The 59,339-nt window shown below is 36.6% G+C and overlaps 1 protein-coding gene and 2 long non-coding RNA genes across 5 annotated transcripts; 1 reads left to right on the top strand and 2 right to left on the bottom strand.

Moving 5' to 3' along the window:
• Positions 1 to 4,612: 4,612 nt before the first annotated feature.
• Positions 4,613 to 18,343, bottom strand: LOC128547371 (uncharacterized). Its single transcript, XR_008366481.1, has 3 exons — positions 18,188 to 18,343; positions 16,162 to 16,285; positions 4,613 to 10,564 (listed from the first exon to the last, which is right to left on the bottom strand). It is a non-coding gene; the product is annotated as an uncharacterized LOC128547371 (long non-coding RNA).
• A 3,446-nt stretch (positions 18,344 to 21,789) lies between these two features.
• LOC123535098 (uncharacterized) lies at positions 21,790 to 29,964 on the bottom strand. Its single transcript, XR_008366330.1, has 4 exons — positions 29,813 to 29,964; positions 28,907 to 28,989; positions 27,942 to 28,237; positions 21,790 to 21,944 (listed from the first exon to the last, which is right to left on the bottom strand). It is a non-coding gene; the product is annotated as an uncharacterized LOC123535098 (long non-coding RNA).
• Positions 29,965 to 36,666: 6,702 nt separating this feature from the next.
• Positions 36,667 to 53,224, top strand: LOC123533325 (17-beta-hydroxysteroid dehydrogenase 14-like). 3 transcript variants are annotated; one of them, XM_053519959.1, is made up of 10 exons: positions 36,667 to 36,823; positions 37,813 to 37,918; positions 40,705 to 40,743; positions 44,382 to 44,479; positions 46,402 to 46,468; positions 47,124 to 47,215; positions 47,722 to 47,826; positions 48,539 to 48,606; positions 48,785 to 48,881; positions 52,520 to 53,224. In XM_053519959.1, exons 2-10 carry the CDS (start codon positions 37,831 to 37,833, stop codon positions 52,682 to 52,684), a joined length of 819 nt encoding a protein of 272 aa, XP_053375934.1. In that variant the 5' UTR covers positions 36,667 to 36,823; positions 37,813 to 37,830; the 3' UTR covers positions 52,685 to 53,224. The 3 variants fall into 3 exon arrangements, with proteins under 3 accessions (XP_053375934.1, XP_053375935.1, XP_053375936.1); XM_053519960.1 differs by lacking the exon at positions 36,667 to 36,823 and adding an exon at positions 37,087 to 37,214; XM_053519961.1 differs by lacking the exon at positions 36,667 to 36,823 and adding an exon at positions 37,191 to 37,329.
• The last annotated feature ends 6,115 nt before the right edge of the window (positions 53,225 to 59,339 follow it).

Raw genomic sequence — 59,339 nt, 5'->3', positions numbered from 1 at the left:
AATTGGCATTAAGGTGTATAAGGGCAGTAACCCTGGATGAAAAAATGTCGGTAAAGGTGACCTCCCTTTTATTTTGCAATTGGCATCAAGGTGTGCAGGGAAAGTAACTCTGGATAAAAAAAAAGTTCGGCAAGGGTGACCTCCCCTTAATTTTGCAAATGGCGTCAAGATGTGCAAGGGAAGTAACTCTGGACTACAAAAGTTCGGCAATGGTTCTCTCCCTTTAATTTTCCAAATGGCATCAAGGTTGGCAAGGGAAGTAATTCTAGATAAAAAAATTTGGCAAGGGTGACCTCCCCTTAATTTTGCAAATGGCGTCAAGGTGGGCAGGGGAAGTAACTCTGGTAGGACTATAAAAGTTCGGCATGGGTGACCTCCCCTTAATTTTGCAAATGGCGTCAAGATGGGCAAGGGAAGTAACTCTGGTTGGACTACAAAAGTTAAGCAAGGGTGACCTCCCCTTAATTTTGCAAATGGCGTCAAAGTTTATAGGAGAAGTAACTCTGGTAGGACTATAAAAGTTCGGTAAAGGTGACCTCCCCTTAATTTTGCAAATAGCGTCAAGGTGGGCAAGGGAAGTGACTCTGGTTGGACTACAAAAGTTCGGCAAGGGTGACCTCCCCTTAATTTTACAAATGGCGTCAAGGTGGGCAGGGGAAGTAACTCTGGTAGGACTATGAAAGTTTGGCATGGGTGACCTCCCCTTAATATTGCAAATGGCATCAAGATGGACAGGGGAAGTAACTCTGGTTGGACTACAAAAGTTCGGCAAGGGTGACCTCCCCTTAATTTTGCAAATGGCGTCAAGGTGGGCAGGGGAAGTAACTCTGGTAGGACTATAAAAGTTCGGTAAGGGTGACCTACCCTTAATTTTGCAAATGGCGTTAACGTTGGCAAGGGAAGTAACTCTAGATGAAAAAAAACATTGGCAAGGGTGACCTCCCCTTTATTTTGCAAATGGCGTAAAAGTTTATAGGGGAAGTAACTCTAGATGAAAAGAAAATTGGCAAGGGTGACCTCCCCTTAATTTTGCAAATGGCGTCAAGGTGGGCAGGGGAAGTAACTCTGGTAGGACTATAAAAGTTCGGCATGGGTGACCTCCCCTTGATTTTGCAAATGGCGTTAAAGTTTATAGGGGAAGTAACTCTGGATGAAAAAAATTCGGCAAGGGTGACCTCCCTTTAATTTTGCAAATGGCGTCAAGATTGGCAAGGGAAGCAACTCTGATTGGACTACAAAAGTTCGGCAAGGGTGACCTCCCCTTAATTTTGCAAATGGCGTCAAGGTGGGCAGGAGAAGTAACTCTGGTAGGACTATAAAAGTTCGGCATGGGTGACCTCCCCTTGATTTTGCAAATGGCGTCAAAGTTTATAGGAGAAGTAACTCTGGATGAAAAAAAAGTTCGGCAAGGGTGACCTCCCCTTAATTTTGCAAATGGCGTCAAGGTGGGCAGGGGAAGTAACTCTGGTTGGACTACAAAAGTTCGGCAAGGGTGACCTCCCCTTAATTTTGCAAATGGCGTCAAGGTGGGCAGGGGAAGTAACTCTGGTAGGACTATAAAAGTTCGGTAAGGGTGACCTCCTCTTGATTTTGCAAATGGCGTCAAGGTTGGCAAGGGAAGTAACTCTAAATGAAAAAAAAATTGGCAAGGGTGATCTTCCCTTAATTTTGCAAATGGCGTCAAGGTGGGCAGGGGAAGTAACTCTGGTAGGACTTTAAAAGTTCGGCATGGGTGATCTCCCCTTGATTTTGCAAATGGCGTCAAAGTTTATAGGGGAAGTAACTCTGGATGAAAAAAAAGTTCGGTAAGGGTGACCTCCCCTTAATTTTGCAAATGGCGTCAAGGTGGGCAGGGGAAGTAACTGTGGTAGGACTATAAAAGTTCGGCAAGGGTGATCTCCCCTTAATTTTGCAAATGGCGTCAAAGTTTATAGGGGAAGTAACTCTGGATGAAAAAAAAGTTCGGCAAGGGTGACCTCCCCTTAATTTTGCAAATGGCGTCAAGGTGGGCAGGGGAAGTAACTCTGGATGAAAAAAGTTCGGCAAGGGCGACCTCCCCTTAATTTTGCAAATGGCGTCAAGCTGGCCAGGGGAAGTAACTCTGGTAGGACTATAAAAGTTCGGTAAGGGTGACCTCCCCTTAATTTTGCAAATGGCGTCAAGATGGGCAAGGGAAGTAACTCTGGTTGGACTACAAAAGTTCGGCAAGGGTGACCTCCCCTTAATTTTGCAAATGGCGTCAAGGTGGGCAGGGGAAGTAACTCTGGTAGGACTATAAAAGTTCGGCAAGGGTGACCTCCCCTTAATTTTGCAAATGGCGTCAAGGTTGGCAAGGGAAGTAACTCTAGATAAAAAAAATTGGCAAGGGTGACCTCCCCTTAATTTTGCAAATGGCGTCAAGGTGGGCAGGGGAAGTAACTCTGGTAGGACTTTAAAAGTTCGGCATGGGTGATCTCCCCTTGATTTTGCAAATGGCGTAAAAGTTTATAGGGGAAGTAACTCTAGATGAAAAAAAAAGTTCGGCATGGGTGATCTTCCCTTAATTTTGCAAATGGCGTCAAGGTGGGCATGGGAAGTAACTCTGGTAGGACTATAAAAGTTCGGCATGGGTGACCTCCCCTTGATTTTGCAAATGGCGTCAAAGTTTATAGGGGAAGTAACTCTGGATGAAAAAAAAGTTCGGCAAGGGTTACCTCCCCTTAATTTTGTTTTGCAAATGGCGTAAAGGTGAGCAGGGGAAGTAATTTTGAATGAAAAAAAAGTTCGGCAAGGGTGACCTTCCCTTAATTTTGCAAATGGCGTCAAGGTGGGCAGGGGAAGTAACTCTGGTAGGACTATAAAAGTTCGGCATGGGTGACCTCCCCTTGATTTTGCAAATGGCGTCCAATTTTATAGGGGAAGTAACTCTGGATGAAAAAAAAGTTCGGCAAGGGTGACCTCCCCTTAATTTTGCAAATGGCGTCAAGGTGGGCAGGGGAAGTAACTCTGGATGAAAAAAATATCGGCAAGGGAGACCTCCCTTTAATTTTACAAATGGCGTCAAGGTGGGCAGGGGAAGTAACTCTGGTAGGACTAAAAGTTTGGTAAGGGTGACCTCCCCTTAATTTTGCAAATGGCGTCAAGGTTGGCAAGGGAAGTAACTCTAGATGAAAAAAAAATTTGGCAAGGGTGACCTCCCCTTAATTTTGCAAATGGCGTCAAGGTGGGCAGGGGAAGTAACTCTGGTAGGACTATAAAAGTTCGGCATGGGTGACCTCCCCTTGATTTTGCAAATGGCGTAAAAGTTTATAGGGGAAGTAACTCTTGATGAAAAAAAATTTCGGCAAGGTTGACCTCCCCTTTATTTTGCAAATGGCGTCAAGGTGGGCAGGGGAAGTAACTCTGGTAGGACTATAAAAGTTTGGCATGGGTGACCTCCCTTTGATTTTGCAAATGGCGTAAAAGTATAGGGGAAGTAACTCTGGATGAAAAAAAGTTCGGCAAGGTTGACCTCCCCTTAATTTTGCAAATGGCGTCAAGGTGGGCAGGGGAAGTAATTCTGGATGAAGAAAAAAGTTCGACAAGGGTGACCTCCCCTTAATTTTGCAAATGGCGTGAAGGTGGGCAGGGGAAGTAAATCTGGTAGGACTATAAAAGTTCGGTAAGGGTGACCTCCCCATTATTTTGCAAATGGCGTCGTGGGTAGTGGAAGTAACTCTGGTTGGGCTACAAAAGTTCGGCAACGGTGACCTCCCCTTAATTTTGCAAATGGCGGGAGAATGAAGTTACCCCTTGAGGTTACTTTGAGTTACCCCATTGAGTTACTTGAGGTTGCTCAATGTAACCTCGCCTTTATTTTGCAAATGACCTGGATATTACAAGTTCAATTAGGTTAACATGCCGTTTAGTTTGTAAATCACGTCATGTAGGAAAGACTATTTTTGGAAGTCTTTATTCATTTACTTATCTTGTATTTTACAAATGACTTCAAGGAAGGAATGGGAAGTAATAGAAGAGGGCTATGGAAATCTACTTTATTTTGCAACCTGCGCCAAGGAGAGAAGGGAAAATAACTGGTTGACAAAGGACGAGTCGGGTTAACCTTGGGTTTAAGTGGACAGGGGTAAACACCCTTGTGTTTTGCAAATGGCGTCAACGAAAGGAAACAAAGTGCATGTCGGTAATATTATTCTGTGTACTGTGTAAATTAGAGAAAAGTTTGACCAACTCAACACACCTGCACTTTGTATATGGTATGAAGGAAGTAGGTTTACCAAAGGAAAGTCACATTTAATGTCAACATCAATAATCAATGCAATGCATAACCTTTTATTTTTTAAAGGAAAAAATCAACACAACTGTATGGCGTTTTATTCATTTTTCAAGCAGCAATAAATAGCACAAATAGGCACAAATTACATTGTAAAATATTAATATAGTGTTAAAGTTCTGAATAATATTCTTAAAATTTAATACGTGCAAAAATAACTACTAAACTGAACTATGCTCTGTAGGACCACATTTGTAACAGATCGCATTTGTAACAGATTTCGTACGTATGCGATCGCATTCGTAACAGGTAAAATGTGTTACGAATGTGTTTGTCCAACATGGGGGTTGACATGAGAAGCACATATGTATCATGTTGAGTTTTATACTGCAAATGTTCAATGAGTTGGTTGTCATCGCAACATCATTAAATAACTACCATAAGCACCATCACAAGTTAGCGTCGTCGTCGTCGAGGTCAATGACATCATAAAATTATTTGAGCCGCATCATGAGAAAATGGGCCTTCGGGAATCTTCGAGGCTTTGGGACCAGTGTGGGCCCAGGTCAGCCTGCCCATCCGCGCAGTCTGATCATGGCCCACACCGTTCGCTGTTATTTCAAAGAAGGCTTATTCTACCTGAATATGAAATTTTCTGACTCTGATTCAGATGCATAAATGCACAGGTCAGCCTAAATATAGACTTTCCGGAAATTCACGAAAATGTCCGAATGCCAATTTTTCCGTGACGTGGCTCAATTGTTATAATCATTTTTGCTTCCATTGTCACTACCACTTTAATATGATTACAACTTCAGCTACTTCTACTGTTACCTCGACTTGCTGAAATGTAGACCAACATGCTCAGGTCACTGGTTCGAACCCGGTGGCGACATACATTTGTAGCTATATTTCGTCATCCAGAGCTGTTTCAAGTTGGTTGACAAACACGAAGCTGCTATGTCACGGGACAAATTAAATACAACTTGTCATGGACGGAGTCGTTAGCCTTAAGTCTAGGAGGGCCCGACCTTGTGCTGCGAACTAATGTCTATGGGATTTTAAGAAAATACATCTTATTTTCTAATTACCTTCACCCCACTGAGTCCGTCTGTAGGCCTTCTTTTATTATAATCCGGCCGTGAAATAGCGGAGTCTAAGCGTTCGTGCAGTTATATATATATAAGTTCATGTCCTTGGTATAACTTGCCCATTCATAGTCAGATTTTCAAGTTATTTGGTACAAATGATCAGCATGGATAGAAGGTGTGTTGAGATCATGGTCCTTGTTGCTACATGTATATATCCAAGATCAAGTTCACAGCTTTGAACTTAGATTGGTTGTGTTATTTTGTTGTAATATATATGTTTGTGCCCGAATCATAACCCGCTTTAGTCAGATTTCCAAATACTTTGGTACAAATAACCACCATTCATTGACAATCTGTAGTGATCATATTACACCTATTACTGCAAACGTCTCAAATTTTGGGACTCTGTAGAATGGTTTCGATGAATATTATTTTTGTTTGTAAGTAAGGTATTAACTGGGTGGATGAAAGACACATTGTCAATATCTCTGGAAATTCTGGCCCTGACTAGAAATTCAACTCGCTCCGCCGGTTTCGTAATCTGCAAAACTATCCACTGCACCAGCCTCACCGATGGAGTTAGTCGTGCCGCTCCTATAGAGATACAAAATAAGAGTGTTTCCATACGAATGCAGACACCAGGCCTGGCAAGACAACTCTCATAGTAAATATAATTTCAATAAAGTTCACGCCAGAGTTTTAAGTTGGACATATTTCATTTGTCGTCAGTTTAAGTTTTTTTATGTTTAAAGCAATGCGAATTGACAAAGATAAACAAAACGAAAACGAAAAACCTATCTTGCAGCGAACCCGTGGACACCGACGACATCAGGATCAGAAAAATAGTCATAAGCAGTCCTCGATTTGTCAAGCTAGTCACTATTTTTAAGTATACATAGATGTATATATACCCAGTGTTCAGCTTTAACAAGACTTTCTATGTTAGTTGAGACTGCCTTGATCTTGATTTTCGAGTGCGCTTTATTTGTTGTTGAAGCGATACAACCATTATAAAAGTTGAACAGGGATCGCATGTGGTGTATCTTCCCCTTTAATCATACATATTCATATACATGTATTCATGCATTTAATAAAAATGAAATCTTACAAAGCAAAATCTATATGGGAAGTTTATAAGTGACATGTACATGAAGTACTATGAACAGACCAGTCATGATAACCATTCGGTATTCTTGCTACGTTTAATTGCCAGATAACCAACCAGTACCGAGATATTAACCTAACCGGAAATATCCCTCTAATCAACAAGAGGGCCGTCATGGCCCACTATCGCTCACATGAGTAATACTACACAATACATGTTATTATATAATTTATATACAAGTTTGATCAAAATGCAATAATAAATATGGCCTCTATTGTGTTCACAAGACTAAAATAAGCAGATTTTGCCATTTCAGCCATAAGTCTGAGATCAGTGGGCGATATGGCTGTTTTGAAAGGAAGTGAGATCCTATATAAGTTTAATGAAAATCAAATAATAAATGTAGTCTCCATTGTCTTCACAAGCAGCATTTTTTACCAATTCAGGGGCCGTAACTCGAAGTCAAATAAATGGTGCAATACGGTTGTCTTTGAAAGGAACCGAGATCTTATAGATATATAAGTTGTATGCATATTGAGTAAAAATAACAAAACATGCGGTCTTAATCGGGTTCAGAAGGCTAAAATCAGTAATTATTGCCATTCCAGGGGCCATAACTCCTAGATGAATAAGGTGATATGGCTGGTTTTCGAAAGGAACCGAGATATAGATCTATATTAAGTTCTGTGCAAGTTTTGTCAAAATCAAATGATAAATATTGTCTCTGTCATATTCGCAAAAAAAATGTGAACGGACGGGTGATCGCAATAGCTTACATTGTCACTTTGTACAAGTGAGCTAAAACATGTTACAAATGTGTTTCAGATGTAAAAATGCACTTTTTTGTTCATTTTTCCGATTGAAAATGACATGCGACAAATGTGATTAGATGTCACATCAAAAATCGGCATCGATCACATTCGTCACAAAAATTGTTACATATGTGCTTGATTTCTGTTGCGTATGCGATCTCATTTGTAACACGTGTTACATATGCGATCGCATTTGTAACACCTGTTACAAATGCGATCTGTTACGAATGTGGTCCTACAATGCTCTCATCACGAACAGTAAAATTCCCTGAGAAGAAATGGTAAGCTTAAATATATTTGAAGTTCTGACTGTCATTAAGAAACAACCAGTGAGCACGAAAAATATACATTACTATTATACAAAGTATAAAATGTATAAAATCAATAGATTAAGACAAACATATTTGATAGATATAAAGAGAGGAAAAATACACTCTTCTTTGGAATATAACCCCAAAAATGTCTGACAACAGCTATGTAGATACTGAAATTTTGACTGTTATTTCAAAATAGTAAATTTTCAAAAGGAAAATGGCATTCTTTTTTTTAGATTATAAAATATTTTAAAACAGCTTTACTTATTTCTGTCCTAAGTTGTGTCACTTTTTAGCCGGCTCCCCTCAAAACATTGATGCTTGTTACTTACTAACTGTTGTAAAGAGATATAGAAAGAGGGCATTTGTTTGTTGTAGTGTAAGATCGAAATATCTTTCGCCGTAAACTTAAATCTGATGTTTCCGCGTTAAAGTTAATTCAGTATTACACGTTCTTTTTAATTATTACATTAGTCGGTATAAAAATCATTCAGAGCTTATGTTGTATTGTTTTATGTCTTGTTGAATTAAAATAAATTGATCTCCTCTAATCTTATTCAAGCGCCATGCGTAACGTCACGCCATATTTCATGACGTCACAATGTTTATGTTGGAAAACGCTAAATAGATCTACGAGATGCAACTGTTTCATTAACATGGTCATTTGAATGGTTTGGCGGGTATGTCGGTGTTTTGTAAGCATTAATATACATCTTTTGTCTTCTTGAATCAAAATGATAGTCCTTACAATTCATATCTTCTCGCGTTCAAGTGTAGTTAAGTACTAGTGAAAATCATATTTGGATTTCTGTCCGTTTCAAACAATGAATTTAACATGTTATAATCTTATATTCCAGGAATCCTATAAAAGCGGACTAAAAATCAAAAAGTTTGCCCATAATTCTCTAAACATCTTTTTACCCATCATTCTTATAGATATTCCAGACTAAAGTTTAACAAATTGTTCCTATAAAAGACAGTTTCTTTTAAAGCCATTTCAGCCCCAAGCGTTAATGTTAGTGCTCAAAAGTTAGGTGTCAGTTAAGAGTTATGCCAAACTGTGTAAAATTCAGTGTACAAAAATGAGGCCAAAATGACTTTAAAAAGCTACTTTTAGATGATAGTCAAAGGACGGTAGCATATGTGCTATGATTTTATCTCTGCATGTTGTAGTTACTGGAGTATGTAATTTCATGTCAACCTTTCACAGTATTACTAAAATATAATGGAACTTTAACCCTGATAAATCCACTGTTTCATAAGTTGGAAATCCAAATACAATTTTCAGTTGCACGCAACATCACTTTAACGCGAAAGAATATGAATTACCTGTAATCGGATAGTTTTTCATAACGACAAAACATTAGAAAATTACTATATTAAAATGTACAAAGAATAAATCTCATAGAACTATACAACTTTTTCCAACATAAATATTGCCGTAAGAGTAAGCGTAACGTTGCACATTGCGCGTGACGTTACACTAGTAAAAGGTGTTCAATTTAGTACACATATATTCAAATGCATTAAATGAAATTTCTTCGATATGTATGTAAAATCGAATTATTTTTCACGTAAACACTAGAGTTTACAATTTTCGCCAGCTGCATCTAGAATGATTCGATATTCGATCTTACACTGAAACAAACAAATATCAGAGTTGTCTCTAAATTTATTATTTGTGTAAAAGGATTTTGTTCATTAACTGATCCATGCATTTTATTTTTGAAAACTACCCCTGTCCAGGCGAACGAAAGCTATTGTGAAATTTAAAATTTTGAAACACCTTTTAAATAATGAACCAAATTAGTATTCTACGTGGCTTCTTACAAATATTGGATGCCCCTATTTTTTAATTATCAAAGTCAAATTCATAACATAATAATATTTAAAAAAAAGAACATATACGAAAAAAGATGCATAATTTCATTACAAATTACAAACAAAGCTAGAAGTATTCAAAGCTTAATTAAAATAGTCCGACTAGATTAGTCTTCCGAAACAATAATTTCCTCAATATTGTATTCTAAAATAGGAAAAACTTGTTAAATAATTGATCCAATTAAAAAAATATTATACATTTCGTCTTCTCACATATAAGTTTGTGTAAGGAATGTATTTTTGGGGTAGGTATGTGGTTTGGGGTAGAGGAAGTGTGGGAAGGGCTTAAACGTGTTGGATATGAGGGATATAAGTTCTAAGAAACATTATCAGTTACAAGTCAAATAGAGAAGTGTATCATAAAATTATAACTAACACTGTTACAAAACCTGTTACAAAACCTGACCCTAGTGACCTTGACCTTTGAACTACCTGACCCTAAACCTAAAGATTTCTGCCCCTTCCTAAGATAAATCCTTATGTGAGATTTGATGATTATTGGGCTTTAGAAGAGAGAGAGAAGGTTGTCATAAAACTTTAACCAACACTATTACAATATTTGACCAAAGTGACCTTGACCTATAGGATAGTTAACTGTTAACTAATAGATGTCTGCCATTTACTAAAATCAACACTTACGTGAAGGTACTGTCGTGGCAGTAGTTAAGAAGATGACAGTGAAACCAACGACACGGTAACCCTCCTTTACTTCAAATTGTCGAGCTAAATATCTTCGGTGTGAAGCGGACATGAAGTAAAGCTATTTGATTTTCGACCTCCATGAGTAACCTTGACTTTGGCCTTGGTTGTGTGCTCTAAACATTGTCTTGATGAGGTGTATAATTGATACCAGTTTTGTGAAAATGCGGACACGATGGGCGGATGGACGGGCGGACCAGCGGACATGAGTGACTCCAATATAGCCCCATATACTTTGTACGCAGGGATATAATTATATTCATTTCAGCTTATGTCTAATCTATTCAACTATGCTTGTGTCAAGGCGGCTGTGGTGCTGTCATGCTTTTGTGCTTTCACCAGGTCTGTCATGGGCTCATCATAGTTGGTTCTTCTTTCTGCAGACATTTCTCGCTTATTTGTTTGAAATCAATCTGAAAATGATGATAAAAAATTAAGATACGAAATACTTTCTGGTCGTAAGGTCAAATTTGATAAAATCTCCGTTTTTTTTCTTTAAAGGGTAATTAAGAAAAGTATATATCTTCCCTTCCTTCGCAGGTGAAAAAAATAAAAATTAGGAAAGCTGTAGCTCATATAGTTTTTGAGAAAAGGTGGACCTAAGCAAAAACAAGAGGGCCATGATGGCCCTATATCGCTCACCTGTTATCATTGCACTTGAGGACAAGAAAGTCCGCAGAAAATATATCTAAGTCAAAAGGACCGGAACAACAAAGGGAAGAAATTTAACCAAAAAGAAAAAAAATCTTACAAGGTACAGATATTTCATAATACACCTAAAAATTGGTGGTACTATCCATGTTGCTACCACAGAAAAGTGTTCTCGGTTTTTCCCTACGGCCAACAATAAAAAAGTTTTTAAAAATAAGCTATTTATAGTAACGTAAAAGGGAAGTAATTCAAAAAAAAATTATTGTAAGTGAACAAAAGAAGGATCTGCCAAATAAATCTATTGACAGAAATGAAATTTCAGATCAGTATCTTCATTAGTTATGGAGATATACCCATTTTAATTTGAAATAAAGGGAGGTAATTTGACATAAAATCAGTCCATAGTTATCTACCCTGATTGGCTCAGTCCAACTAATAACAATAATGAAATTTCAAGTAAGTCCTATAAGTACTTACTGATATAAATCCATTTTGATTACAATCATGGGAGGTAATCAGATATAAAATAACTCTGGAACTTACGATTGGATCTGATTTGTCATGGAATCCAAGATTTATTGTTGTTGAAGATATTTTGGAAGTTTGTATCAAATAAAACCATAAATGAAGTCTCTATATGGCTGCAAAAGCCAAAATAGCCAATTCTGGACCTTTAAGGGGCCATAACTCTGGAACCCATGAAGGAATCTGGCCAGTTAAAGAAAGGAACCAAGATCTTGTAGTGATACAAGTTGTGTGCAAGTTTGGTTAAAATCAAATCATAAATGAAGCTGCTATTGTGCAGACAAGGTCAAAATAGCTGATTCTGGCCCTTTCATGGGCCATCACTCTGGAACCCATCATGGCATCTCGCCAGTTCAAGAAAGGAACCAAGATCTTATGGTGATACAAGTTGTGTGCAAGTTTGGTTAAAATAAAATTATAAATGAAGCTGCTATTGTGCAGACAAGGTCAAAATAGCTAATTCTGGCCCTTTGAGGGGCCATAACTCTGGAACCCATAATGGAATCTGACCAGTTCAAGAAAGAAACCAAGATCTTATGGTGATACAAGTTGTGTGCCAGTTTGGTAAAAATCAAATCATAAATAAAGCTGCTATTGTGCAGACAATGTCAAAATAGCTAATTTTGGCCCTTTCAGGGGCCATAACTCTGGAACCCATAATGGGATCTGGCCAATTCAAGAAAGGAACCGAGATCTTATGGTGATACAAGTTGTGTGCAAGTTTGGTTAAAATAAAATCATAAATGAAACCATTATCATGCAGACAAGAAATTGTTGACGCACGCACGGACGGACGGACGGACGCACAGACGACGGACGACGGACGAAGGGTGATCACAAAAGCTCACCTTGTCACTATGTGACAGGTGAGCTAAAAATTAGCTGACAACGAAGATCGAGTGACGACAATACCTCGTAGATTTTTTTTCAAGCTAAAAATTAAGTACAAAATGGGAGTTACTTTTACAAATATTTACAAGTAAGTAACTGTTATGGTTCTTCTGCTTTCCATTTCCATTCAGTGTGGTCATCTTTCACTGTGTAAAGTTACATAAAATTCCTTTAGTTGAAACAAGTTAAAAAAACAACCGAAGTACAAAAAAAAGCAGGAAAACCTTTTCAAAACAGGATTATGGTAATTTAACATTTCAACGGATCTTACTATAATATTTAATTACATCAAGTGACAATGAAGTGGTGTTAAGAAATAAAAATGTAAAAATAAAAGGAAGGACAATTTTATAAATGCAGTTTGTGTTCTAACAATTGTCATGACAAATTACTGGGGTGAAGATCAAATGCAATACTTCAATGGTTTCAGAATGCTTTAAAGAAAAACAACAAACCTGCCACATTTTCTATGACCAACACAACCAGAAGGGAATAATTAATTTTTTATCAACATAAAAGGCAGATTTTAGGAAACATGTGTAAACTTCTTATGATATCAAAGTTATGTAAACTTTCAAGTCAATGCATACATGTTTCAAAAATATTTAAGGAAATGTCAGTCTGGGGAATTTTCTTAAGTGCAAAAACAGTATTAACTTTGTCAAAAAAAAGCTCAAAGTTATGGGACATGGTATGTGACCATGCCTCACGATTTTAGTAACCTATTTTGAACTTCCTACACAATAGTTTCTTTGGTTTCAGGATATTTGAGAAACACAACAACTTTGCCATATTTTCAGAGTAGAAAAGTGGAATTACTATGTCAAAATAGACAGTCTTAGTGAAATGGATATGAAAAACTTGCTTTATTATCCTAGAGATTTGTGTAATGTTTCTACCAATTGAAGGCAATGTAGATTTTGAGATCTTTTCAAAGTGAAAAAGGGAAACAATTTTGTTAAAACAAAGGTTAGTGATGTTGGACCTATTGTTAACTCTGACTACTTTTTTCTTCCCCTTTCTTATTGTACTTTTTCATATTTGTTTTAAATTTCTAGTGAATGTACATCACTGGATATTATTCAATTTGTTAAGTTTCAAAATGAAATCTGCACGTTTTTCAAAAATATTCAAGTTAAAACTATTCTGCATGGATGGGATCGGACAACACAGGGATGGGCTGGACATAGGGATTCTTAACAGACTCCACGAACCAAGTTTGATGGGCACAAAATCAATGAAGCCTCTTTATTCATCTCTACATATAGATGGAAAACTGAAAAAAAATGCATTATACAAAATGTGTATATTGAATGGAGATTTTCTACCCACATCAACTGAAATATTAGTTCATATATTTTCATGAAAAACATCACAGGCAATGTAATATCCCAAATAATTTATACCATTAAATCTGGATTACACAACATAGAGAGTGTCAGTGTCAGTCACACATTCGTACCATTTCCGTTATAAATAGTCTGAGCTTTATTTAAGATTTGGTCAAAAAACAAAAAAAAGGAAAGAGAAATAGAAAAAAAGAACAGGAAAAAAGAAAAAGAATATAAAAAGAGAAAAAAATGGGAAATTTAGATGTCTTTAAGTAATACTCAGCTGTATGTACTTGTACGGAAAACTTTAACCAGGATTTTCTAAGTCCAAATGGGGGCATAATTTGGCCAAAATGCAGGTCAGAGTTATGGGACTTGATGCAATCAACTAGTTTTATAACCCCGAAGACACATGTGAAGTTTCAATTCAATATCTGAATTAGTTTTGGAAATAGTAACTTGCATGTAAAACTTTAACCAGGATTTTCTAAGTCCAAAAGAAGGCATATTTGCTCAAAATACATGTCAGAGTTGTGAGACTTGACCCAGTGAGGCTGGCAGTTGATCTAGAAAAAGAAATAAATAAGTTTCAAATCTGTATGCCTTTTAGTAATAGCTGTATGTACTTGTACGCAAAACTTTAACCAGGATTTTCTAAGTTCAACAGGGCATAATTTGGCCAAAATGCAGGTTAGAGTTGTGGGACTTGGTGCTATCAACTAGTTTTAATTTATAACCCCAAAGACACATGTGAAGTTTCAATTCAATATCTGTACTAGTTTTGGAGATAGTAACTTGCGTGTAAAACTTAAACCAGGATTTTCTAAGTCCAAAAGGAGGCATAATTTGCTCAAAATACATGTCAGGGACTTGACCCAGTGAGGTTGGTAATTGACCTAGAAAAAGAAAAAAAAAATAAGTTTCAAAGCTATATGCCTTTAAATAATAGCCATATGTACTTGCATGCAAAATATTAACCAAGGTGTGATGCCGACGCCGGCGCCAGGGTGAATAGAACTGCTTGACTTTTCTTCGAAAAGTCGAGCTAAAAATCCTTGAGCCAAAATCCTTGTCCTAGGTATGTAGTCTTGCCTGCATATGGAGACTATTATTTACCAGATTATACCAGACTATAATGGTACCATACTATAATGGTAAACAAGTGTAAAAGTTTCAAAGCCACATGGCAAACAGTTTAGACAAGATATGGACTGGTACGAAAAACTTAACTGATTTCCAAGTCCTAAAGAAGCCAAAGTTCAGCCAAGTATCTTTGAAATAGTTACACACCCTTGGCTACAGATGGAGATCATGCCAATAAACAAGTGTTCAAAGTTTAGAAGCCACCTGTCAAATACCTTTGACAAAACGTGGACTTCTACGAAAGCTTAACCAATTTCCAAGTACAAAAGGGGCCACAATTCAGCCAAAATATTTGACAGAGTTATGTTCTCTTGTCTACAGATAGAGACTGTTATAATGAACAAGTGATAAAAATTTCAAAGCCATATGTCAAACCATTAGAGTAGGATAGCTCATCTTAGTCGAGCTAAAATTCAGACGAGGTAAAATACTGAAAAAAAAATGGAAAGTTGAGTTTTTGAATTACATAAATCTTTCATAGTTCATAAAAGGCATACATTCATACAGCATGCACCAACGGTATTTTGCTCTTTCTTCAAGGTTTTTATATGGTCATGGTCCAATATTCATTATAAGAGCACAGCAATGCGGAGCAATATACGCCCGAAGATATGACCTTAGAACCCTAAGTGTGACATTGACCTTTAAGTGAGCCATCCGAACATGTCGTCCCGATGTGGTGAACATTTGTGCCAGTTCAAGAGTTACAGAGCGGACACGAAACAAAGCCACATGAACTTTGATTCCTAAGTGTGACCTTGACCTTGAAGCGAGTCATCCAAAACATGCGCTCTACACGTCGTCATGATGTGGTGTACATTTGTGTCAAGTTTCTTCGAAATCCTTAAATGGGTACTAGAGTTACAGAGCGGACACGAAATTGCTAACGGACGGAGAGACGGACGGACGAATACCGGCGTCATAACATAATACATCCACTTAGGGCATATAATAAGTACTTGAATTCTTGAACACTCAAATTTCTTGGCGAATGTTCTATCAATCTTTCCACGGACTGTGTGTTGAATATGCTTGGAGTAATTTAATGAAAAAAGTGAGATCGGATAATTTCTTTTATAAATAATCCTTTAAACCTATCACATGATTCTCCTTTTTCACGGACAACTCGTAAAGTATTAATATGTCTACTTCTTCTGAGGGAAGATGTAATAATGTTGTTAAGAAATATATTAACAAACTGAACCTCAAGACGAAACTGCAGTTGTACGTGTCCTCTAGAATGTTTGACAAAAAAGAAAACCAGGATAGGGGTTTTGTTTTTTTGCGGCAAGAATCGAATCCTAACTGTGTCCGGTTCAGTCGTCTGCAGTAGGTCTGTTTACTGTTAAAATATGTATAAGCACAATTTGAACAGTCGTGCTTAAAGCACACTATTGCAGTATAAATAGTACAAAATTAATCATGAATTGCTTACAAAATAGTCAAACAAAAATTCTGAATGGTATTACCTGGCATGCATCGGACGTTCAGCTGTACGAAACACCAAATACACGATTATTTTTGTTTTCTACAATCGATTCTTTTTCTGTGTCTTTCAATGATGTCAAGCAATGTCTTTTTGCCTTTTTAAATCTGAAATAAATCATAATTTATAGACATGATACTATAATAACCAACGAAATCTATGAAATTCAATATAAATATGCTAAGTATTGCTTAATTATTGACAGTTTCTTTTTACAATAATTCTCGAAACAACTCTTTATTATGTTTATTATAACAGATGTTCTTGAGATTGTTGATTTCGAATCATTTACACATCCTGATGTGTGTTCGAGCCTCGCCCCAGGTCGTTGAATTCTTTCACTTCAATGTTTTGCTGAATGTTTGTGACCAATATTTAAACTTAATGACTTATCCAATATTCGGGGACTTTACTGGTTATAAAATCGTTTTTATACAAATTGAAAAGCTTACTTTGGAATGGCTTACTAGTATTCACATGTGGTTAGGAATTGTAACTGGCCAATCAGAGAGCTTCATTTTCAAGTACTGTCATTTTCCACACGAGATAAACGAGTTGGTTTTACAATGAACATGTAGTGACTCACAACAATTTAAAAATCAAATTCGGTTTTAATCTCACTTATCATAGAGGATGCAAAAACTAAAACACTTTGAAATTTCATTTGAATACTAGATTTCTATATTGATCTTTTGTAAAATAAAGTTTAACGTTTTTAACAGGGAGTCGGGGTAAAGTCCGAGTAAAGAGTAGCGATACCGCGACTGAAATTAGTACCATTTCGCAATGTTTCGGTCACTAGTTTCAAGTGTGTTTCTAGTATTGACGCAAAACCATGCCATGTGAAAAAGTGCGTTTTATCTTTAGATATGGAGGAAAGATGTATAATTACAAATGCAGGATTTCTAAAGACCAGCTGAATCAATGGCTTTAAAACCCGGTAAACAAACCAAATAATGGAACTGTCTAAACATGTAAAGGTAAAATTATATTCAAAGAAAAAACAAGTGTTCGATAGAATAATACTTCAAATTGAAAAAGTGGCAACAAATCGAGTACCGAACTCCACAAAAAAATGCACACGTCTACTTCAAGCCTATAAAGTTTACCTAGTTTCATTTAAATGGTAGAACTTCAGTACACAATGTTTAGATATAGTTGTAATATTTAGATATCCGAAAAACGAACATAATTCGGTAGAAAAAATCATCTGGTGGAAACTATATGAGAAGTTGACTACAAAAAGTTCTGAAGAAGTAGTAATATTTCAAAGCACGAAAAAGGATAATAACTTCAGAAGAGTATGACATGAAAAGCGTATGTCAATTAAATGATAATTACATAGTGTATTATATACTGTATACCAAGTTTCATTTCCATTAGACATAAACAGTAAGAGCAGTTGAGTACACAAGAATGTGACTGGTGGACTGGCGGACTGACGGATAATTCAAACACTATGTGCATCACAGGTCTTTGACAATGTGGGCATAAATATATGTAGCAATTTACGTCGTATCATAATTCGCCTATAATTCAGGCAAACGAGATTATTTCTATGTTCATTTGGAAGTTCTTAGAGATAAAAAATATTGTAAATAACAATGTGTATATTTTTCGGACATCCGTTGCTGACATAAAAACAAACGCGGTCTGAACTTCAGAGTGACCTGTTCGCTAATTTAAAGTACACTTAGTTAAAACAGAATTCATTTACATTTGCGAGCTGGTTTCTAATCAGTATCCGCATCTCATCCGATACCGCGGCCAAAGTTCTCTCTCATCTGGATTTGAATCAGAAGTCAAATGATCTACCATTATGGCCACGTTTGTCAGTCTGGGTGAGTACATTGTGCAGGGAATTTAATTCATATGATACATACTTGTCAGAAGAATTATTTGTCACAAGTCCATGTTTATGAAACTTTATTTTAGCGTGTGCGTACAAATCAGGTACAATATCAAACTAACAAAATAAACGTTATGAAGTAATATAGTATACTCTTTACCTGGATGACGTTGTTGTCTGTCCGGCCATCAATGATTTTCTGCAATGTGCACGAAGTGTGAAAGAGCTCTCTACCATCAGGAAGACAGGCAAATTCAGACGATATGACCATCAAGGCTTGATTTCCACTAAAACCACTTTATCTTGCCCATAGAGTAGAGCTGAAAATTTATTTACCACATACTAAATTATAAACTCCGTTAAGTTACAACGGTACCTGAAAGACGAGCTTTGTTTCAATTTCACTTATGTTAAAGAAAAAATATATAATATATGAAATTATTTTTAGCGTCAGTGCGCATGTGATAAAATGTGGCATCGTGAAATATGCACTCGTTCTTTCACGGAACAGGTCCTAATATTGCGCTTCTAAAGTATCTAGTGTCACCTGGTAGAAGCAACTGGTGACTGCTAGCCTAGCAATGATATAACTGGCAACTGAATGCCATGTTATAAATTCTCTTATATCATATGGATATAATCCTTGTTCAGTTACCAAAATGACTATGTTGTAAAATTTAAATAATTAACGTTACTAGTCAATGGTACATAACTTGACAAATATCTCATAAGATAAATAAAGTTGTCAAGAAATCAGACGTCTGCCTATATTAAATTTTGTCAAACAAGTCAATCACTCAAGATAGCCGAATTCACTTCCTTAACCAGAAGAATTAACTCTCCAAGCTACTAGTATGTCAGGAACTATAAGTGTAATACAAATTCTGGCTTGAACTCGCACCGCGTACATGACAATTCTAATCCAGTAACATACCTTGTTGAAAACATGATTACTATGTTGACAAAAGGGCTCCGGCACACCTCTGGTAATCATCATCTTTATAGTACCAGCAAGACAAGTCCCACGGAAACTGTACTTCATCAACTAAAAATGTTCTTCCTGTTAATACTAAAATAAATAGCCACATTGTTTTTCCTAGGTTCCTCACCAATTCTTACTTCCGCCAAAGTCTTGTATGGGAAGTTGAGTATTTCAACTTACTTTCAAAATGAAAAGACACTTTTATCCCTGTTTACTTTTTACATACAGAAATTAAAATTTCGTATTAAAATCTTATGATTTGAAAAAATAACACGGGTTAAAGCTCACACACCGATTATCGCAGTTTCGAACCCCGTCTCGGGCTGATATGACTTATTTAAACCACAGTACTGCAGTTACCTCAATAGAGTTTTCTAGACGTAAAATTACATCAATTGTGAAAAACTTGAACATTTCATAGTGTAACTTACTAGTAACTGAATTACCGATTTGTATTGAAAGTGCCGCGGTTATAAATCATAAGTAAGTCCTTACGTGTATGGTCCAGAAAACTGCTCCTTGTATAGGATAGTTCGGGTTCCTCGTCGAATAGCCTCCATTTGAGTTTTCATCAAACAGTTTTGAGTTTCCCATCCGATACTTCGAGTTTTACTTTCACCAAAGCCAGAAACTGTATGCTCATTGAAAAGCTCCGGGAGAAAAATCCGATCTTTGTTTTCTGAAGCTGCTGACTGAACACTGGTAGTCATCATGTAACAATTAACAGTAATGAGTTTAATATCAACTAAGAATTGAGACAGTGTAGGCCTACATGATAACCAGAAAACACCAAGATTTTTAAAATGAAAATGAATGTGCATTAACTTAGTTGAAAACTGCATGCCTAATATAAAGCTAGCCAATGAAATGAACTTATCGTACAGACAAATAAAACATACCTCATTGCGCCCAAGAAAATGGACCAAGCCTTACCGTACGCTAAACCACTTGAAGTCTACAACATAACATCTTTGCTTGTAATTGTACATTCAACATCAGCCAACATAGCTGTACCGTCCACTTAACCATTGTAAAATCTACAACATGACATCCGTGTACGCGCTTGTAGTCAACACCAGCCTCCATTTTGGAAAAGTCTGCCAAACATTCATACAAAATAGGATAATGTATGAAGCAATATACATACCTGTTCATGATATAGAGAGAAGCTGTTTGATCCGTCCCGTCTCCTAGTATGGAAAAAAAACAGGAATACAGAACAAAAAAAAAAACAACATAAGATAGAACAATTGCGCCCGTTTACGTAGATGTCGTCTGCCTGTGTCTATCGTTTGTATAGTTTATGGTACGTCTTTGTAGCTATCTGAAATTCATGGGATAAGTAAAATTAATAAAACACACAACAATACTTAACTTATTCTAATCAATGTGCACAGTAGTAAATCTGGTGATAATTTTGCTAATGACAAAAAGAAAAACCGAAAGACGAAAAACCAAATGCACCAACAAGAACCCTTTTTGACAAACACGAACCATATCATATACAACCGAGACGACCACACTGAAAACACCACAAACACTACCACAAAAACTAAATCACACCAGAAACACCACAACAAACACATAAACACCACAATAAACACACAAACACCACAACAAACACCACCATGAAGCCACTGTAAACAAATCTCTGACAACACAGCAAATACAGAACACACAGTACTGCGAATGGTAGAGTACTACGAATGGTAGATTTGGATCTCAATAAGCGCACCTACTATCCAGATGTTTGTTTTAATTCATAATTTGCCTGATTTCGTTTACAGGTCTTAGCAAGGCTTAGACTATTTAAAGCTAAGTGTCTATCACGTGATCGGGATCGGTTGCAGGATTTCTCTAAACGTTGTCGTCTTTCATCCATTTATACCATTGCCCATATGTAGAGGTAAGTTTCCATGGTAACCCTGTTGAGTGTATATACAAACAGGCATATCAAAAACAGAAACAAATATATCAAAGTTAAACATACACATCATAAACGCTCAAACAATCTGCTGTATAATTTTGTGCATCTGAACGTCAGTAACGCATTACATCATTGCCTAGATGTAGAGGTACATTTCCATGGTAACCCTATTGCGTGTATAGATAAAGAAAGGCATGTGTAAAACAGACACAAATATATCAAAGTGCTCCTATAAGAAAAAAAGTAAACATACACACCATATATGCTCCAAAATCTGTATAGCGCCTGGACGCCGGTTATCCATTATACCATTGCCTAGATGTAGAAGTAAGTTTCAATGGTGACCCTGTTGAGTGTAAAGATACAGAAAGGCATGTGTAAACGCAGAAACAAACATATCAAAATGTTGCCACAAGAAAGAACAAGAGCTGTCAGTTGACAGCGCGCTCGAGTATTCTCAGTGCTTGAAAGTATTATATAGGCTATGAATAAAACTTTAACATTACGATAAGCATATTCTAAGTCGAAAAGGAGACATAATTCAGTCAAAATACTTGATAGAGTTGCCTCCTCCTTTTTACAGACTAGGGTCATGATGGTAAACAAGTATGCAAAATATGAAAAGCAATATCTCAATGGACTTTGAAAACATTTGGGGTGGTACGCAAACTTTAACACTATAATAAGCAGTCGAAAAGGGGCCATAATTCAGTCAAAATTGATAGAGTTGCCTGCTCCTGTTTACAGAATGGGGTCATAATGGTAAACAAGTATGCAAAATATGAAACCAATATCTCAATGGACTTTGAAAATATTTGGGGTGGTACGCAAACTTTAACATTGTGTCACGCTTACGCAGACGCCGGGCGAGTAGGATAGCTCCCCTATTCTTCAAATAGTCGAGCTAAAAAGTAAACACACACCTTATATGCTCCAAATTCTGCTATACAACTTCTGAACGTCGATTCATACCATCACCTAGATGTAACAGTAAGTTCCATGGCAGCTCTGTTGAGTTTGAGTGTATAGACACAGAAAGGCATGTGAAGAAACAGAAAAGACATATCAAAGTGTTTACATAAAAAAAATAAAGTAAACATACACAACTTATATGCTACAAAATCTGCTGTAACGCTTTATACATCTAAATGTCGGTCGTCTATTTATACCATTGCCTGGATGAAGAGGTACTTTTCCATGGTAACCCTGTTGTGTGTAAAGATACAACAAGAGGACCATAATGGTCCTGAATCGCTCACCTATCCCCACATGACCCAGTGTTGAACTGAGTATGACGTCGTTATTTCTATTATTTGACATAGTGACCTAGTTTTGAGCATATGTGACCTAGATATCATCAAGATAAAAAATTCTGACCAATTTTCATGAAGATCCATTGAAAAATATGACCTCTAAAGAGGTCACAAGGTTTTTCTATTATTTGACATAATGACCTAGTTTTTTAAGGCACGTGACCCACTTTTGAACTTGACCTAGATATCATCAAGGTGAACATTCTCACCAATTTTCATGAAGATCTCATGAAGAAAATGGCCTCTAGAGAGGTCACAAGGTTTTTCTATTTTTCGACCTACTGACCTAGTTTTTGACCACACATGACCCAGTTTCGAACTTGACCTAGATATCATCAAGCTGAACAGGCTCACCAATTTTCATGAAGATACATTGAGAAATATGGCCTCTAGAGAGGTCACAAGGTTTTTCTATTTTTAGACCTACTGACCTAGTTTTTGACTGCATGTGACCCAATTTCAAAATTGATCTAGATATCATCAAGATGAACATTCTGACTAATTTTCATAAAGATCCCATGAAAAATATGGCCTCTAGAGAGGTCACAAAGTTTTTCTATTTTCAGACCTACTGACCTAGTTTTTGACCGCGTGTGACCCAGTTTCAAACTTGATCTAGATATCATCAAGGTGAACATTCTGACTAATTTTCATAAAGATCCCATGAAAAATATGGCCTCTAGAGAGGTCACAAAGTTTTTCTATTTTCAGACCTACTGACCTAGTTTTTGACTGCATGTGACCCAGTTTCAAATCTGACCTAGATATCATCAAGATGGACATTCAGACCAATTTTCATGAAGATCCATTGAAAAATATGGCCTCTAGAGAGGTCACAAGGTTTTTCTATTTTTAGACCTACTGACCTAGTTTTTAAGCCTACATGACCCAGTTTCAAATTCGACCTAGATACTATTAAGGTGAACATTCTGACCAACTTTCATAAAGATCCCATGAAAAATGTGACCTCTAGAGTGGTCACTAGTAAAAGTTTACGTACGCACGCACGGACGGACGGACGACGGACGCGATCACAAAAGCTCACCTTGTCACTTTGTGACAGGTGAACTAAAACAAGAGCTGTCGGATGACAGCGCGCTCGACTATTCGAAGAATTGATTGAAGAATGGGGTCAAAATATTTCCACAGATTTTCAGACAAAGAAAAAAATGGATTAAACAAAAAATGTTCCTGTATTTGTGGATTTCGATTAGTCTTGAACTAAATGGCAATGTGTTACCATGATGGCAAATATGTTTAGTTATATATTAGGCAAAAAATGAACTTGTATAAAAAAAATTAACTAATTTCCAAGTCCAAAAAGGGTCATAATTCAGTCAAAATAGTTGAAAGAGTTATGTACACTTGCCTACAGATGGAAATCATGTTGATATAGTACTAGTGTTAAAAGTTTCAAAGCCACAGTTCAAATAGTTTTGACAAAAATTTCAAAGTCCAAAAAGGGCCATAATTCAGCAAAAATAGTTGTCAGGGTTATGTACTCTTGCCTACAGATGGAAATCATAATGATAAACAAGTGTTTAAAGTTTAAAAGTCATATGTCAAATAGTCTTGACAAAACAGGGACATATGCGAAAACAGAACCAATTTCCTAGTTCAAAAAGGGCCATAATTCAGCCAAAAAAGATGACAGAGTTATGTACTCTTGCCTATTGATAGAGACTATAATACTAAACAAGATATAAAAGTTTCAAAGCTATATGTCAAACACTTCACACAAAATATAAACTGGTACGAAAAACTTAACCAAAATTTCTATGTCAGAAGGGGCCATAATTCAGCCAAAATGCTTGATGGAGTTATGTACTCTTGCCTACAACTGGACATGGTGATGGTAAACAAGTGTTGAAAGTTTCAAAGCTTTATCTCAAAAGACTTTGACAAAATGTAGACTGGTACGAAAAACTTAACCAAGATTTCTAAGTCAAAAAGGGGCAATAATTCAACCAAAATGCTTGATGGAGTTATGTACTCTTGTCTACAACTGGACAGGGTGATGGTAAACAAGTGTTGAAAGTTTCAACGCTTTATCTCAAAAGACTTTGTCAAAATATGAACTGGTACGAAAAACTTAACCAAGATTTCTAAGTCAAAAGGGGCCATAATTTAGTAGAAATGCTTGACAGAGTTATGTACTCTTGCCTATAACTGGACATGGTGATGGTAAACAAGTGTTGAAAGTTTCAAAGCATTATCTCAAAAGACTTTGTCAAAATGTGGACTGGTACGAAAAACTTAACCAGGGTGTGACGCCGACGCCGACGCCGACGCCGTGGTGAGTAGGATAGCTCTACTTATTCTTCGAATAGTCGAGCTAAAAATGGACCTGTCCATGAAAAGCATAATCAACTGTTTGACAACCAAATCGAACAAAGGTCATATCTTAGCCAACTTTATATAATGAAAAAACAAGAGGACCATGATGGTCCTGAATCGCTCACCTCTTCCCACATGACCCAGTTTTGAGTATGACATTGTTTTTTCTATTATTTGAAATAGTGAACTAGTTTTTGAGCTCATGTGACCCAGTTTTGAACTTGACCTAGATATTATCAAGATAAAAATTCTGACCAATTTTCATGCAGATCCATTGAAAAATATGGTCTCTAGAGAGGTCACAAGGTTTTTCTATTATTTGACCTATTGACCTAGTTTTCGAAGGTACGTGACCCTGTTTTGAACTTGACCTAGATATCATCAAGGTGAACATTCCCACTAATTTTCATGAAGATCTCATGAAAAATATGGCCTCTAGAGAGGTCACAAGGTTTTTCTGTTTTTATACCTACTGGCCTAGTTTTTGACCGTACATGACCCAGTTTCGAAACAGACCAAGATATCATCAAGTTGAACATTCAGATCAATTTTCATGAAGATCCATTGAAAAATATGGCCTCTAGAGAGGTCAAAAGATTTTTCTAATTTTAGACCTACTGACCTAGTTTTTGACCGCAGTTGACCCATTTTTAAACTTAACCTAGATATCATCATAATGAACATTCAGACCAACTTTCATACATATCCCATGAAAGGTATGGCCTTTAGAGAGGTCACAAGGTTTTTTTATTATTTGACCTACTGACCTAGTTTTTAAAGGCACGTGACCCAGTTTCAAACTTGACCTAGATATCATCAAGGTGAACACGCTGACCAATTTTCATGAAGATCCATTCAAGGGTCTGGCCTCTAGAGAGGTCACAAGGTTTTTCTATTTTTAGATCTACTGACCTAGTTTTTGATCGCAGTTGACCTAGTTGCAAGCTTTGCCTATATATAATTAAGATAAACATTCAGACCATCTTTCATACAGATCCTATGAAAAATATGGCCTTTAGAGAGGTCACAAGGTTTTCTCATTATTTGACCTACTGACCTATTTTTTGAAGGCACGTGACCCACTTTCGAACTTGACCTAGATATCATCAAGATAAACATTCTGACCAATTTTTATGGAGATCCATTAGAGAGGTCACAAGGTTTTTCTATTATTTAACCTACTGACCTAGTTTTTGAGGGGACGTGACCCAGTTTCGAACTTGACCTAGATATTATCAAGATGAACATTCAGACCACCTTTCATACAGATCCCATGAAAAATATGGCCTCTACAGAGGTCACAAGGTTTTTCTTTTATTTGATCTGCTGACCTAGTTTTTGAAGGAACGTGACCAACTTTCGAACTTGACCTAGATATCGTCAAGGTGAACATTCTGACCAATTTTCATGAAGATCTTTTGAAATATGTGGCCTCTAGAGAGGTCACAAGGGTTTTCTATTTTTAGACCTACTGACCTAGTTTTTGACCGCACGTGACCCAGTTTCGAACTTGACCTAGATATCATCAAGATGAACATTCAAACTAACTTTTATACAGATCCCATGAAAAATATGGCCTTTAGAGAGGTCACAAGGTTTTTCTATTATTTGACCTACTGACCTAGTTTTTGATGGCACGTGACCCACTTTCAAACTCGACCTAGATATTATTAAGATGAACATTCAGACCAACTTTCGTACAGATCCCATGAAAAATATGGCCTCTAGAGAGGTCACAAGGTTTCTCTATTATTTGACCTACTGACCTAGTTTTTGAAGACACGTAACCCACTTTCAAAGTTGACCTAGATATCATTAAGGTGAACATTCTGACCAATTTTCATGAAGATCTCAAGAAATGTATGGCCTCTAGAGAGGTCACAAGGGTTTTCTATTTTTAGACCTACTGACCTAGTTTTTGACCGCACATGACCCAGTTTCGAACTTGATCTAGATACCATTAAGATGAACATTCAGGCCAACTTTCATACAGATCCCATGAAAAATATGGCCTTTAGAGAGGTCACAAGGTTTTTCTATTATTTGACCTACTGACCTAGTTTTTGACGGCACGTGACCCAGTTTCGAAATTGACCTAGATATTATCAAGGTGAACATTCTGACAAATTTTCATGAAGTTCTTGTCAAATATATGACCTCTAGAGAGGTCACAAGGTTTTTCTATTTTTAGACCTACTGACCTAGTTTTTGATGACACGTGACCCAGTCTCGATCTTGACCTAGATATAATCAAGTTGAACATTCTGACAAATTTTCATGAAGATCTTGTAAAATATATGGCCTCTAGAGAGGTCACAAAGTTTTTCTATTTTTAGAACTACTGACCTGGTTTTTGATGGCACGTGATCGTGTTTCGAACTTGACTTAGATATCATCAAGATGAACATTCTGACCAACTTTCATAAAGACCCCACAAAAAATGTGACCTCTAGAGTGGTCACAAGCAAAGTTTACGGACGGAAGGACGGACGGACGGACGACGGACGCTGCGTGATCACAAAAGCTCACCTTGTCACTATGCGACAGGTGAGCTAAAAAGGCATGTGAAAACAGGGAAACAAACATATCAACGTGTTGCCACAAGGAAGAACAGAAGGACCATGATGGTCCTGAATCGCTCACCTGTCCCCACATGACACAGTTTTGAACTGAGTATGACGTCGTTTTACTTGACATAGTGACCTAGTTTTTGAGCTCATGTGGCCCAGTTTTGAACTTGACCTAGATATCATCAAGATAAAAATTCTGACCAATTTTCATGAAGATCCATTGAAAAATATGGCCTCTAGAGAGGCCACAAGGTTTTTCTGTTATTTGACTAATGACCTAGTTTTTGAAGGCACGTAACCCAGTTTTGAAACTGACCTAGATATCATCAAGATGAACATTCTCAACAATTTTCATAAAGATCTCATGAAAAATATGGCCTCTAGAGAGGTCACAAGGTTTTTCTATTTTTATACCTACTGACCTAGTTTCCCAGTTTCGAAATTTATTTAGATATCATCAAGGTGAACATTTAGACCAATTTTTTATGAAGATCCATTGAAAAATATGGCCTCTAGCGAGGTCAAAAGGTTTTTCTATTTTTAAACCTACTGATCTAGTTTTTGACCGCAGTTGACACAGTTCAAACTTGACCTAGATATCATCAAGATAAACATTCTGACCAACTTTCATAAAGATCCCATGAAAAATGTGACCTCTAGAGTGGTCACAAGCAAAAGTTTACGGACGCACGGATGCATGGACGGACGGACGACGGACGCTGCGCGATCACAAAAGCTCACCTTGTCACTTTGTGACATGTGAGCTAAAAAGTAAACACACACACCTTATATGCTCCAAACGCTTTTGTATAACGTTGTAGATCTAAACGTTGGTCAATCATTCAACCATTGCCTAGATGAAGATTTTCGTTTCCATGGTAACCCTGTTGCGTGTAAAGATGTAGAAAGGTATGCACAAAACATAACAGAAAGAAACATACCAAAGTGTTGCCACAAGAAATAAAAAGTAAACATGCACACCTTATAAGCTCCAAACGCTGTTCTATAACGTTGTACATCTAAACGTCGGTCATCCATTTGTGCCACTGCCCAGATGATGATATACGTTTCCATGGTAACCCTGTTGTGTGTAAAGATACATAAAGGCATGACAAAACAGAGAAGCAAACATATCAAAGTGTTGCCACAAGAAAGAAAAAAAGTAAACATACACACTTTATAAATATGCTCCAAACGCGGTTGTATAACGTTGTAGATCTAAACGTCGGTCATCCATTTATACCATTGCCTAGATGAAGACATTCGTTTCCATGGTAACCCTGTTGTGTGTAAAAATGCAGAAAGGTATGCACAAAACATATCAGAAACATATCAAGGTGTTGCCACAAGAAAGAAAAAGTAAACACACACCACAATGTGCTGTTTAACTTTCTACATGTCAACGTCAGCCATCCATTATATCAAGTGGAACGTTTCTATGGTAACCCTATTGAGTGTATAGTCTACAGATACAAAAAGGCATGTGTAAAAGCAGAAACAAATATATGAAAGTGTCGCTACAAAAAAAAGTAAACCAATACACCACATATGCTCTAAAATCTGCTGTATATATCTGTACATCTGAACGTCGGTCATCCATTTATTTCATTACCAGTACGTAGATGCATGTTGCTACTGTATTTTGTTGAGTGTTTCAGGTACAGGAAGGCATGTTTAAGAACATAAATAGATATTAATGATTGTGGCAACTTACACATTCTAGAAAAGGAAAATATGAAAACATACACACCATTTATGCTAATCCCCGGGTCTGGCAACACCTCCCTCCGTGATCTGTATGTATGTTCTTGGTCTTCGCCACTAAAGCACAGCCTAGATTGAATGAAAAAAGAAAACATGATTTTGTAAAATCGAATTGTCTTACTTGCCAATAAAGCTATTTTACAAAACATGAAATCACTTGCATGCATTATCTTTTGAAGTACCAAAGATATACAAAACTTTCGAAACAATTTAACATGAAAATAATTCCAAGTATAACAACTTTGTGACTTTGGCCTTAGGTATAATGGGCCTAGCCCCTGCACATACTTTATTCGTATGCTGGACAATGTTTATGTAAACTTACAGTAAGATAAAAGTAAAGGGAACAAAGATATGACTGAAAACAAAGGCTGTCGGAAAACTTTACCTTAAAAATATCTTAAGTATAACACATTGGTGACCTTGACCTTGGGTATAATGGGCCCAGCCCCTGCACATAATTTGTTTGTATGCTGGGCAATTTTATGTGAAATTACAGTAAGATATAAGCAATAGTAACAAAGATGTGACAGAAAAACAAAGGTTGCCGAAAAACTTTAAACTTAAAAATAAACTAAGTATAACACCTTGGTAACCTTGACCTTATGTATAATGGGCCCAGCCCCTGCACATACTTTGTTTGTATGCAGGACAATGTTTATGTGAAGTTACAGTAAGATATAAGCAATAGTAACAATGATGTGACAGAAAAACAAAGGTTGCCGAAAAAACTTTAACCAAGAAAGCTCACGCCGATGCCGATGCCGATGCCGACGCCGACGCCGGGGCGAGTAGAACAGCCCCCCTATTCTCCGAATAGCTAAACAGACACATATATTGTTGTGATGTCTGTAGACATTTCAGACAAAAATGAAAAAGAAAACATACACACCCTATAATTTCTAAACCTGAAAACACGTCAGTCAATGTTCTGTATGTATGGTCTTCCATCTGTGTCACCATGGCAACCTGGAAAACTGCAAAAATAAAACACGATTTTGTTAAACGTAAATGTCTCACATGCAATTAAAGATCTCAAGGCAATTTTAAAACATTTGTTTTCGTAGCAACATCACTTTTATTATTTGAAAATTAATAGAAAGACTCAGAATTTGTAAAAAAATTAACTTCAAACAAAGATTTTCGGGTATAACCGTCTTCATTTTCAGGATAAGTGTAACCTTTATAATCGACCCTAAAATAAATTAGGCTAATTTTATTTGCTTATTGTGGCTTGATAAATGAGCCGTGCCATGGGAAAACCAACATAGTGGGTTTGCGACCAGCAAGGTTCCTGTCTGGCCAGGATCCATGCTGTTCGCTTTTAAAGCCTATGGGAATTGGAGAAACTGTTAGCGAACAGCATGGATCCTGACCAGACTGCGCAGATACGCAGGCTGGTCTGGATCCATGCTGGTCGCAAACCCACTATGTTGGTTTTCTCATGGCACGGCTCAAATTATGATGGATAAGAGTAACAGAAAAGTATCAAACCTGATTTTAAGTCGATATTTTTTAATTAATTTTGTATTTTGATGGTACACCGGAAGTCTATAAGCCATACCATGCACTCCTCTTAGCACAAATTTTCATGGATGCCAGGTTGCTGGCACGGTCAAATAAATGAGACTTAAAAATGTTTCCATTAAAAAATGCACAAAACATAATTTGATTGTTTAAAAAATACATTAAAGTTTGTATTATTCTTTATTATCGGTCAAAAGAAAATCTTGAAATAGCTCCTTGCGTTTACAGCAATTTGAATTACAATCGCAGGTAAAAATGGGTGGAAAACACAAAATGAATCATTTATAAGTTTAACTGAAGAAGACGACAAAAATAGGAAGAAAATAAAAAAGAAAGTAAGAAAAAACATACCATTTTCGACGTGCCGCTCTGAAAACCGACGCTAGCGCTAACAATAACAATATGTAATCATGAAATTCACGTGCTAGGTGAACTGAGCATAAACACTGCCCCGGGAATAACGTGTTGATTATTTCACAAAGGGTGAGTGAATTGTGTCAAACATGTTTTGAACGGGTTCAGTAGCGTATCCGGGTCATAGCACCATATCGCTGTTCTGTGTAGCAATTTAGGTGATTTAATGTGATTCTTTTTCCATGTTACATCATTTCTGGAGAAAGTTCATATAGATGTCGATTGAACTCCATGACTGATAGACTACTTTGACCGGTAGTTGCGGATCGGATTCAGTTGTTGTATCTCATATGGCGATTCCTTTGACCTGTACCGGCAGTGGCTTGTCTCAGGTAGCGACACGCAGCCGAAGGTCACATGTACAATATCTGGATGGTACAGCGATTGGTCAACTTCTCTGTTCTTCAGACTTTTCTATCACACGCCCAGACCAGTTGGCGTTCAAAATTTCTTTGAAAAAAGTAAACAAACCTTAAAAACATTCTTATTACATACTCGTTTCTATTCCACGTTAAGATACCCTGGTACCGGAGACGTCAATATTTTTACATACACTGACACCTGAATTTCATATCGGGTGCGTGACATAATTCATTGTGTGTTGTTGCACTATTTTTTCTATTTAGTTCATTATTGTCAATCCTATTCAGGTTATTGAACATTATGTATGATATTTACATAATATTTAAGACTAGTGAGGAATTTGAAAGTACTGGAGTCCAGTAGTTTCTGAGAATGCTGCCTATACATGTAGAACTTCTACAAACAATTCTAAAATTGAAAAAGGTCATAATTATATTACAAGGTAAACCAGATTTATTAACCTGTCATGTGAGACCGTCTAATGTTCCTAAAAACTGGTGTAGAGTTTGAAATCAGTTAATTTAACAGTTTCTTACGGTCTCGCTAACGTGATGTGTGGACGCGAGATGTAGCCAGTGCTTAGAACAATATCTTCTTGTTTGAAAAAAAAATACCCTATTTTCTCATATTCTCAGGGGCCTAAGGTGTTGTTTTTATTCCCATTAACATATTAACCATTTCATAAACAGTACTTGGGTGTTATTTCGTAGAAGATTCACTTATATTTCAGATGGAGCCATAAAATGTTACAGAAATTATCTCATTTAATTATTTTGTTACAGTAGTTGATACCACCCTCAGCCACAGAAACACGCCATGTACCCGGATAATCTTAACTCTGTTCAGCGACCCTAACTCAGTGCCAACATGGCGGATGTAAAGCCGATACAACTTTGTTTTCTGTGTTATTACGATGTATAAAGGAATGCTTCTGTTGTTATATCTATCTCCATTGATCAAGTGTATATTTATTTCAAAATGTATCATGTTAAATATATCAGCCCTTGTGTTTTCAGGTGGAATACCGACGAACAAGGCAACTTTTTCAATGAAAACTTTTACAAAAAATCTTTAAAAATACTTCTATGCTTTTGATGCCTCGACTATTTTGTTGTTTGAAAGCAAGGATATACTGCTTTATAAGGCCCGTTTACACTATGTTGTTAACCCACTACATGTTGACACAATGCATGTTCAAATGTACTGACAGCGAGAAAAGGGATAAAAACCTAACTTTGATTTGATAAAAACCGAACTCAGTTTACATGAGGAATGGATAAAAACCTAACTTACACGAAATTGTGTGACGGATAAACACCTAACTGACTAGTATACTATAGAAATGAATGAGTTGACATGTACATGGTCTGATTATTGTAAACATTACTTTTTAAGCGGTATTGTCTTCAAACTTTGTCAATAATTTTACAAGATGTTATATGTATGCCCACTACAGTCAAATATTTTTTTCATAATTTTAATATTATGCAAATAGCAATGTCTGGAAAAATCTGGATAAACCCTCAAAAATAACTTAGTATAAAAGTCAAAATTATTATGTTATTATATAAGAAATTATTTAATACCACCGATGTTCGAAGTTCTGTAATCCCCACCCCCCACCCCCTCACACACACACACACACACACACACACACACACACACACACACTGTTTCAGAAGAATTGTGTTTGTTTCAAATCTTGTATATCGTATAGTGTAAGAGATTTTTATAGAGGTGCTAATGAAATATTTTTGATATTGTTTAAATGGGATTAGATTTATAATTAATTATTAAATATGATATTTTTCAGATGGTAAATAGGGAAGAAAAGTGTGTGTGTGTGTGGTGTGGTGGGAGGGGAGTGATGCATGGACTGACGGGACAGGGGTGTGGGTATCCTTACATTTTTCACTTGTCCACGGACACTTACAAATCCACTTGTCCATAGTCAAATTTCATTTGCTCTGATTTGTAATATTAAATCTTCATGAAAGCGCAAATAGACTGGAGATCGAGTTCTTTATGTAGGACAATGAAAAGAAAAGCATATCACAGTAACTGTGATAAAAAATAAGCTGTTGAAATATTTGCCTTTTAACGTTTATAAAAGTCTGAAATCGCGTAAGCAGTGTTCGGAATCTTTTGAGGTCATGCCCGAAACACTGGCCACGCAATGGTACAAGCCAGATGAATTCAGAGAAAGACTGTTAAAACGTTCCGACTTGTTTTAGTCATACTTGCGATCTCTGTGTGCTTTTGATTTTAATTTGGCTGACTACTGACTCAAATATTTCCTTTGACAGTGACTTATTGTCTCAGCAGTTGGAATTCTACTTACAAACTTGTCATAATACTTTTTTTAAGTTGTTTACGTTTCTGATGTCTTTAAATGTCCTTTTAGTTATGTGTGTGTAACCCTTGTTTTCCTTTTCTAGTTTTTGTTACAGAATGCTATATGCTGATGATGCAAATATTTTTCTTCAGCTGCTTTAAGTAGTTCTTATTCTCCCTTTAGCATGTATATGATTTCTTCTTTTATGTGTGTTTTTTTAATGCATGTTGTAAAATGTGACTCTTATTTTTGTGTAGTGTCAGCTAATCTTTTTTTATGTTGCTTTAAATGTGCTATATCTGTACGTGGTAAATTACTTTTTCCATTTATTTGCTAGTACCTATGTGCTATTTTGTTTTAATGCGCTGTAACATGTATGTAATAATTTGTGATTTGTTTCTTATCTACTTACAGCCAGATGCATTATTTGCTTTAATGTGCTTTAACATATTTGCATTGGGAAGGGCTGACTTCTAATGTTGCAATAACTTGTAGCCCAACCCATTTGCTTTTGTTACTTATTATGTATATGTGCTATGTATTATGTGTTCAGAAGCAATAAAATATGATTAAATCAAAAACATATTTGCATTTTATTACAGCTGTTTTACTTATGTTGAGCTTATTTACATGTGTTTGTCGGCAAATAGCTGTAAACTAGTGTTAAATCTTGTATCTAAATCTTCTCTGATGTTTTATCATAGTCACCGAGTTACAGTGTGCGCGAGACCTAGTCAAAGCACCCATTATCTTTATCACCTCCATACACTTGAAGCAACACACAATCTAAATTATATTTTATGTTTTCTCCTTTTATACCTGAAAAAGTATGCTTGTCCGCGGACACACAGACTGAAAAATGTACTTGTCCGCCGGCAAAAAATCACGAGTCGGATAAGTTGGACATAGGAATCCCATATCCCTGCAGGGGTGGGTAGGTGAAAGAACTTCGAGCATCAACAGTCCATAAAAAAAGCACAGACGAACAGCCGTTTTCGTTTGGTTAGGTGTTTATCCATTCTAAGTTCGTATTTATCCAGCGCTGTATCCTATACCAGTTAGGAATTATCCGCAAATTTAAACCCACCTCATAATCAATACAATTTTTAAGCTATAAAAATTAATTTCAAACTTTGATACTGTTAAACATTGTCAAAGAGATGTTTATGGAACTAATACATTTAATAAGTAAGGTCTTACTGCAATTTCTGGTACTTTAAAACAGTTAGAAACATAAAACATGTTCATTTTGAAGACTTCTTTAATGAATTCCAGCCACATAATGTGACATTTCGATTGAAATATTTAGTACACAAAACATGTTATCAATACATGATATTATGACTATCAAAAGTTTTACGATAACATTGCATACTAACATAAAAACATGAAAAAAGACAAAGAAATTAACTACATACATCGTCTTTCTGTCAGCCATGTTGGCACTGAGTTAGGGTCGCTGAACAGAGTTAGGATTATCCGGGTACATGGCGTGAGAAATGGACCAAGAGTTTCTCGTATTCCCGTGGGTTTAGATTTGACTTTTCATCACAAATAAGTTGTAGAATTTAAAACATTAGAATTACCATTGTGTAATAAAAAGATACAATCTGTAGTAAATACATCAAGAAATATGACAATTAAACCAGAAAAATAAGGATTTTTTGAAAATTCAGTAAAATGCCAATAGTTCCGTCAATTTGCGTTCAAAACACTTGGAATTTTCAGTGTGTCAGCTTTGTACCATTCCTGTCTAGAAAATAACAAACATTAAATTATTTGACAACTTTAAGGCAAACAACGAGAATATGAGAAACCCTGAGATTACGAGAAACAGGAATAGTCAATACCCTGAAAACCCTGACTCATCTAAATACACAAAACTCATCACTTTTATGCGATGTTTTGGGGGGGAAAAATTTAGGAGGGCCTCCTTGTTACCCTAGAATTCAGATAGGGCCCATATTTGTGTTGTGCTTAAACGTAACTATATTTGAATGTGGTGTTTAAATCAAAGATTTCTATGTATGGTGAATGTTGTTTTCAAAAATATCTCTAGGGAGGATCCTTTCGGGCAGTTCTGCACGTTTGATTAACCGAAGAAACGACATAACGTCCTTTATACCGGTCAACTGGTAGTCGTTATACGAGTAGCATAAATGTTGACTGGAATCTGCATGAAGATATTTCTAAATCGGAACCTTTCTATAATCTAACATGTAATTAAAAGTGCGACTTTCCGATTGAAGCCCATTGTAAAAATTTTCGGAGGACATTTTTTTTTGAATTTGGCCTAATAAACAACGAAACAAGTACAGCAGGCCCGGATGAAGGGCCCGGCCGAGGGGGCCCGTGGGCCCCCCCCCCCCCCCCACCACCCTCCCCAGTTGGTCGAGAAGTGACTTGTACTCATCAAAGATGCCCCTCAAAATTTAGACCCAGAAATGCACCAGAGGCCACCATTTCATACCTGTAGTTCAAAATTTTCCAGGGGAGATCCCCCTGACCCCCCAATCAAGACGGGAGTAACATACTCCTCCAATACCTTAAAATTGAGACCTAAAATGCACCAGAGGCCACCATTGTATGCATGTACTTCAAAAAATTACAGGGGGAGTCAATCTGATCCGCACCTGACCCCTGAATCCCTACCTAACATGGGCAAAGGCGCCCCCTCGAAAACCTTGCGCCTCGGCGTTGATGTCTTCGTTCAACACTGGTGCCCCCCCCCCCCCCCAACCCAGTCAAAAATTTCTGGAACCGGCCCTGTAGAGTATCCTATCTTTTTATTAACTGCATTTTCTTTAGACACAATAATGCTTTGAAAATGTATGGTTTAATAAAATTCTACATTGTGTAAATTCTTTGTTCCAACTAGCAGAACTTCTTCAACCGCCCTCTACTCGTGCATTGTTTAAAAAAATTGATACGAACCCACGAACCCCTATGCAGAAATCATGTGTCAAATACAAGCGTAAAGTTACACTTATAAACTTGTTTTTCGACAAATGCTGTAGGTTTTATAGAAAAAAACTGACTGATAAAAAGTCACACACTTAAAAATGACTTACTGAAAACAAAATTCCCATAAATATTACTACGCCACTGTAGACAAGGGAGACCAATCTTGGAACACTGTTCAAAGTGTACGTATTTACGTTATCAATATCAGTCGAAATTTGGACCGAAGTGACAGAGATACAACACACTGTGCAAATATTCATAGATAGGCGGAAATCCCACGGAAGCTAGCACCTGTTAAATGTATGTTGTTTTATTTATATCATGTTTTAAATTTATCTATTTTAGTGTTATATTGCCCGTTTGTTGCTATTAATAGATGATACTCACACTGGCGTATTTAGAATTAAAGCAGGGGTTGGAGGACAGTGATGGGGGTGATGGGGTGTATTTGTCTAACCGCCCATTGATATGGAGGCAAATTGTTTTGTTTCCTCTAAATTTAAACAAAACATATTTAGTACAAAACATTTAGTTACATATAGGGTTACTGCATTTAAAGTTACATACACGCACTCCGCGCCAGTGAACGATCATCATGATCTTCAGTAGTCGTCTCACAAGCTAGATAGCGTAGAAAAGTTTTCTACCGGGGACCGTGAGATCGTACAACAAAAATGAGAGAATGTTTTAGGTATCAGAAAAATAATGCTATATTTCTTAAGACAGCTTTGTAAACTGACGGAAACACATGGAAGTTAATTGTTTTTACTATTTTTTACATTGAAAATTGAAACGCTTTACTCGAGGTAAGCTGTCTTAATTATAAATTATAAATATCTACCATTGGATAGATCTAGTTAGAAACAAAAACTCATATTCTTATGTTCATAATATGAACAAACTTCAATTTTTAAGAAAGGTCATTTTAGCCAAAATCTGGTTAAGGAGTGTTAAGGCTAGAAGTGAAATTTATCTTTTTTTCTAGTATGTTTAAGATAAAAAAAAAGAATATTAATGTAGTTTTTAGCACTGAACTTATTGAGTCGTTGACTTAAATAAAAGATCTATTATATTCGCTAGATGCTTGCATTATATTTAGTTCAGTTCTATTCAACAACTCGTACAATAAATCCATCACTGAAATTACACTCCTTCAAGATATTTTTATTGAAGTGTGAACAGTTTTCTTTAATTATTGAATGGAATGAGCATTTTTTGACTATTTACAGTGTCATTTGGTACTTAGCCCATTTTGAGAGATAAAGTTCACGTATATCGTATTTATTTAGATAATTTCTACGTCTAAAATGGCTGAAGCACTAAGATACAAAGACAAGGTAACCATAGTAACGGGAGGCAGCAAGGGAATAGGCAAAGGATGTGTCGAAGTTTTTGGTAAGTCATTTTTCTTACACATATACTATAGAATTACACGACAATGATACAAAGTGGGTTTTATCTAAACCGTTCATGATTCTTTTATTTTTTGTAACTCCTTTTGAGAAAAAAATGCAAAAAAATTGAAAAAAATTATTTCTAAAATTTAACATATTTGCTGAAGTGACATATTTTCACGTTAAGATATAATCCACTTTGAATCCAACAAGGGGGCTGTCTTATCAATATACTTTCCAGAAATGGGTTACAATATATTGATAAGGCGGTCCTTGTATATAAGGCGAAAGGCGATTTAGTTCTTCCTGGTAGAGTAACCTATAACTCCGTTAACTTGAATAACGTAGTAGCCTAGGCCCTGAGCATTCCATCCGATATGGGGAAGGGTCCAGAAGAAGAACAACAGGAAAGAAAATGTTTGATTTTTGTGTGCTGTTTCGTTGCAAAAGATACGAAGTTAAATATCGATCGAATGATTGTGTCCAGAAGGTGTACATGAAGAAGCATGGCATAATCTTCATGGTTTTGAAGCCTTTCTGGGGCTTCGATTAATTTTGAACGGCAGGTTTTCTTACGCTTAAATCGAGTTAGAAAGAAGAGAAGAAGCGCCGTATAGCTTTCGCCTTATGTCAGTTACTTGTTTGCTCGTTAAAATATAATCGTTGTGTTAAACAACTGTTACACTAAATCGATGACATCGGTTTCATGCAAACTCCCTTGCCGCTTCGCTCACTGATCACTGCCAACACAATTGTTTTAGCTAAAATTCAGCTAAGAGGACTTCTTTTAATTATATAATTATTTAGTTAATTTTACCCAGTGTTTTCAAAGTTTACACTTCTTTTAGCACATGCGAATGTCCCGTAATGAAAAAATAACGATTGTGATTGAAAATGGGTAATTATTTACAAGACCGCTAAGTATCATGAAACGAAACTGAAAGAAAACAAACGAGTATGTCGACGTTAATCTTAGATGCCGTCCAAGATGATTATGCTGTCATTGACCCCAAGCCGAAACAGATAGAGGCTTTTCAATATTTTCCTACTGGCCCAGATATGTTATTGTCAAATTTTGGTAGATTTCTGTATTATATCAACGTATACCGATCATCACGTGATGAACAATGGTCACGTGAAAGTTGTGTTGGCAGTGATCAGTGATCGAAGCGGCAAGGGAGATCACTGCGTTGGTTTGGTGTTGGCAGTGATCAATGAGCGAAACGGCAAGGGAGATCACTGCGTTGAAGTTATCAGGACGGATTACACCAAACCGGAAGTGACTACTCAGTGTTACATTGTGAAGTAGTCCAAAATGTAGTTCCATGCTATGGATGAAATCTGGTATAATAAGTGACATGAGAAAGTGACAGTTAAATTTTTGGCTTATGTTTATTGCTTATAGTATTGAGAATAGATCTAGACCATTTTTATTGTAAATTTCTTGGAATAATTTTTTATTTTTTGCGAAAAATGTCTACCTACGCGTAACTGCTAAACGGCTGTTTTCATGGGGGCATTTTTAGAGGGTGATGTTTGTCAGAACAGATTATTTTTCTTATATACAACATAACATGTCAATATTTTTCTATTTTTGATAAGAAGACATGTTATACTAAATGACCATATATGGTTTTCATATCATTGAAATGCTGTAAAGTGCTGAAAATGAGGTCTGAATGTTTTGTTATTAATATGAAATAAATAAGGAATTGAATTGGTAGAATGTAACCATCAATGAGCGAAGCGGCAAGGGAGATCACTGCGTTGGAGTTTGCGGTTTCATGTAGGACGAAAACGGTGAACTCGTTTAATATCTAGGTCATGAAATTTCGTGGTTTCGGTAAAAAAAAACACATTGGCAATTTCGTAGATATTACAAATTTTGAAAGTACAATAATTTGGATTTTTGTCGGAATAAAATTTATTGCGTTTCTTAACCAAGAAATCTATGAGAACATGAGAATTAGTCTCTCACGGATGTTAATCAGATTTCGCAGTATAGGCTCGCCTGGGAAACATTCCCCACAAGCAGTCAAACAGTATAGAAATACGAAAAGCGTAAATTCGTAGTTCAACGTCTGCTTGATACGTCTGTTCCCTTTATACATACCAATGCCAACAATTAAATACAATCTCATAGATAGGTTCATACGAGACTTGTCGGACCAGATTTCCAGATAAATGTTCAAAACATCCGCCATGTTTTTTTTTTATCACAATAGAAATCACTGTTAAATGCTAGTTTAGCACCATGAAACCATACATTTTCTCAGTGTAGTCAATTTTAGTCATGGTCAGAATCAACCAGTCTGATGCATCAGTCTCCAAACTGTTTATAACTGAAGGACTAGCCTTTAAGTATACGCATGTTCCATGGCAACTGATTAAATGCATCGCCAGCTTAACTTAAATACCAATTTCTTTAAAGTGAACATTTAAGTTTTTCAAGCACAGAAGTAAGTGTTTCTATTTTACAGTTTGAAAATGAAAGTTGGTATGTAGAAATTCGAAGTAAATCGCAGTATATGTACAATTATTTTTCTATGAAGTATGAAGAAAGTTAAAAAGACCTGGGGGGGGGGGGGTCATTCTGTCGATTTATTGAAATTTCAACATAATACACATACATTTCTTTGAGTTCCAAAGACCTTCTGTAAATTTTGACCTGCCAATCTTCATTATTTAGTGTCTTGCAGAAGTCTATGCACTGGCTTTGAAAAAAATTGCCAACTCATTTTCCCTTAGTAATGGACCTTTAAATACTGCACTTTTTTTTTCTTTTAGTGCAACATGGTTCAAAGGTGGTGTTCTGTTCAAGAGGAGGTAAGTTGTTGTCTTATTTACAGTTTTAAAATGGTTCACTAAATTACAGTTTTAAACTGGCTCAACTACACTGCAGTTTTAGATTGTATTGTTTTCAAAGTGGCTGTCGAATATTGGACAATACCTACAAACATAGAAGATAAAGTGACTGATTTTGAATCTTTGAATTAAGTCTGCGGGAAGATCCTTTTGAAGCTTAGAACGCAACCAACAAAATACAGCATGCTCGATTTCATTACAGGTATTGAAATATGCAACATCCCTTATGTCTGTATTGAGATAATCCATTTCAAAAAAAATAATTTTACTGTCATGAAAATCAAGTTACAGGATACGACACTTCATTTGTTTACATTGAATGCTTGCATGCTTCATTCTGAAAAATATCAAGTTTCAAGTTTATTATGAAGTCAAGGCCCTTATGGGCATCTGACATAAACATAACAAACAATTCAACATACAACAACATGGCATATGAAACAAGATGTCATTATTGTGAACAGTGTCATTATGACTGATTTCCACACAAATTAACTTCCTTCCACTCGAAGCGGAGATCCGAAGCCATTTTGTTTCCGATCTTTTGGTAGGTTGTTTTGCACACGGCACGAATAGTCTAATGGAGCCATATAATAAGCCAAGTACAATGCAGCATTAAAAACTTATATTATTTTCAGGCTGTGTCACATATACATATTTTCTGTGTTATTATATACTTAATATTTGGACTCTGATTTAATTCAGATGACTTTTATACAGTCACCACACTTAAATATCACGCGATTTATATCATGTTACATTTTGCATGCATGAAATACAGTATAACATCTAATAATAGTGCCCCAAAATTTAGTTCGACTTTAGGCTACACCAAACTGAAAAGTTGTTCATCGGATTTTTTTTTTCTAAAAAAAAATGAGGCGGCGAGCGAAAAATTATTTAAATATTTATTTTGTTTGGTTTATGAGAAAATCAGGAGCGAGCGAGGAGCGAAGAAATATATTTGTCTTGATTTGGCCCTCGATTAGTTTATACTACATATGTATTTTGTTTTAGCTCGATTGTGATGAAAGCTTTAAGCTTATTGTAACCACTCTTCGGTCTGCTTCCTTGAAAAAACAGCACTGGTGTCATATGAGAAGCGGCCGACACCTTATCCACTAGATCACCGCTCCCCTTTTACTCGATTGACTAATAAAAACCTTGAAATAGAATGTACAGCATTTTTACATTAAAAATAATTCAGGGATTGAGAAAATTTGCGCACAGCGAACTCGTGAAAAAATGTAATAACATTGGCATACAGTACAGTGACTCTGTGATAGACAGTTTTTAAATCCCACCAGGACTGAACTGTTTTGATATCTGTCTCCTGGCCTGTTTCGTCGAGCCCTTAAGGGTGTTTCTCTTGTTGCTCTGTCTTCTGCAAAGGCATTGAGTACATACGTTTTTGGTTCTTAAGGTTTGCTTTTTATATATTTATACACGAGCATTTTTGGGTTTTACATGTCATGCCTTTTTGTTTCCATTACGTGTGTTAGATATTCACCTGTAGGGGATTACTTTTATTTACACTGTCCCGTGTCTTTGGAACATGGTGGGGATAAGGGTGGGGTTGGGTGCGCACCAGAAACCGGTTTAAGCTCCCCAGTGGTGTTTTTGCCACTGACCGTTCCAAGGCGGTGCCCCACTGTGTTCCTTTGTTTGTTCGTTTTGTCCTCGTGTGTTGGCTTTGGGCCTAGGATCATAAAAGTTGATAGGGAGGTAGGCCATGACCAGCAGATGACCCCTATTGATTTTGAGGTCAGTATGTCAAAGTTCAAGGTCATGTTGGCCAGGAACAGTTAAACGGTTTCTGGACGATAACTTCAGAACGCTTAGGCCAAGGGTCATGAAAGATGATAGAGAGGTTCATCAGATGACCAGCAGATGGCCCCTATTTATTTTAAAGTCAGTAGGTCAAAGGTCAAGGTTACAGTGACCGGGAACATTTTAACCGTTTCCAGACAATAACTTGAGAATGCTTGGGCCTAGGATCATGAAACTTGATAGGGAGGTTGGTCATGACATGTAGTTGACCCCTATAGATTTTGAGGTCTGTAGGCTAAAGATCAAGGTCACATTGACCCGGAACAGTTAAACCCTTTCAAGACGATACCTTGAGAATGCTTTGGCCTAGGATCACTAAACTTAATAGGTTGTTCATGACCAGCAGATGACCTCTGTTGATTTGAGGTCAATAGGTCAAAGGTCAATGTCACATTGAACCAGAACGATAGAACTTTTGTTTAGAGTGAGTAAATAATTTCTGTTCCTTATGCAATTACTGAATGTATCAAGAGGGGGCATTTCGTGTTCGACGAGCTCTTGTTAGCTTGACTTTTCGGTCAAATATCTCTGTTCCTAATAAAGCTTTTGACTTGAAACTTAAATAGTTATTAACTATCAAAATCTACACCAGGAGAAACAATCCCCATAACTCTGATTGAATTTTGACAGATTTATGCCCCTTTTTAACTTAGAATAATTTGTTTAAGTTTTACATAATGTCCAGTAGCTCTGTTACTTTCAAAGCTTTTGACTATTATGCCTCTTTTACTGGCAAAGCTCTAATTCAGAGTCAAGCACTAAGAAAAGTCGAGCGTGCTGTCTTACGAACAGCTCTTGTTTTAACTTTAAACTTCCTTAACGGATTAAATTTGTTGAAACAAATCTCAATTAAGGTCTGAAATGAAGATTAACGTGTGTTAAATATTAACTAACATTATTCTACTTGGGGATTAAAAAAAAAACGAAAATCTAAACTGGTCTGAACACAACTCATAATGTAAATTCCTTACCCCACCCACTTTCGTATACAAATGCTGATCATTTGGACAGGAAAAACAGAAAACAGGAAAATGACTTGCATCAGTACGTATTTACTCTTATCAAAATAATGTAGATTGATGTTATCAAATAAATTAGTAAGTTTTTTCATCCAATTTTAAATGAAATAAATCCGATTTTTGTAGCAATTCAATTTGGTAAACTTTTGAAGAAAATGGGTAACTGCATAAAGGGGAAATAACTTTAATGCGACTAAATATGAGTATAACGATATATTATAGAAGATGTTCGCGTAGTATGTATTTATTGTGATTAAAGTCAATTTTAGAACAATCTGGGACTTGAATTATATGCATTGTACACTGTTACGTCCGTAAAAATTAGCGCACCAACAAATTTTGGCTTGATTTTTTTTTTAATTGGGCGAACGCTAGCCAAAAACAAATCCGATGAACATCTTTTTAATTTGGTGAGGCCTTAGTTGCGAATGATACAATTTTCGAGATATCCAAGGCTTAGTTACCATAATGAAAAATCTGTAAAACAAAACATGCTTCGAATTATCACTTTTGCCCGGGAAAAGATTTCTAGCCATAAAACTGACAATGAATAAGACACTTAAAAATTCAAAGAAAATCCTAGACTGCTTCCCTCGGAGACCTTCAGAGGGATGAGAAATCCTGTTATAAATAAGGAGGATCAAACAGTTTCATAGTTGCATGTATTTGACCATCTGTTGTCCAGCAGACTTTCTGTAATAAAAAGAGACTTAAAACAAAAAGACATATCGGTACCTTTCTTCTTTGCAGAAACAGAAGGCCGGGAACTTGAAACAAAAATGAATGCTCAGGGACCTGGTTCAGCTTTGTTTGTCAAGTGCGATATGACAAAAGAGGATGATATCAAAGTAAGTTTACCTACTGCGTCTTATATTACAGCAGTCTTAGCCTCTGATAGTGTTGAAGTTAGACATGGCGTCATGTTCTTACAAGAATCATAACTCTTTTATTAGTGTAGTCAGACATTACATCGTGTTTTACAGGAGTCTTATTTAACCTGTTTCTACTGCGGTAAGACATGACATTCATTTCTTAAAAAATCAATAGCCGGACATGATATTGCTTTCTTACTGACACCTTAAAATTAATTTGTAGTTAGACATAGTACTGTATAACGTGTAGTTGGACATGACACGGCATTCTTTAAGAGAGGTTGAACCGGTTAAAACTGTATGGCATCAAGGCATTGTGTTCTTACAAGAGTCTGACCTGATATAACTGCAGTAAGATGACATCGTGCTTTACAAGACTTTTACCCTTTTAAAACTGTAGTTAGACATGGCATTGTGTATTTACAGTACTCATAAACTTCAGAATATGTAGTTAGACATGACATTTCTTTCTTACTGGCGGCGTCTTTACCTAGTAAATTCGGAGTAAGACATGGCATTGTGTTCTTTAGGAAGTCCTAACCCGTTAAACTGGAGTAAGACCTGACGTTCTATTCTTTAAGAGGATTCCTGGTAAGTTTAACCTTTAGCATGCTAGTTAAATTGTCGTCTGTGGAAAGTGTCGTTTAAAATTGTTAAACAGATTTCATTCATTAGCTCCATAAACTTGGAAGAATATTGTCAGAGACAACACTTGGAACCTGATCTAGACGCGATTAAACGGCGTTGATTCTGGTTCCAACCTGTTTGCAAAGGTGTTAAATCGCCTGCAGCAGGCTAAGGGTTAAACTGTTTTAACTGGCAGTATGTTTTACAAGAGTCATCACATGTTATAGTTATAGTTTGACATATCATTGTATTGTGCATGAATCTTAACTTGTTACAGCTGTAGTTTGACAGGATATCATGGCTTTATTAGGTCAGACATTACAGCGTGTTCCCGCAGGAGTCCTGACCTTTTATAATTGTATTAAAGCAAAGCTTGGGTTCTTAGAGAAGTCGTTACCTTTATAACATGTAGTTAGGCATGTCATAGGTTTGGAGTTAATCATGGCACTGGTCTTTATGTAATCCTAAACCGTTAAGGTTGTAGTTGGACAAGGTATACTGCATCCTTGTATGTTTAAACTAGACTTAAACATGGTATTTTGTTCTACAGGACTCTTAACCTGTAAAAGATATAATCATACTTGGCATTGTGTTCTACAGAAATTTTAACACGTTATAACTATAATTAGACATGGTATCGTGTTCTGACAGAAGTCTTAACATGTCATAACTGTACTCTGACATAGCATCTTGTTTTTACAGCAGTCTTATATTGTTTAAACTAAAATTAGTTCTATAGGTTTCCTAAACGTTTGAAACAGTAGTTAGAAACCACATTAGCCTAGTTTGATCACCTGCTCTTGTTTAACTATTGTTTCATAGAACTGCCTCTAGTTAAGGGATATGATGTATTTTTAAATGTTGTTCAACTAGCAGGTTAGCGTGTTTCTTGTAGTTTCAGAATGGCAGAGAAAGTTTAGGAAAGGTTAACTGTGGCTGGAATTACAGCAGGTTTAGCCTTTTTTGCTCCTAATTGCTATTAATAGAAATCATCTGGAACACACGGACCGTTGAGGATTGTGTTTGGATCCGATGTGACCTGTAGCCTGTTTAATCGTAAAAAATATGAAAAAGAAAGGGTTAGTGAAGGTTCTTTGACCGCCGCCATATTGATTGTAGACTACCTCTTCACCTCCAGCAGTAGAGGGCACTAAGGTGTGTTTGATCACGCGCATGTGCAGGAACACTTCTTGTTTCTTACTTTAGTGGTCAAACTAGACCGTTGTGGTCTTGCAAGAGTTGTATTCACAAAAGGTATTCTTGTTTTTCAGAATTTAATTTCAACTACAGTAGAAAAATATGGACAAATCGACTGTGTTATAAATAATGCTGGGCAACGTAAGTAAACGAACTTGTTGATAGGTAGTTATGAACCGTTATAATAATGCTTCCTCACCAAACTTAGTTAACAACATCCTCTATAACAAGGAAACTGCAAGAACAAAACAAAATTTGAGCCGTGCCATGGGAAAACCAACATAGTGGGTAGCATCCGCGCAGACTGGTCAGGATCCATGCTGTTCGCTTTTAACGCCTACTGCAATTAGAGAAACCGTTAGCGAACAGCATGGATCCTGAACAGACTGCGCGGATGCGCAGGCTGGTCTGGTTCCATGCTGGTCGCAAACCCACTATGTTGGTTTTCCCATGGCACGGCTCATTTGTTCTTTTGAGCCGGTTTTGGTTAGTTATATGGATAATAGTAAAGACGAACTAGCGAAACTTAGAAGCTTATCATAAAACTTTAATCAACATTATTACGATATCAGAGCCCGTTGAACTTTATTTTAGGGTACCTGACCCGTAATCAGAAGATGTCGGTACCTTACCTTGTCAAATTCTAATTTGCGATGTAATTATAATAAGGATAGCTGTTAAAATATGTAATATTGAGAAGCTTGTCATTAAATTTCCCTTTCAAAATGCAATGGCGAGTACACTTTAGCCCTGCTTATTCTTCAATCGGTTGAATTAAAATGCAGTCTACTTTCAGATCCACCTGTGTTGAAAATTGATGAAATATCCGGTGATGATTTCCGTAAACTTCTAGATGTGAATCTAGTCAGTTACTTTCTTGTCGCCAAGGTAATGTTTATTATTGTATTTTGGAATTATTGGTTATTCATGATCAGACATTGCGGATGGTGCGATCATTGGTCAAAATACAAGAAGCACGGCCTGGTCTTAGGTTACTGTCAATACATAAGTATTTGTTGTGTTTTGTTTCGGTTTCATTTAGAGATCTATGCATCAAAGTATTTGGTTTTGTGTTTGAGCAATTATTTTAAAACCCTTTGCTAACCATTTTTAATTACCGATATTAACAGTCATTGTGCTTCAGCTTTCCCTGCCTTTTCCCGCCATTTTTTGGACAGACGACAGCTTACGTTCAGTCAATTACCTCGTCCGAGAACCAGGAACTCTTTTTTTTCCATCACATTTCTCATAAATGGGGAAGTAATAAACAGGATTGCCTGAAAGATGGCAAAGAATTTTGCTTTTTTTTTCTGTACACTAATGTTTTGCACTCTTTTGTCTCAGCAAAAGTTCATCTACATGTAGTTCGTAATATAAATTTCTGCACTATACAGTATGCTTTACCTCACCTTCGGAAGACGAAAGGATGTTTGATTCAGGATTCCAGTCTTGTAGCTGAGATTGGTCAGCCGGGAGCATGTACTTATGTGGCAACTAAGGTGAGTTGACTACTGCACTTGCTGATTCAAACCCGACTTTTTCGGGGGTTTTTATGAAAAAAAAACAAAAACAAAAACAGAGGCAACTTCGGGAAAATGAGCATCTGCAGTTTCTCGCTCTATACTGATTTTTTTTGGAGGAATCATCCATATGTGCAACCGGAAGAGAATATTATATAAAACAACTTTGATAGATGCAACTTGAACATACGCGGTAGAGACTGAAGAGCCTGTTTGTGTGCTTAATTTTTAACAATTCATCAAATATCAGTTGCAGTCAATACAGTACTGATTGTTCTATGTTATTATTTTTAACTATTGTATATCTGTTGTCAAAAGTAATGTTAGGAAGGACAGTAACGTTGACCCTGCAACACTTGATACACAGGATGATTTCCGGCAACATTTATTGCTACCCGTATTATGGCTACCAGGCATTATTCGACATTTTCCGGATAAATGACGCTTGCTGTCACTTCCGGTTAATTAAATGTGCAGATTTACCTTAACTGAATCCATAAAGTAATCATTTATTGGGCACATATGGGGACTGCTAATGGTTAACTACAGTTTTACATGTTTAATAAGTATAAATATGTTATAGGTCATTTACTGACCTAATGAATTCAGTCCATGATTGCATGCGCTTCGCTTCTCTCTAAATTTCGTTAGAAGGTCAGTAAATGATCTGTAATCTATACATATATTTCAGGGTGGAGTGACGTCATTAACAAAGGCTTTGGCAATTGATGAAGCTGAGCATGGTGTCAGGGTCAACACGTGAGTATTTCAAACCATAATATTTTACGTTTCAGAAAATACATATATGTTTCAGTTTATCTTTTAAAGGAAATGACACGAATAGCACACAAGCATATGAAATTATGATTTGAAAATATGACGTCATTTTCCATCATGGACATTTTTGACATTATGTTTCCATTTAATGTGTCTGCAGATTTGCGCCTGGTAATGTTTGGACACCAATGTGGGAGGAAGGTGCCAAACTCACCCCAGACTACAATCAGTGTGTAAAAGCTGGTGAAGATTCGCAGGTAAGCCTCGCACGAAATTATCGTTCCAAATATGATATTTTTATATCCCCTGGGGCACCACCAAACAAAGTTGGAATCACCTTGTCTCGTCCCGTACGTCTGGTCGTCAATGTTCTAGGGAACCAGTACAGATATCAAGTTCAGACTTACAATATATTTATAGGATCATAGGACAAGTTCATATAAAAGGTCCCATAACTCTAACTTCTGTTTTGACGAAATTATCTGTTCTTTCCACTTGGAAAATTTCCGAAAATTGACATTTCGTTCAATATTTCTGAAACCTATTCATGCATTTGATTGAAATTTCACACATTTGTTTTAGACTAGAATGTTAGTTATTAAATCTATTGAAGGGAATTTAATGCAAAACTGTGATGAGGGTCGGAAAGGCCCAGTGACCATAACACAATAAAGTCACCCCCACTTTTTGCACCCTTTTAAAAAAAGTCATGGCATAACTTTGTCTTCACTGATTACAGAAGGGAATTTAATGTGACTTAACCCTATAAAAGATAAGTGAACACAACAAATGCTATACTTTATTCTTATACAAAATTGTCTCCTCTTTTTAACTGTATTTAATTTTTCACATTTTCAGTTTTGAAGTGAATGGCATTAATTCAACTAAGTGGATTTTTATATAACTTGATACAGTAATACATGTCATTAAGAGCAATTGAAAAACACATTTGCCAAAAATCTGCCCCTTATAATAATATTTAGTTATCTGCCCTTTTGTACTTCTTTTCAATAATTTTAAGGCAATAAACTGAAAAGCACAAGAACTGTGACTCTTTCTTAGATTGAATATATAAACGTTGTGATGAGTAGTAGTGAGAACTATTTACTATATACCAATATATTTTTTATGCTTCCCGAAATGGAAGCATAGTCGCCGCTTCGTCTTTTTCTCCGGCAATTCCTGCCAGGAGTATTTCTCAGCAACCACTGGCTGGAATTTAGCGAAACGTCATACTGGGAAGCTTCATTCCGAAGAGGAAATATTATCTCCATTTGCCTTTGGTTATTCAACATAAGAAAACTGTAGCGCCATCCTTGTCCGGAGTATTTCTCAGCAATCACTCGCATGAATTCACCGAAAACTCATATGATGCTCCGTTGTCAATAGGAGATGCACATAATTTATTGTCTTCATGTTCAGTTGAACGGTGGCACAGAGGTGACATGCACTACCCTTTTTTTCAATTGCACTTCTCTTTTTAAGCCGTTCCCACGAGATACTAACTCGAGGGAACGACTTAGTATGTCGTGGTAACGAGCTACTAAGTCGTGGGAACGACATAAAAAAAGAGAAGTGCAATTTTAAAAAAATGTATAACATTGAAAAAATAGGAGTAGCGCAATAAAAAAGTAGTGTAATAAAAAAAGAAAAGCGCAATAAAAAAGGGTAGTGCATGCTAGCTATGTCGAGGGAACGACTTACTAACTCGTGGGAACGAGTTAGCTATGTCGTGGGAACGACTTACTATCTCGTTCCCACGACATAGTAAGTCGTTCCCACGACATAGCTAACTCATTACCACGACATAGCTATCTCGTTCCCACGAGTTAGTCAGCCAATCAAATTGTTTGTTATATTTATTATATCTGTGATCATCATGGACGACCGAGGAACAAACTTGGACACTGTCTGTGGTCCCAGATAGGTCACCTTTTATAGAGTCAGTCAACCTGAACTCGACCAAGTAGGAGTTGGAGTGGGTCAAACCCCAGTCGGGTGGTATGAACTGTTCCGTCGGGAATGCTCTGGCATACCGACAGGAGAGGTCCGAAAGGCCCCTGACAATATATGTGGACTCGTGTCCGGCTGTTTTTGTCACCTTCAGTCAATCTGCGGTTGGAGAGGGTCTGACCACTCGTCGGCTGGTGTTAGTCATTCCATCGGAAATACTCGTGATTGCCGACGGCGGAGGACAGAACGTGACCCAGACACTGTCTGTGGGTCAATTACTGGCTGCGTTTTGCCGAGTCAATCCCTCCGGACTCGACCTGGTGAGCGTTGGAGAATGTCGGATCCCTCGTCGAATGGAGTCGTTCCCTCGGGGATACTCCGGTATAGCGACGGCGGATGTTCGAAAATGGACCTGGACAATATAATATAAGGTGACAACAATCAGCCGGAGATGGGCGTACGTATAGGTGACATTTCAGGCCTCTTCCGTCGCCATACCAGAGTATTCCCGACGGAACGACTCATACCAACTGACTGGGGGCCCAACCCACTCCAACTCACATTAGGTCTAGTACGGGTGGATTAACACCAAAGGCGACACAAACCAGCCGGAGATTGGCCTACATGCAGTGTCAGAGGGTATATGGGGCCTCTACCGTCGGCATACCAAAGCAAGCCCTTACGGAACTGCTCATACCAACCGACTTGGGGTCCAACCCCCACCAGGTCAAGTTCGGGCAAATTGAATCTGAAGCCGACAAAAACCAGCCGGATATTGGCCGACATACAGTGTCACTGGCATACCAAAAGGGCTTCTACCACTCAATAGGGTGTCCAACCCACTAGAGTTAATGCGGATTGACTCAGAAAGCGAAACTTAGCAGCCATAGCTGGGACCACAGACAGTGTCCAAGTTCCTCGTCGTCCATGATGATCGCAGGTATAATAAATATAACAAACAATTTGATTGGCTGACTAACTCGTGGGAACGAGATAGCTATGTCGTGGTAACGAGTTAGCTATGTCGTGGGAACGACTTATTAAGTCGTGGGAACGAGATAGTAAGTCGTTCCCACGACATAGCTAACTCGTTCCCACGAGTTAGTAAGCCGTTCCCTCGACATAGCTAGCATGCACTACTCTTTTTTTATTGCACTATTCTTTTTTTTTATTACACTACATTTTGTTATTGCGCTACTCCTTTTTTTCAATGCAATACTTTTTTTCTAAAATTGCACTTCACTTTTTTTATGTCGTTCCCACGACTTAGTAACTCGTTACCACGACATACTAAGTCGTTCCCTCGAGTTAGTATCTCGTGGGAACGACATAAAAAAAGAGAAGTGCAATTGAAAAAAAATGGCAGTGCATGTCACCTCTGTGCCACCGTACAGTTCGGATGATTTTTCAATAAGTTATTGCCCTTTGATTATTCAGCATTTGTAAACTTTAGTGTCATCCTTGCCCAAAGTATTCCTCAGCAACCTCTTAGCTGAGAAGGTCCACTTCCAAAAGGAGATGGGCATATCTTGTGCACACTTTTTCCGAACAGCTATTTGCTGGAGCTCTAAAAAACTTCTTTGGAAGCTTCACTGCAAAGACGAGGTATGCGCCCAATCGATGAATTCCGCTTTTTGGCTGTTAATATATAGTAATCGTATTGCGGGGAGCATTCATCGGTTTAACCGCTATTTTCTGGTCTAACAAGGCTTTCTGTGGGGGTATGAATTACATTTAGTGATAGCTCTAGTTTCGGTTTGTATCGGTAATAGAGCTGTTCACTTGAAATTTTCTTTAGAAATGCTTACAACATATTCCAAACTGAAACAGTTGCAGATCTATGATAAAATGTGTTTCTAAGCATCTGTATATTTCGTGGAATACATTTTGTTTGATTCTTTCGAGATGTGAACACCATGGACTGTTGTTGTTGTTTTTTCAGTTGCTCGGACGTATGGGAACCATAGAGGAGTGTGGGAAGGCGTGTCTATTTTTAGCAGCGGATGCCACGTTCTGCACGGGAATTAATATACTTATGTCTGGTGGTGCCGAACTGTGCTATGGAATTAAAAATCCCAAGGCAAAGGCCAGCGGAAGTTTTCTTTAGATATTATAATGTATATAAAATAGATTTAAGTTACGTATGAACGATTTTCATGTATATTATGTAAATATCAATTTCATCATGGGAGAGTTGTCACGTTAAAAGATAACTTTAGTAGATTTTTATATAGAAAAAAAAACAACACAAACTTTATATACTACTTGGAACATTTTTAGTTAAATGGGAGCCAAGAAAACAAATACCCAAGAAATCGAGAATCATGGTGAACTTCGAACAAATGCGCACAAAAACGAACTCCAAAAGTAGTTAAACGTATGTTAGCCTACAAGGTGGAAAAGTGCATTTTGATAAGTGTTTCGCAAAACATTGTCTTTTTCTCGGGTCGAGTTTCTCAACAAATGTCTTTTAAAGGTATTTTTCAACGTCATAGTGAGTCGCATATTTTAGCTGTTCGGAGAGAAAAGTGCAATTATTCTTTACGATGAAAAAAATACCCAGGGATAATTTTTATAAATATATGTTTTACAATACTTGTGTCGAATATTGTTGTAAATAATACAAATATAAACAGAGGGAATGTGACCTGGCTCTTTTGTTTCTATAATATATACACCGATACTGTTTGGCAGCCGTTTGACAGCCGCGACTACTATGTAGAGAATCTCGGAAACATTATAATGTAGTTACTCCCCTTGTATCGATGAAAATTGATAAATAACGGCAATTTTGTACAAAAAAAAAAATAACCGAGAGACCTCTGTGGCCGCTGACTTTGAATCACACACCCTCCAGCCCCCACTCCAACCCGCTACTGTGGGTTCGAAAACTCACTCGGACTGTAGAATTCTTTCATAAGAGGAAGCCATCCAGCTGGTTTACGGAAGACCGGCAGTTCTACCCAAGTGCCCGCTTATTTTGAACTAGTGCAGGGTGGGGCTCTTGGGGTCTTCCACCACTGTCAAAACTGGAAAGTCGCCGTACTGCCTATAATTGGGTCGGTGTGATGTTAAGCCCAACAAAAAAAAGAGAGAATATCTCTCATCTTGGTACCTTAAAGAAAGGCATATGTCAGTATGATTTTACATAAGGTCAATCAATATAAACTAAAAGTTTAACAATGTTACTCCTAGAAGACAGTTATCCAAATTATAAAGGAGTCAGTTTTGTAGTGAGAACATGCATAGAACTAATGATCTTTAGAAATCGACACACGAGTGAATCTAATTAAAAAGTATCTGAAACTTAATATATCGAATTTAATTTAAAAATAGGTACACATTTATATATTACATAAACAATTCCTTTTTATATTTTGCAAAAAGGTTGATGTGTCTTTAGGCAATGCCATATGAATTTTAGAGCCAAAAATCTTTTGCAACAAAGACTGTAGTTCCTAGAAACATTATATACTCTTCTTTTTTTTTTGAAGTGTCACACTATTTACAAACTTTAGTAATTTTGTGACTCATCATCAACTCTGACATGCTGCCAAAGGCTTGCCGAATATTCCCCAAGCAGCCTCGCCGAACCCAACTGCTCAGTAACAAAATTACTTCATGTCTTAAATGTCGTCTGGGGGCTATTCAAGACGTTTACTGTCAGAATGAAAAATCTAAAATAAAAGTCGAAGCAGACTTCGTGAACCGCGTAATGGTGTAATTTGTTATTTGAGAAAGCATTAGAACCGTTATAGTAGAGTAATCTCCCTTGGGGATGATATAGACACCGCGCATGCTCATTTGAGCGTAATTTTACAGAAATTCATTATTTTCTTCCCAGACATTCCTTGACTGTTGTGTTTTTCATGGTCTCACGACATCATTCTAAACGCTCCTCTTTTGATTAAATTGACACATGGCGTTTTCTGTTCCGTCCGTCTGTCGTGCCTGTGTCTAAAAGTTTTATTTCATGCATATTCGTACCAGAACTGTGTGAAATGTATTATACAACTGACCAATGTGTGTGTCGTTTTAATATATTTAGTCAGCTGATTAGAAATATATCGTACTTACCATATTTCCAAAGAAAATACTCATGAGATCATAAGTAACTATACGTTTGTCGCACAAAAAAGCATCATAAAAAAAACACATGATATCGATATATTTGCATATAAGCTTTGTTGATTGGTAACAGACAAAGATTCTAATATCGTACAATTACACTTTTTAAAAAGGACGAGTTCTGGTAAGAAAGCTCAGTGGTGATTCTGCGTTTGGGTCGCGTATGAGTATGGATTATTTTTGACATTAAAGACACACTTATTTGTGACGTTTCTGCTGTACAAACTGTAAGGATTGGTTTTCTGAGCTGAAAGAGCTATAGACTATACTGTTTAAAATCATTTCAGTTCTCGCGTGTCATCCAAACTTCACTGTTACAGTTAGACATGAAAATTGTCTATAATAATGGTTGCTTGCCGTGGCACACTTTTGTCACGTGACAATTATCTCTGAATTGAGGTCAAGTGTAATGATATCTTCCATCAATCAAATCCGATGATCGCCCTTATTAACTTAGATTATTTGTACCTCATTATTATCAGTGTAATTTCAAAAAGTGAAATTAACTTGTCCAACTATCTCCCAAAATGTCCTGAAGACTCTAACTGTCAAATTATGTCATCGAAAATTAGGGACATGGTAAATGTGTCAAGCGGTCGGAGCAAGTCACGCCATTCGCGAGATACAGCGAGATTATGTATTACTCCACTGTTGTTCAGATGGTCAAAGCCTAGGGCGCGGTAACACCTTTGTATTTTGCAAAGTCCCAAGGTGAAAACATCTTTTTCAAAATGTCCAGTGACTGATTTAAGTGGACGTGTGAAAATTTGCACTATCGCTTTCATTCCATTCATGATTCCGATCAAGAAATTAACGCATTACGACTAAAAAGATAACAAATGTCTTTCTATTTACGGTCACTGAATGATAGGGATTGGTGTCAATTCCATTTGTTAAGCTTACAAATATTTTTGAATACCATTGACTTTCGGTGATAACGTAACAAAATGAAATATCACCCACCGAAACTCGATTTTTTTTCTTGAAACTGTTGTATATAAGGTAAATGTTTCCTAATGTCCAGAACATCGATTTTTATTTTATTTTAGCTTCAGCCCCCTCTCCTCCCACGTCCCCCACCCCCTAAAAATCGTTGTCATGTCATTTAGTTGTATATATTTCACAATTATTTAACTACAGGTATATTTACTTTGCTCACAACGTGTTTTGTTCAGAGTGTAGAGACATCTCATGTGCTGAATAGATATTGAAAATATTTATATTCTTTTGACGCTTAACTTTTGTTCAAGTAAGAATGCTCTTTCTTAAAGTATAGAAACAACAACAGTACCGTAAAAGAAACTTGCGAGAATCAAGACAGCTAACAATCAAGTTGAACGCATTGAAAACAAAACGGTATTCAAGAAACTTAAGCCACAACACCAAGCACAGACTGCTCAGTATATCTATTGAAATAAAGAACCTTAAGAAACAAAATTTACGTAAATAAAGTTAGTTGACATACGCAATACTAAAATCTGACGTAGGACTTCAAAAGGACATTTCAGGAAACAGTTCACCGCAAGCTGTACAAATGGTGCTAAGTAGCAAAACAAACAGACTGGCTCGCAAAGAGACACAAAGTATAAATTTTCAAACAAATGGATAAGATTTGTAAATATGCTTTGAAAATATTTATTCAGGATAGTTTACACTGACCACTTGGATCTTTTGTCAGGTTGCGTTTGTATAGACTCTCCGTTATGTTTTCATTTCTCACAAATTATTGGCGATTTTCTCTTTGTCGGCGTGTTTTATGTTTTTCTGTATTGTAACAATTGTTTTGGGATCGCCACCTCGATATTTTTATTTGTCTGTGGTGCTTGTCCAGTTGTTCAAATTTTACGACATTTATTGACGGTTCGTTTTTTTTTTTTTTTTTTTTTTTTTTTTTTTCGTCATTGAACGTCATGCAAAATTTTAATCAGATTTCGGCCATATATATACAGAAAAATTTCTCTGGAATACAAAACTTTTTGCGCCTTTAAAGTAGTGGGTCCGTAATGTGATTTCGGCATCGGTCTAAAATAATAGAACACTTTCTTTTTTCCATAACCGGAAAATGCCGAAATTGCACGCGGAGAATACGTAATCAAGCGGAAATTGCCGAATGGCATGACGGGTTCACAAAAAGTGACTATCCAGTAATTGTTCTCCAAATACTGGATACGTCATATGTATTACATGATGTATATGTTTGTTGAAGAAAAGAAAATAAAGTTCATATGTATTTCATTTAGAAGGTGTTGAGGTCTCTCAGAATACCCCGAGCAGGGCCCGTATTCATAAAGCTCCTAAGGAGAAAACTTAGGAAAATCCATAACTTTGTAAAATTTCCTTAACAATATAGCACAAAAGAAAAGTGTAGACTTTATAAGATTTATTGATAATCTTCATTACTATGCAAGACTGTATGTGACAATATTGTTAGACATTCCAGCTATCTCGACGATTGTCCACAAAATGCTTTGGAACTTTTCCATTAGTTAGTCCTTTAGGGGAAATTTTCCCTTAGGAGCTTTATGAATACCGGCCCAGGTATCCTGAAAATAACGGCGTTTGTTTAAATGTCATGTTTGACCAAAGACTGGTTTATTTCACAACGAACAAGTGTGTTTCTTGTCCATATTTTCAGCAGTAGCAGATCTATTTTCAAACGGAAAATTTCATCGGTTACTACATGGTTTTTCAGCTGAAATATTGGATTTTATTGTTTAAAAGGCTTTTAACCAGAACAAAGAGTAGAACATGTCGAGGCATAGCCGAAACGTTTTTGAACAAATACGAAGACACTTTACTTGGATAGTCTTCAAAATGTTCACCGCCTTGTTAACTCCTGTCTAATGGAAGTTTCAATATTATTATAGAATAGACGGATTATTTGAACAATATCCTTTAAAACGGATTACAGTCTTTATAGCACTACCGAAATATTTACTTTGACACACGGATTGAGAATTTACCGCATATCCTAAATATTTTAATGTTGAAAGAAGTATCGCTTTGTGTGACGACGACGTTTTGTCATCAAGGTCCACACGTTTGAGACCGGTCTCAATTTAGCGTATCTATACCTGTTTTGACATCTATTTGCTATGACCATTTTTTATATCCAATCTGTGGTCTTCGAGGACGGGTTCGATTGTATAAAACAATGGAACTGAGCCGTGAGATGATGTGCACCAATGTCAGGACCAGAATCCGTACAAAATACAAGTTCTAAGCGGCATTTTCTATTATAAAAAGATAAGCTAGACAAGAAAAATGGTAAAATGTAAAGGTATACTAGACAGCAGTAATTTATTGTTGAAATAAGGTAAATATGAAAATAATAGCCATATGTGCGCATATAAATGAATCAATAATAATTAGAAATGTTTAATAAGGTATAAAAAAGAGCAACATGGTTAAGTTAGAAAATTACAATAAAAGGTTTGTTCCCATCGTACACCTTCAGAGAAAACTTTTTTTTTTTACTTTTTCTTTATCATACGTACTTAGGCATATTCGTATTTAAACTAATTCCGCCAGAATAATTTTAGGTTTATGTTTAAGCTGTTTCGATTTTGACATCACCTATGTCGTCATCATCATAACCATGGTCATCCTTATCACTACCAACATCATAAGAAACCACACAGAAAAGTATTTTATGCGTGAAATAAATACCATATAGATCAGCAGGAATTTTAATCCCAAACTTAGTAATAAATATGTACACAGAAATGTATGTCACTTTTGAATTTATTGTTCTAATCATTGCTACATGTACACATTATGAGATGACATTTGTAGATCTTCATGATAAAGTCATTTTTTATCTCGCAAGTATTTTTTGACCTTACATTTCCCAGGGGCCGAAAGTTTAGATGATAACCCACTATTTTTGTGTGTTAAATTTAAAAAGACAACAACAAAATTGTTACCATTTTAACGAGTTTGTCTAGAAAAGAGATTTAGGTTTAAACACACGTACAATTTCCTTAAGCAAAAATACGTTTAATTATTTTGAAATATCTGTATTTTCTAACATAGCCGATCAAAAGTGAATTAACTTATCTGCACCAATTCCAACAGATTACAGATAGCTTCAGATTAGGTTGCAGTTAAATACATGACAAACAACAAACAACAACAACATTCAGCAACAAAATTAGTATAGATTAAGTCTAATTGTAAAGAATATATTTTTACTCATTTCTGGTGATATTTTCTCATTCTGTCTGTCTGTCAGATCGTTCTGTGTCTGTATTAGAAGAGGATGAATGGGTGCCCTGAGTGACTGTCGCTTATATAATTAAAGCACCCTTGAACGTGTTTGTCATGAAAAGGGTGCTATATAAATTGGGTATAGTAATAATAATAATAATAATAATAGTGATAATAATAATGATAATAGGTACAGATACCAGGCAAAATTACGGTAAAATGCTTTGAGTGGCTTGTATTTTGTTCTTTTGTTTGTTTCTCTCGACGTTTTCTATGGAAATGCATGAGAGTTTGTAGAACTTCATCATCAGGTCAAGCCTTACCGAGGCTGAAAGGACACCAGGCAGACGACAGTTAAATAATTTTTAGCGCGCGTCTTGTCTAGGAAACAATTTTAACCGCTGCAGTTACATTTTTCGCACATA

This window comes from Mercenaria mercenaria, chromosome 12 (genome assembly GCF_021730395.1).
Source record: "Mercenaria mercenaria strain notata chromosome 12, MADL_Memer_1, whole genome shotgun sequence".
Lineage (NCBI taxonomy): Eukaryota > Metazoa > Mollusca > Bivalvia > Venerida > Veneridae > Mercenaria > Mercenaria mercenaria.
Note: the sequence above shows the minus strand (reverse complement) of the source record. Positions and strands in the feature narration are given on the sequence as shown.

Coding starts and splice junctions, on each gene's coding strand:
- LOC123533325 (XM_053519959.1), top strand. CDS start 37,831: ATGGCTGAAGCACTAAGATACAAAGACAAGGTAACCATAGTAACGGGA. Junction 46,469..47,123: donor TATAAATAATGCTGGGCAAC/GTAAGTAAACGA, acceptor GTCTACTTTCAG/ATCCACCTGTGTTGAAAATT. Junction 48,607..48,784: donor CATGGTGTCAGGGTCAACAC/GTGAGTATTTCA, acceptor ATGTGTCTGCAG/ATTTGCGCCTGGTAATGTTT.